The sequence below is a fragment of the Equus quagga genome, chromosome 9 (assembly GCF_021613505.1).
Source record: "Equus quagga isolate Etosha38 chromosome 9, UCLA_HA_Equagga_1.0, whole genome shotgun sequence".
Taxonomy (NCBI): domain Eukaryota; kingdom Metazoa; phylum Chordata; class Mammalia; order Perissodactyla; family Equidae; genus Equus; species Equus quagga.
Window position 1 is genome coordinate 14,367,391 of NC_060275.1, and position 72,089 is coordinate 14,439,479.

Below are 72,089 nucleotides of genomic sequence, written 5' to 3' on the forward strand. Positions count from 1 at the left end.
AATCCAAAATCCCATATTGCATTTGGTGGTTACATCTACTTAGTCTCCTGCAATTTGTGAATTTCTCAGTCTTTTTTCTTTCATGATTGACATTTTGGAAGAGCACTGGTTAGGTATTTTGTAAAGTAGAAAAAACCTCAATTGGTGTTTTTCTGGTGTTTTCTCATGATTAGAATGAGGTTATGGATTTTTGAGAACACTGCAGATGAAACCCTTCTCATTGCATGCTAGGGTGTATATAGTATCAACATGCTTATTATTGGTGATAAAAGAGGGGGTTTTGACTGTTTGGTTCATATTCAGCATCTAAAACAGCCTGGCACATGGTGGTACTCAATAAATATCTCAGTGAATTCTCTTTTCACTATTATGTGTCTGTGTCTTCCACTAAATTGTAAACTCCTAAATGGCAAAGACCGTATCTTATTCATGTTTGTAGTTTCCTAATGCCTGTAGACTTATGTTTAGTAGGTGTTCAGTAAGCCTTTAGGGATTGAATTGAAAGGTAAATCGGAGTCTGGTTGTATCTTCAGGCAAAATCAAGTTTGACAGTCACAAGGAACCAGACACATTTTAAGCAGCTCAGTTAAACAGCTTAATATTTATTGTGTCTATTATGTGCTGACATTCTAATGGTTGGAGTCCCTACAGTATTTTATCAATAACTGGAAGGGAACAGGGGGTGGGAAGGGGCATTGGTAGATGAGGCAGAAACAGAGCTTTGAGCTTTCAGCCTGATGACAGAGATTTAGTGATATCATTCTGAGAAGGAGAGACCAGAGAAGGAAGTTTGGGGTAGAAGATAATTAATTTGGCTTTAAATGTGTTGAATTTGTCTTGTGGGAAATCCTGTGGTTTTTGGAGATCTGTAGGAGATCTGTAGGAGGTAGTTGTAAATGCTGGGCAGAGTGATGAGGATCAAGGCTGCCCCAGGGAGAGAAGGCCAGGGCGTCCTGCCCTACATGCCGATCTATATCATCCTCCAAGAAGCATAGGACATCCTGACTTGATTCTGATGCGGGGTCGGTGAGCCGAGGAGTCGAAAGAAAGATTTCTTAGACTCTCAAGATCTGGCAGTAGTGCTCTTTTATTTAGAGAATAGTGTGGAATAGCATGGGGACAGGACCCATGGGCAGTCAGAGCTTCTGCTGCTGCCGCTTCTGCTGCCCCCGCTGGCATGGGGACAGGACCCATGGGCAGGCAGAGCTGGTGCGTGGGGACAGGACCCACAGGCAGTCAGAGCTCCTGCTGCTGCCCCGAGTTGAGGGTTAGGGCTAAATTTAAGGCATAGGTATATGATTCATCTCTTTACAAGACAAAGGAAAGAACATGCAAAAAAGTTAAAATGGTATCAGTGCAGGTGGGGTCTGGTCATTGGGTGATCCCATGACTTTTAGACAAGAATCAAATCGGATTAAGTAAAGGTTAGAAAGGTTAGATGCCACCACCCTAAACCAGTTACATGAAATTGCCAGACAGCAACCAACTTAAGTTCTTGCCTCTGGCATTGATTAAGAGCTTCTAGAGATAAGACCATCCCCCCTTCTTCCTGGCACAGAGAGGGAGGCATCTTCACAGATAGAGGTTTCCCTTAGAAATGTAAATGTTTCCCAACAAAGGGGCAAACAAATTCCACTCCTTGGAGCCTGAATCTCATCTGTAGTTTTAAAACTAACCAGCCTAAAAATCCTCATCATAAGCCATTTTAAAATTAAGCAGCCTAAAAATCCTCATCAATTCGACCTGACTTGTATCCAAAGTTATAGGATCACCTGATAACCAGACCCCACCTGCCCTGATACCTTTTTAACAACATTTTTACATGGTCTTTCCTTTGTCTTCTAAAGAAATAACTCACATACCTATGCCTTATAAATTTAGCCCTACCCTCAACCCATTGCAGCTCTTTACTGCCCATGGGTCCCATCCCCCTGCTACTCCATGCTATTCTCTGAAGAAAGGAGACTACCAGACCTTGAGAGTCCAATTTGACTCCTCAGCTCACCAGCCTGCATCAAGAGGACAGGGTGGGCCCAGAGATTTAGATTTGAAGCCATTTCTATTCTACTGATAGCTGAAGCCCAGGAAGCAGATAAGATGAGCCAAGACTGAGTAGTGAGAGAGAACAGGACATGGGATTCTTGCGGAAATTCTGCCCTTAGAAGTAAGAAGGGGAGACAGAGGAGGAGATAGAGAAAACAACTTTAGGACACTATACAGAAGAGATTTCAAGAACTCAGTAGTTGACAATACCAAATAAGGAGGAGTACTTTCTTGAGGAGATGCCAGATGATTGGAAAGAATCAGGGAGTGGAATGAGTAAACACCTATTTTGCTTCCTTTGAGAAGCTTCACTACAAAAGGAAAAAGAAAAAGAGGATTGTGGCTGCACACAATAGAAAGGTTGAGGAAAGGTCTTATTTTAGTTCTGCCACTAATCCCTCATTTATGTGATCTATAAAGCACTTAACCTCTCAAGCTACTCATCTTCCTTGTAACTATAACTGGAACAAATGATACCTGATGTACAGGATTCTTATGTTCAGGAGTCTGCTTCCCCACCCAACCATAAGGTCTCGAAGGCAGCAGCCATACACATATTAATATTCTCAGGGCCTCACAGAGCCATGACAATGACCAGGGGAAAAGGCTTGTTGGATGAAGTGTGAAGCGCGAGCAGTAACAAGCGCTGCCGCGTACTGAGATCTTACTGTTCGCCAATCACTGTGCTATGCGCCTAATCGCGCACTGTGAGCATTCTTCACGACCCAGAGGGAGACTGTAATTACCCCCAGTTTACAAAGGAGGAAATGGGGTGAATAAAGCACAGTAACGGGTCCAAACGGTGGGTCTAGAAGACGGGATGTCTTTTTTTACTCAAAAACCATTAGAGCGACAAAGCATGCTCCATGACCTGGAGCGAAATGAGCCAAGGCCAATAACTCATCTCAAAGCGTTAAGACAGCCGGAAAAAGAAAAAAAGAGGAACAATCCTCAGCTGACCGCAGCCACCCAGACCCAAGGCCGGAGCCGCAATGCGCCTGCGCCCAGTACAACTTCCGCCAGCTCCAGCGCCATCTCTCCCGGCATCGCGAGGCCCCAGACTGAGGCGAGACCGGGAAGGCTGGGGACTGGCTATCGCGCGTACTGATGACGACAGCGGAAGTGCTGGTGCCAGAGGAGGGACTAGAGCCCGGAGGGGCTGGGTATTGCGGAAGTTTTGCGGAAAAGGGTCGGGTGGCTCTGAGAGTGTAGTGTTGTTTGGGAACAAGTTCCGAAAGGGAGGCCGTCGCTCGGGGTCCCAGAGCCAGTGGCCTGCGCACATTTGGGGCAACACCGGGCGCGACTCGACGTGGCCCCTGTTGGCCTCCTCTGCCCTCCTTCCTCCCCCGGGAACCGCCTCGTATCTCCGCCATGGCATCCACCTCGACCAACCTCCAGGTATCACTGCTCTTCTCCCGCCCCCTGGAGAGTCTGAGCCGAGGGGAGGCGCGGGGCGGGGGACGGGGGGCGGGGAGGAGGGAGGAAGCGGCCGCGCCCCTGGTGCGGGGCGGAGGAGGTGGCGCCCGCGCCCAGCGGCGGGTGGGAGGGTCGGGCGTTTTCCGTCCGCTTCCGGGGTCTCCCGGGCAGGTTGCCTTCGTGAGACTTCACTTTGGTTGAGGAGTTTTTTTCTTCTCAAACCAGCTGAGTTGAACTGAACTGGGCAGAACTCTGAACGAGTGGCACAGATGCTCCAGTAGTGTAAGGGAGAGAGGAAAGAACGTAATGTTTGCAAAGCACTGTCTGGACCACTTGAAAATAGGGTGGTCCTAGTTCTCTCCTAGTTTCTGAAGCTGGTATAGCAAAGCCCGTCTTTTCGAGCTGTCAGGTGAATATAAACGTGGGAACAGTTTTGGAATCTGAGGAATCCGTCAATTCATTGAGCATATGCGTTTATGTGCACTGTCTTATGGCTCCCAAAATGTAGTGTAAGATCAGAAAGTCTTCTTAAACTCGTTTGTGGCTCCACCTCCCCATCCCCACTGCAGTGAACGGAGTGATTTTTTTTTTGGTACATAAATTATGGAACCTTAAGATTTTAGACTTAATCCTTAGACCTCTGTGGGATGGAATTCATTCAGAAGAGAAATTTCCAAAACAGTGTCTCCCATCCCCAAAATGAAACTGGGGCTTCATTGGGGTTCAGAATGTGACAGCCTCGAGGATTCCCAGTCCACTAGGTCAGTTTGGGGTAAAAGAGTAGCGTGAAATACTAAGATACAACAATCTTTGCTTCACTTTTTTTTTTTTTAAAGATTTTATTTTTTCCTTTTTCTCCCCAAAGCCCCCCAGTACATAGTTGTATATTCTTTGTTGTGTGTCCTTCTAGTTGTGGCATGTGGGACGCTGCCTCAGCGTGGTTTAATGAGCAGTGCCATGTCCGCGCCCAGGATTCGAACCAACGAAACACTGGGCCGCCTGCAGCAGAGCGGGCGAACTTAACCACTCGGCCACGGGGCCAGCCCCTGCTTCACTTTTTTTGTAACCCCATTCAGAAAGGGTGTTTTTAGTAAACATACTCGGAAAAAGTATTGGTTATTTGATTAAAAGTATTGTTCCTTTGGATATGAAACGTGACTTCTTTTGAAATGCCCATCTTGTCACCATCCTTCTTGGTTTGTCAACTGACTAGTTTTACTCCACCAGCTTTTCGGTTGTCAAGACTTTGCGCGTGATTTGGGCATTCTACTACTTAAGTTTCATCCATTTACTGATATCTTTTCCTTTGCAAGGTTTGCAGTTTCATTCTATAATCAGTTTGCATCATATTTGAATTGGATCGTTGGATGTTCTTCAGTGAATCAGCTAGAGATTGGCCCATATTAAAGGCATAGTTGCATGTGTTAAACAGGGAGAGATATTGAGTTATAATTCTATTAATGGTTAGTTCACAGGTGCGCTTTCTCATTCAACCTTTTCGACTTTCTAACAGGAAATTTGCATGAAGAATATTCAAATAACAAGTTTGTCACCGAACAAGGCAAAAATCCCTGTAGCTAGATGCTTATAATCTAATGGAGGAATGCAGATAACTAAAAATCAAAATTATAATATATGCAATAAATGCTGTAATAGAGTTAGAGGTTAGCGCATATTTAGCTCTTCAAGGACAAGTGAGAAATGTTCCACAGCAGAGGTGATGTGAGTGTAGATAAAGTGAAAGCTCCTGACACGAATTGTCTGCCTGGTGTTTGATGTGATCTCATTTAATCCTCACAACAGCTTTTCAAGGTAAATATTCCATCTTCACCATATAAGAGGCCGAAGCTCATTAGGGTTATGATTTGCCCAGAGACATGCAGCTGTTTAGCGTTGGAGATAGTTTTGAGTCCAAGTCTGTCTGCTTACAAGTTTGTGCTTTTTTTCACTGCACAATTATACCTCCTTGGACACGAAAGTGGGACACGTTCCAGGCAGAAAAAAACAACATACGCCTCGGTCTAGAAGTGTAATAAACCTTGGAGAGGGTTGGGAGAAATTGCCAATAATGCAGTATGCATAGAGCTCAAAGTTTACTAGGTCCTAAATATTTTTTGAGTGTCCACTATTCCCGCATTTTGCTAAGTCTTGGGGAAACATGAAAGAAATATATGACCCTTGACTTGTAAGGGTTTATATTCTGATATGAAAACAGACATATAAAGTGGCTAATAGGACACTGTGTGACCTTTGGAAGAATGTGCAAGAGGCAGTGGAAATCTAGAGAAAGCATAGGAATAGGCTTCCTGGAGGGTTGGGGAGGGCTTTGCAGCCGGGGGCACCATGACTGCTGAATCTTGGAGAAGCTGGAGTTTTACAGGGAAAGAGTGGCATGGGGTATTCCATGTGGAGAGTGCACTGTATATGAAGGTGTGACAACTGAGTTGTCTCCATTGTCTTGGTAGTTTGTTATGACTGGAACTGGGTGTGAAAGGTGGGGGATGAGCACAGTTAGGCCATATCATGAGGAGTGGTGTGTGCCACACATAGATGATTGGTCCTCATCGTGCTGTAGATGGGGAGTCATAGAAGGTAATATGCTCAGGTTTTTGTTTGAGAATGAAACTCTCATGTGTGTACAGTGGATGTCTTGACTGTTAGTGAGCTTGGAAGCAGGGAGACTAGTTAGGCAGGGTTCTGTATGATGGGAGATGGTGAGGGCCGACATACTTTGGTACCCATTAGAATAAAGAAGAAGGGATTGATCAGACACAGTTGAAGAGGAAGTCTAGTCAGGCTTGTATCTGCATTTAGAAAGTGAGAGAGGAGGAGGAGTCTGGGTTTTCCCCTAGATTCCTAGATTGGATAGCTGAGTGGGTAGGAATGGGTTCTGGAATTATAAGAGATGGGGCGTATTTGGGGCCAGGATGCTCTGGAACTTCTTGAATTTGAAATGCCTGTGGGGACAGTCAAGTGGAAATGTCCAATGAGCAGTTGGATACATATGTGTTAGAACTAGAGAGAGAAGGCTGGGCTGGAAATAAAGATTTGGGATTACTAGCAGACAGATGGTAGCAGAGGTTGTGGGCATCTTGGAGAGTTTATAGAATGAGGAAAAACAAGGACCAAGACAGAAATGCTATGGCATGTCGGCATTTAAGGAGAGAGAAAAGGGAGCCTGAAAAGAATCATTACACAGACGAGAGTAAAGCCAGGATGGAATGGTGCCGTGAAGGCCAGAGGAGGAGGCCGCGTCCAGGTGTCTGTGATTGGGTTAAAGGCTGCAGAGGGGGCGTTAGGTAAGTGTGAGATTTGGCAGTCAGGGAGCAGGAAGCATTGCTGTGGGAGGAGTCAAGAACCTGAGATGAACTTGGGGTTCTCTTTGGGACTTTGCTGTGGGGGTGAGGAGGTAAGGTAGTAGCTAGAGGGGAACCTAGGAACTGGGGAGAGCTGGTGTGTTTTAGTTCATGTTTTGTGGCTATGAGTCTAAGATAGGACTTCCATTACTTTTGTGCTGAGGAAGGCCCCCAGAAAAGGGAAAGGTTGGACTGGGGAGAACAGTAGAGTGGGATATCATGGATGGGGTAAATATCAGAGGAGGAAGGTGGGGATCGGCTCTAGAGCATAGGGGAAAGAATTAGCCTAGACAAATATGGGCTGGGACATCTTTCTTCCTGGGATAGGTGACTTTAGAATTTACCCAGTTTCCCAGAGTTTTCTAGTGTGGACATGTTGTGGTCTCCTAATCTGAAAAGGACAGCACAGCTATTCCCACCCTTTGTACTGCCACATTAATGACTGGATCCTTACTGATCCTGTGTAGTATATTCCTTCAGCCTTGTGCCAGCCACTGTGCTATACTCTGGAATATAAAACAGCGAATACAACAGACATCACTCCTGTCCTCGTGGAGCTTACATTGCAGTCGGAGACTACAAGCCAAAAGAAAACAAAACAAAACCCACGCACAGAGAAACAAGCCTCTGGAAAGATTTTTAAACAGAAGAGGGATGAATTTTAAAATTGAGTACATTTGGGAGTCATCAGCCTAAAGATAATTAGCTTAAATCTTGAAAACAGATCTCGAAGGGAGGGAGTAAACAGAAAGAAGTGAACCCTAGGCCAAATGCTGAGGAACCTTAGTATTTCAGCGTCCTGTACCAGAGGCAGAATGGGGAAGGGGACTGAGCTGTCAGAGAGGTGGGAGGAAAACCAATCAGGAAAGTCCTGCTTGGGAGCTCAGCAGAGGGCAAGGTTCAGCATGGGAGTAATCATTTGTATTGTCGGGACATCTAGAAGAAGACAGAGCGAGCTGGCCTTTGGATCTGGCATCATGGAGAACCTGGATATAAGCAGTTTTATTGATATGATAAGGGACGGAAGCCCAGGTGGGCTGGGCTGAGGGTAAGTGAGGAAAAAGGAACTGGCAAGAGAGTAGGGGCTGCTCTGGTGAGATGTGGGCTCCTAAGGGTAGCAGAGAAATGGAACTAAGCTGAAGAGTGTTTTAGTGTCAAGGAAGGATTTCTGAAGGAGGGCTGTTTGTGTGCCGATGGAAATATCCAGTGGAGAGAAATTGTTGTTAGAGATAACAGAGGTGGAATAAACCAAAAGGAAGAAGATTTTGAGAAAGCAATGGGGGATTTTTTTCATTTGTTCAACAATTTTCTTGAGCACCCATTGTATGGCAGACGTTGTTCAGGCTCTGGGGTTAAAGCAGTGCTCCAGGTGAAGTCCCTGTCCTTGTGTGGAGCTTACTTGTGTATTAAAGGAGCTAGCCAGTAAGTGGGTAGATAGGTAAACATAATGACAAACATGATGGTGGGATAAGAGTGCAGGGGTGAGGGGAGAGCTGAAAGCAGGAGTAGAGAGCAGTTTTTAGAAAAGAACATTAGGGAGGGCCACTCTGAGGTCTTGCCCTTTGAACTATGACTGAAAAGGAGACCATCATGCATCCATCTGGGGAAGAACAGTCTAGACAGAGGGATGAACAGTGCACAGGCTGCCTGAGTGAAGGAGGACTAGAAGGTTTCAGGTGAGACCCAGATGCCACGGCCCAGGTCACCTAAGGCCTTGCAGACCATGACCCAGCATTTGGGTTTTATTGTTTGCAATGGGAAGCCATCAGTGTGCCGTTCACCGATTGCTGTATGGGCTTTAGGGTCTGTCACATGAGTGAGGTCCTGTATATCCCCAGCCACAGTCTTGATACGGAATAGTCCTATGCACAGGGATCCCTCCTGTTGCCCTTCTATAACCACAGTCAGCTCTTTCTCTTCCCTCTGCCATCCCTAACCCCTGACAATACTAATCTGTTCTCCATCTCTGGTTTTGTCACTTTGAGAAGGTTATATAAATGGAATCATACACTGTGTAACCTTTTGGGATTGGTTCTTTTCACTTAGCATAATTCCCTCAAGATTCATCCAAGTTGTGTGTTTCAGTAGTTCTTTCCTTTTTGTTACTAATTCTCCACGGTGTGGATGTACCAGTTTGTTTAACCATGCAGTCACTGAAGGATATCTGGAACATTCATGTACAAGTATTTGTGTGAACATGAGTCTTTATTGCTTTGAGAGAAGTGCCCAACAGTGCATTTGCTGGTTCAGATGGTAGTTGCATGTTTAGGTTTGTAAAAAACAAACAAACCAGTTTCCCAGAGTAGCTGTGCCGTTTTACATCCTACCAGCAATGTGTGATCCCAGTCTCTGTATCCTCACCAGCTTTTGGTATTGGCACCGTTTTATCTTAGCCAGTCTGATGGACCTGTAGTGGCATCTCATTGTGGTTTTACTTTGCATTTCCCTCCTGGCTGATGATGTTGAACATCTTTTCATGTGCATATTTGCCATCTGTATATCCTCTTTGGTAAAATGTCTATTCATGTCTTTAGCCCATTTCCTGCTTGGATTCCTTTTTAGTTTGAGTTTTGAGAGATTTTAATATATTCCAGATACTTTTCCGTTGCTGGATGTGTGGTTTGCAAATATTTCTTCCAGGTTGTAGCTTGAGTTTTCATCCTTCTAATAGGATTTTTTACAAACCAAAAGTTTTTAAGTTTGACGAGGTCCAATTTACATTTTTTCCTTTTATATGTTGTGATTTTGATGTCAAGTCTAAGAACTCTTTCTTTGCCTAGCCCTAGATGCTGGAGATTTTTTAAGTCCATGATCCATTTTGAGTTAATTTTTATACAAACTCTGAGGTTTAGGTTAAGGTTCTCTTTTTTTACCTCCTGCCCTGGCTTATGGATGTCCATTAGCTCCTACAATTTTTTTTAATTGAGGTAAAATTGATGTATACCGTTATGTAAGTTTCAAATGTACATTATAATTCGACATCTGTATACACTGCAAAGTGATCCACACCAGAAGTCTAGTTACCATCCATCACCATACAGTTGACACCCCTTCACCCATTTTGCCCTCCCCGCAATCTCCTTCCCCATTGGTAATCATCAATCTGTTCTCTGTATCTGTGAGTTTATTTTTGTTTTTATTTTGATGTTCATTTGTTTTGTTTTCTTTAGATTCCACATATGAGTGAAATGAGTATTTGTCTTTCTCCATGTGACTTATTGCACTTAGCATAATACCCTCAAGGTCCATTCATATTGTCACAGATTGCAAGATTCCATTCTTTTTTATGGCTGAGTAGTATTCCACTATATACCTATACCACATCTTTATCCATTTGTCCATCAGTGGACACTTATGTTGTTTCCATATCTTAACTATTGTAAATAATGCTGCAATGGATATGGGGGACATTTCTTAAAAAGCCTATCCTACCACGGTTGACTTGCTTTTGCATCTTTGTCAAAAATCACTTGGACGTATTTGTATAGATCTATTTCTGGGAGTTTGTTTTTTTAGGACTACAGACGTAGTCCATGTTCCTTATGGATGTTTTCAGAAGATGTGAAAAAGTAGAAAATGAAAAAATTGTCTTATCAAAAATAAACTCTGTTCAGTTTCCTCCCCATCTTCTTCCTGTGCTTTTTCTTTTTTTTACTGTTGTTTCGAATAGTTGAACTTGTGGTACGTAGAAAAATTGTATCCTGCTTTTAAAAAACTTCCGTTATAAACATTTTCCATGTCATTACAAATGTTTCCTAATAGTATTTTAATGAGCCTGTACTATTCCATTTGGTGACATCTTTTTGGTGTTTAAAATTAAAGGTACCACGGTTGGTTTTTGTAAACACCTTTCTGGTTACTGTCTTTGCTCATAAACCTTTTAGTTCATTACTGGGTTAAAAGATTTGGGTATTTTTCCAATTCTTGATATTTCATTGCCCCATTCCTTCTGAAGGGGGGATTTACATGTTACTATTTACATGTTACTGTTGTTGCATGCTTTAGATATAGCAGCATTGGATTTTTCAGAATTTCTCTAAATGCATCTTAACTTGAATTTTCAGGTATTCACTTATTCCTTACTAGCCCTAAGCTTGACTTTTGTTGAGTGAAAATGATGTGAGAATCTTAGTGATTAGTACTAGATAATGTCATATTCAGATAGCATTTACCCGTAACAGATGTAACTTGTAATTTATAAATAGTTATAATTTATGATAAAATGCTATTGTGACTTAGAAAAAAAGATGGGTTTATTTTAAAGTTGATTTTATTAAAAAAAACTTTCCATATGATTATTTATTTCAAATGTATGCTTGTGCTTTGATTTTGATGGTATGACTTTGCCTCCTTTCAAACAGAAGGCAATAGATCTTGCTAGCAAAGCAGCCCAGGAAGACAAAGCTGGGAACTATGAGGAAGCCCTTCAGCTCTACCAACATGCTGTGCAGTATTTTCTCCACGTAGTTAAATGTAAGGCTATAGTTTGTTTTTATTTAAAAACACTAAAAGAAAAAATTATTCTATTCCATTCATAAAAATTGAAATACAATGCCAGAAAATTGTAAACCGTCAATTTGCAAAAAAAAAAAAAAAACTCCACTGGCTTTCTAGTACTCAGCTAGACAAGTTTTAGGTACTCAGCTAACAAATGTGCACAGATATCATAGTTATTACTTTGTACGCCTAAACATATTAAAATGTCATGTAGTCAATGGAAATAAGTTTTTATTTTATTCATAATGTACCCAGATTATGTAATCTGAACTTCTTTGTTTTCTAAGCACCTGTGTGAAAATAGTCTATTTTAAAAATAGGTCAGGAAACATTTTGTGTGTGTATTTTCCAAATATGTATTGAGTGTTTACCATGCGCCAGACTGTGTTCTAGGCCCTGTGATACAGCAGTGAGGGGAAAATGGGTAAAAATTCCTGCCTTTGTATATCTTAAACCTAATGCTGAACATAGGTGAAATAAAACGTTAAAAAAGATGTCTTTCTGGTAAACTTAAAGTTATTTTTAAATAAAAATTTTAGCAGTTGGATAGTGTAGCATTTTCTTTTGAGCTTCTCCATTTAATTTTGAGATTTTTCTGTCAAATTAAAGTAAAACTGAGAATGAATCATAACATATCAGATGTGTGGGGTAATCCCACGCACTGCGTATATTGCTGAAGTCTGCTTTGAAACAACCCTCCCAGGGGCCCTCATGCAGTAAAATTACTATACTGATGGTATGCATATGGGATTCCTATCGCTTTTTATACTCTGAAATGAAGCTCATGTAGACCTCAATGAAAATAGTTAATATTGCTTTGTTTATTTCTGTCTTGTAATTGATTTTGTATGACAAGCATTTTTCAAGTGTGCAAAACGTAAGGGAAGAGTATGAAAGCCACAGAATATTAAATAATTTCTTCTCATTATTTAGCATTAACTTCAAATATCCTAGTGTCTTGCTGAGATCTGTTTCTGACTCACACCCACCAGTGGCCTCCTACCCTGCTAGAGGAAGAATAGAGAAGAATTGAGAATCATTGGTTCCAGTGAGCTAGAGATGATCTTCCTCCCGCCCCCAAAACACATTTTCCTTGTTTAAAAAATACATGTGAGAGTTTAAACCTGTCTGTGTAATACTAATGAAAAAATCTCTCTCATCTCCCTTCAATAGATGAAGCACAGGGTGATAAAGCCAAGCAGAGTATCAGGGCAAAGTGTACAGAATATCTTGATAGAGCAGAAAAACTAAAGGAGTACCTGAAAAAGAAAGAGAAAAAACCACAGAAGCCAGTGAAAGAGGGACAGCCGAGTCCAGCTGATGAGAAGGGGTATGTATTTCAGAGTGTTAGATTTTATTGTATCTAATTAAAAGATAAAATTTAATTTAATTTGTGAAATAAATTTCTTTTGTTTAAACTGGGTGTTGGCAAGCCATGACTCATAGGCCAAATTTGACCTGCTGCTTCTTTTTGTAAATCAAGTTTTATCGGAGCACAGCCACCTCACCCATTCGTTTACGTCTCATCGGTGGATCGTCTCTGGCTGCTTTTGTGCTACAACAAGAAAGTTGGATAATCGCAACAGAAATTGTATAGCACACAAAACCTAAAATATTTACTGTCTGGTCCTTTACAGAGAAAGTTTGCCAACCCCTGGTTTATCAAGCTTAGGGGATGATATAACTCAACTGACCCTCCATGGCCACTTGGTAGTAGTAGGAAAAAACATTTGTAGGAATGGTACTCAATTCTTTACCCTCTAGCCATTATGTAATATTGAAGTTTAAAAATTGTGGGAGTGATCCATGAACTAAATCTTTGACTAGTACTGTTGACTCTTAGTACTAACCACATTGGACAAAATGAAAAATAATTCCAATAATGTAAATAATTTTGGGGGATATCTTATGTAAAGTTTTTCAGTGTGGCTTTGCATTAGATTTGCTTTTATTTTGTCATTGTAAAGCAACACAGCATAATTTATAAACGTCAAACCCCACTTTTGGAATGTCTTCCTAGATGGGGAATATGTCACTTACAGATGCAAAATTTGTTTATTCATCACCTAATATGTGCATGCCAGTGGGAGCATATTGTACCCAGATCCTATGACCATTCTACTGATTGGTGCCAGAAATGGTTCCAGGTGATGACACACTCTAAGAAAATGAGACTGCGGGATAGAGTTACTGACCTGGTTGGATTTGAGGACAGGAGGTTCTGATTAGCTTTAGATGATGTGATACTCAGATTTCAGGGGACCCAGTGGAACAAGGTGACTTAGCTGACCCCCTGTGGGTCACCAGAAGTAGAGTGCCTTGAAGACAGTGCTTTGGGGGCTTTGTGGCTACTACCATAGGCCATTTTGAAGACTATGAGGAATGTAAGAACTAGAGTTGACTGGCTACTTCAAACTACATGGGAGAGTTTGAAGAAAATTATAAGCTCAAGGTTTTATATTCTTTGTTCAAGACATGGTCAGGGCCCAGGAGTTCCTGTGACACCAAGGCTATTTTATCTTCTGCAGCTACAGCACTGACATAACAAAAATCAGACCCTAGCTGATCTTGTGGATTATTGAATTTCAACATAGGTTCCACTTCACCAGGTTTCCTATGTGAAAATTGGGACATTTATTGGAAGACTGGGACTCTAAAGTTGAAATGAAACTATTGGGAAGAATTCAGTTGACCTCTAGTGCCTGAATCCCCAGCTCTCCCCGAGACTCCCTTCCCAGCAGAAACGTCCTCTCCTCCCTGTGCGTTGAGGCTCTTCCAGTCTTGCTTGAAGACCCTGTAGTGTTCCCTCCTGAGATGGCTACCTAGCAGCGGGGGTGCCAGTTCTCTTGTATTGAATAGCAGGACCCACCTGGGCTACTTTAAGCAAAAAGGGATTTATTGTAAGGTATTACCTTACAGACTTTGGTAGCTGGAGAATCAAGCTTGGATTCCGTATTGCTAGGAGAAACGCCCAACTCCACCAGGATTGTTCTGGTAGGGATCCCACTGCTGCCGACTTCCCTCCCAGTAGGACCTCTGTCACAGCTCCCTTGGCAAAGCCACTGCTTTCGTCAGCAGGTGTGATCTTGCGTGCAGCCCCCACCTCAGTCGTTGCTTCCACCTTCTTGGAGGAACTTTGGTTTCAGCTGGAGCCCTAGCTTCAAGGGAGACTCAGAAGGGCAGTTTTTATAAGTACAACCTTTGCTGTGCAAGAAAGCATGGTAGAAGGAGGTCAGAGTGGATGTCAATGAATGAGTTTGCAGTCTCTACCTCACCCATAGCCCCACCATCCCATGAAAATCAAGGCAATCCCATTTGGGGATAAAATCTGTCCAGCTTTTTATCTCCCTCTATGTCTTACATGTAAAAAATGATGTAATGCTGTATTTTTTCTTGGTCATTTTTTCATTCAACCTTGTATCATGAACATCTTCTAATAAAATATTTCTACAACATTGTTTTGAGAGATTTCAGTGTATTCTATTGTATGCCAGTCCCTATAATTGAACATACGTTATTTCTGATTTTTTTCCCTGTTGTGAACAGTATGGGCATGATTATCCTTATAGTCAAGTCCTTGAACTCATTTTAAATTATTTCCTCAGAATAAATTCCTAGATATGAAATGTCTGGGTTGATCTTCTTGTTCCTTGGGCTCAGTTCATTTTCATCAGAAGCTTCATCCATCCTTTGGAACCCCCAGACTAAGGGTTAGAGACCTTTGTACCTTAAATAATTAATACTCTGGGTTTTTCCTCCTAGTTATGGCTTCTTGTTCTAATATATAGTTTGCCTGGTCCTGTTGTTTTTATTGTTGGTGTTTACAACTGTCCTGTAATTCATCTTAACTCTTTTGTGGAGTGAGGTGTGGAGCATGCATTTATGAATTCCTACATACATGGGTATGTCATAGGAATTTGGAGCTAGTTCCTGACTTCATTCTGGTCTTTTTGTCCCTTTCCTGTTCATGATTCCGTTTTGATGGATAATATGCCTGGTTACTAGTTTATTTAATATATTCTTAAAAATAATAAAATATGCATAACTTTTATGTGAATGTCTTGTTTTGACACTTAAATTACAGATATTTTAGGTTAATCTTTCCTTCATTTTTGCCTTATTTTGATAGCAATGAGTGATCATTTGAATATATTAAATTTTTTTTATTAGGAATGACAGTGATGGGGAAGGAGAATCTGATGATCCTGAAAAAAAGAAACTACAGAATCAACTTCAAGGTTGCTTTAGATTTCATTTTTAAATTTACTATCTTATTAAAAAAACTCATAGCGAATTGTCTATTTGAATTGTTTTTCCCCCCCGTATTTAAATGAGGTTCAAGAACTGGCTTTGGTTCCCAGTGGTCTCATGCTGGCTATGTTGAGACCATTTTCATAGGATTTGCTCTCTAGGTTATCTAAAGGGTTGGCTTTTTTCATGCAGTAAAAATATCATTTTGGTTTATATCTGCCTTAAAAAATCTGTCAGTCAACTTAATCTTTTTCATTTTGTCTTATTTGCCCCCTTTTAGAGAAGGTAGCATTTATACTATTAACACACTATGAAATCTGATGGTATGAAAATTTTCTAACTGTCAGGAACAGAATGAATTAAGACTCACACTTGGCTTTTATTGCTGCTGTGGTAGCTTATTCATTGATGGTTTATTTCGTGTTTCCTACCTGCTCTTCCTCATCGTTTTTATCCTATTTCAGTGTTCCCAATTACATTTATCTCTTTCTCCTTTCTGTTTTTAACTTTCACATCTATAAAAGCCCTTTCATTCTCTGCTATAGTGTAGTGGCATGATGGAGGGGGCATAGATTTTGGCTCTGTTCAGATCCAGATTTCATTCTAGGATCGGCTACTTAAAAGCTGTCTCATCTTGAGCAGGTTCCTTAACCTCTCAGAGTCTGAGACCCCAGCTCTAAAATGGAAATTAATACTATCTTCCTTTCGGGGCTATAAAAAATGAATCACAATGTAAAAATGCCTAATATTATATCTGACAAATTCTAGGGACTCAATAAATGGTAGCTCTGAGTATCTAAAAAGCCATCTATTTAATTGCTGGTTTCTTTAGTTACTGGGTTTGATTGTTCTTTAGGATGTTAGCTAATGATTTTTCAAGTGAATTTTATGCTCAGTCATTGGTAGTGTGTATTTTGTTAATCTGAACCTTGCCGAATAGAATACATAACTGGGAAGGGTTTCTGTTATGTAGGCTCAGCCTTGGGTAGTGAAGGGTGGATATACCTAGCTTGGCGAGACCTTTAACCTTCCTATACTAGTCTCTTCGTTTTGGTAATATTTCTCTCTTACCAACCCCACTGGCATGTACAGGAGAATCCTATAAGGATAGTGTCTTGAAAACACTACAGTTAATGAGAATATTTTTACGTTTCTTCAATGGTGGATGTAGTCCAAGGGCAGAAACTGAGTTTCCACGGCTGCACCACCACTGCCTGGGGTAGTGTGCGCATACACTTTGTACTCAGTAAGTGTTCATGGGCAACCCAGTGGTCCGTGCCAGCTCGCCTTATTTCAGTGGTAAGGCAAAAAGCTGTTTTCTGTCTGTTCTTTTGCTTTTGTTCCCCTTCTCTCTGGCCCTGTCTGCCAAAGAAAAATCGGATTGTATTTTTTGATTTTGAAAAGATTTTTAGTAAGAATATTTTTCTTTAAAAATCAGTAATGATAAGGACCAGAAATATATAAAAATAGAAATGCTTGAGACATTTAAATGAGGAAATTTATTTGGAATTTCAGGATGAAGTACACTATGAAAGGAGTCCTAGCCTTTCATATTCTGAAAGTCCCTTTTTTCCATCCTTTAATTTAATGGTTTGCTGATGGATTTCATTGTATATTATCCTTTTTTGAATCTTTACTCTTTTTTCCTGAAACAGTATTTTAAATTTTTTACTTCCGTTTTAAGTTATGACATTAAATGTAATATTTGATTGTTAAAATTAAAAAGTTTATGATTTTTCTGTTAGCTAAATTTGATATTCAGTGGCTTTTTTTTGAGGTTAGATAACATATTCGTGTAATAGCGTAGTCAAAGACTTGACAAATTTATGTAATTGGAAACAATCAAATTGTTTGGCTTTTATTCTCCAATAATCTCTCCCCCCCTTTGTAATTTTACAAACCATTAAGCAATATCTAGTAATTAGTACTACTTTTCTTAAATAATCTTTCATTACAAAACATTCCAAAGTCACCTTTAAACTCTTAAGGAGAAAAGTATTAGTTCACTGTGAAGATAAATTATGACATATTTAGAAAATTTATAGCAAAAATGTTTACTCATCAGATGACACTTGTATATGAAGTAAATTTACTTTTGTTTAACTGAAACAAAATCCTATCAGATGATGCAAGTGTTTTCTTGTGTAGGGTTGTTAATCTGAATGGAATGTAGACAAGAAAGCGAATTGGCTTTTTTCTTAATTTATACTTAGTCTGACCTTTCAGATGAAAAAAGGTGTTTATGGTTTCATTTAATTTTCACCTATAGCTAAAGATTTTCATAATTTAAAGAAGGGAAGTAAGTTGCAGAGCATAATTACTCTTAGAATAAATAGATGATCTTTCCTCACGAGAAGAAATACCCATAAAACTAATTTCATGGGTAATCAGTAGATTGTGTAAGTGGTGATATCTCGTTATACTTAAAACAATTACACATCACCTTAGAACAGGCTGCTTAGTAGTTTGTAGTTGAGGACTTTTCTGTATACTGGAAAATTGGAAAAGCTTTTGATAAAAGATAACTAGAAAGTTTTGCCAATAAGCTATAGTAAAAGAAGTATTTTGTAGACTCTTAACTGCAATAATTGCAGTGGCTTTTGAATGTATTTGTTCAAAAATGAAATCATTTAAGTAGCTTTGTTAATGTACAAAAGTTGCAAATAGGTCTGTTTAGAAGCCAAACAGGAAATTTGGCAAATCTCAGAAAAGTGTTGCAAATCTACAAAAGGATGTTTTCTCTCTCTTCTCCATCATCCCCTTGTCTTCTCTTCCTTCCTCCACCCTCCCTTATCCCTTCTCTTCATCTATCCATCTGTCTGTCTGTCTGTCTGTCTTCAGTTAAAGTTGTTAAGTATATGTTCTTCCTGTGGTTGAGGAGAGCATTAGATCACTGTGTCTTTTGGCTAAAAGAAGTAGTAGTACGTCGGTTTCATTGAACAAGTCCTTTGGATACTCCAGAATCAGTGTATTCAAACATTACGACTCATTTATGTAATGTTTGGTGCTTTTCCAAGCACTCTGATGTTCATTATGTCACTCGATCCTCACCCTAACCTGTCTGAGTAGTTTGGGCAGATGGTGTTATTTTCATTTCACAGTGAGGACGTGGAAATACAAAAGTTAAGTGATTTACCCTAGGTTGTGTAGCCTCCCACCCCAGCTTCCTGACTCCTCCTGACTACTCTCTAACAATTCCTTCCTCTTCACACTGTTTCAAAAAGGTTTTTAATGTATAACTTTTCCAGACAATTTTATCATGCATTTCTTTAACGTCACTGTTTCATGTTGTCTTCTAAATTTGATGGAATAGTCCTCCTTAATTTAGAGATGACATAATTTTTTGTAGGTGCCATTGTTATAGAGCGACCAAATGTGAAATGGAACGATGTTGCTGGTCTTGAAGGAGCCAAAGAAGCTCTTAAAGAGGCTGTGATATTGCCTATTAAATTTCCTCATCTTTTTACAGGTGAGACGACTTTTAAATAATTTTTTGGTGATTTTTTTTAAAAATGCATTGATGACTGAGTCAAAGCAATATGAATTCGGGTCACCATATCCTGAGTTATAACCTTAAATTCTGTTAAAAGTTGGTGATATGCCTTTACACGAAAATATTTATTCCATATACATCGTACATATTTGTAGTATGTATATTGAAGTATAACCTCAACGTCAGCCAGTGGGGCATAGAGTAAATCATCGACATGCACTGGGCTGCTGTCACTCATTAAAATATGGTTTACCTCTACATTATATTTGACATGGAAGAATGTCCACATATGTTGTAAAGATCAAAAAGCAAGGTATAAAATATGTGTGGTATGATTCCATGTTAAATAAATGTGTGTGCTGAGGAGTAAGTGTAGACAGATTGACATTACAATGTTAATGTATGCCTAGGAGATCAGATTATGAGTGATTTTTGCTTTTGACTTTCATCTCAATTTTTTGCAAAGGACGTGTACTAGTTTTATAAGAGGATTTCCATTTCTTAAAAAGAGGAGTAAGAATTATTTAACAGATGAGTCTCAGATAAAGTACATATCCCCGAGGAGTGGAAGGACAGCTCATTATGACTGTAAGGAGAATATTGCTAACCCACCATCTGGGTGTAGTTGAAGTTACGGCTCCAGCAGTAAGTCATTTGTCTGGGCCGAACCATTGTTTCACATTGTCCTTTGTGTTACTGAGAGCCAGTGTTTGTGATATGGCTATAGCCCCAATCTGACAGTGAGACAAAGGTTTTTCCTTTTAAAAACAAGCTAGTTTATGTAGAGAGCAAATCTGTGATGTTGGCCTCAAACTGAACAGGTCCAGACAGTGATATCATATACAGCAGTGATGAAGAGCAAAGAACCCATGGGCCACCCATTGTCCACTTAGCTTGAGGTATGACTTACAGCCTAACTTCAGGAACATGAAACTAATAGTATTAAAGTTGACGTCATAATCCTGTAAAAGTCCAAATATAGTTGAACTCATTTTGTGTTATATTACTTATACCAGTGTTTCCCAAACATGAGTCATGTATGTATCATCTTCATGAATGTTTCCATGTATGTGTACCATTATTTTTTAAGTATTTACCTTTAAATCACTCACTTTTAGAGTTAACTTTTTATTGAAGTGTAGCATAAATACAGAGAGACATGCAGGAACCAGTAAGTGTTCAGCTTCATAAATTATCACAAAGTATATAAACCTATGTAATCAACCAGATCAAAACATACTGTGAGTAACACAGAAATCTCTGTCTGCCTCTTTCCTACCCAGAGGTAATCACTCTCTTGACTTTTAACACCATAGATTGTTTTACCCATATTTGAACTTTTAAATCATCTCACCTATTTTTACTTAGTAATTTTATTTTAAAAGACTGCTTTGTATCTACTATAAATGGAAAAATTAGTATTTCTTTAATACATATTTAAAAAATTGTTTAAATAAAAAGTATTTGTGTATCACCTAAAAGCACTTCAGCCACCAGTGGCATATATACCACATTTAAAGGAACACTGACGTAAAATTGCAGACGTTTAAAGTAGGAAAATAGAATTCAAGTAAAAGTTGAGGCTTTCATAACAGTAAATATAACAACATTTAGTTTTGTTATTGGTCGTTTGCATATCATTCTTTGCAGACACCATGTGCCAATCCACAGTTTGCACCTAGCAATTTTTAAAGTGTATATTTGATATTTTATTTCTAGGTAAAACCCAGCCTAGTTCATTTTAGGCAGCATTATAATTTCCCATTAGCTAAATCAAGACACAAAGAGTTGATTTCTTCACTTGTTATATGTTGGCGAAATTAGGATTTCAGGTAGAATCCCCTTCTCATTACCTAGCCATTTGAATGAGAACATGCTACCCATAATAATAACCTGTGAACCTGTGCTTCCTTGTGGAATCAAGAATTGAATTGAACTCCATGAGAGGTCAGCCAAACTGTTAGTTTCACTCCTCCAAAATTCGTAAATATTTAAAAGAAAATATTTCCAGCTGTCTTTCCCCTGTGGATGTAGTTTCTCCTCCAAGATTCTGATACTGAGCAGTGCACACAGTAGATGATCAGGAAGTGCCTTTTAATTGAACTCTCTTTCGTCCACTAGAGTGTAAGCCCGCAGAGCACAGATCTCTTTGTATTCATGGTTCTCTGTCTACACATTGTGGTTTCGATACATATTGGTTGAATGAATGAGTGAGCAAGCAAATGAACTTCCTGTTAGAAGGATTATATCTGTGTAAACAGTTATGACAAAGTGGTCTCTAGAAAAAGCAAATAAAATACATTTAAGATATACTTAACTATAGACTTATTTTTAAAAATGTTTTATTCTACTGATAGCTTTAGAGTGAAAACCTCTTCACAGTATTCTCCAGTATGAATGATATCTCTGGGAACTGAAATTAAGAGTCTTGAACTTCTGTGTTATTTTTCTAATGCAAATTTAGGCAAGAGGACGCCTTGGAGGGGAATCCTGTTATTTGGGCCACCTGGAACAGGAAAGTCCTATTTAGCCAAAGCTGTAGCAACGGAAGCAAACAACTCAACCTTTTTTTCAATATCTTCCTCTGACCTTGTTTCTAAGTGGCTAGGCGAAAGCGAAAAGTAAGTCGTAAGTTGGTTTTGTTAGTTTTTCTTTTTGCCTGGTAGTCACTGTATCAGTCTATAAAGTAATGGGTTACTTAGCGTCATTAATAGACATTCAGAGAAGTGACAAAGTGTAGGTATTCATTTCTCTGTCAAGTCAGTCCCTAATTTGGGATTTATTTTGTAGGGAATATAGCATATATTTACAGTTTAGGGAATCATAAAGTGAATGATCCAGTTGTAGCATTCTTATTTTCTGCATCAAAACATGATTAGGCTTTTTAATCTAAGTTCCTATAATATTGGCATATTGTTTTAGTCTTTGTCATGTGTCATTTACTATTTTTTTAGAAACTGAAAGCTTTTATTTATTTTTAGGCTAGTTAAGAATTTATTCCAACTTGCCAGAGAGAATAAACCTTCCATTATCTTCATTGATGAAATTGATTCTCTGTGTGGTTCAAGAAGTGAAAATGAAAGTGAAGCTGCACGTAGAATTAAGACAGAGTTCCTAGTTCAAATGCAAGGTAGTATTACTGATTTTTAAAATAATTTCTGTTTATTGTATAACCATTATTATAACAATAATGGAAAAAAATTCAAGCAGAATTTCTCCATTCCAGCAGACCAAGTATTTCATTATGCCATGTTTCATTCTGAGTGCCTTCCATATGCATATGTAACTTTTCACTAGCTGTAACCTTCTTGTAGGACTCACTGGTATAAATAGTAAAGAGATTAATATATTTTACTTATACCAGGAGCAGTATCAGTAAAAGGAATATGTAGGCTTCAAATGAAATCTTTCAAGAGATATTTTGAAAAGAATATTAACAGTATTTGTCCACCGTCTAGGAGATTTGACTCTTAGGAATACTTACATTATGTTTAATAGTATGATATTTGATTAAATCCAGTTTTTTTCAGAGAGAAACTCAGGATGAGGCACTTTAATGTTAAAGCATCACATTTCTTAATAGAACCTACAGACGAGGTTTAAAGAACACTAAAATGACAAATTATTTAAAATACTACCCATTTTGATGCAGGCGTTGGTGTGGACAATGATGGAATTTTGGTTCTGGGAGCTACAAATATACCCTGGGTTCTGGATTCTGCCATTAGAAGAAGGTATGATGATATAGTAAATATCTTATTTCTAACTACAGATGTAATAAGAGTAATAATTCCCTTTTTGTCCAGTGAGGAGGCATTCTAATAACTTTTTTAATGTGTCCTGACCGTATTGCCCCCTTGCCTTGGGGGGGCATTTGTTTCTTTGTTTGCCTGCTGTGTTGAAGATAGGAGATTTCCACATACTGGAGTCTTGGAAAATGTATTACTTAATGCTTACCTTTAGTTGTATGTACGCTTAGTGGGCAATGATGCTTCAGAAATTTACAAATATAGTTTGATATTCCAATGAACAATCTTCATATAAAATTTGAGCAAAATGGCAATTGTATAAGTTAAAGTATGATAACCCAGATATATTTTCAGTTAAAAAATTTGTGTCTGTAATTTTTAAATTGAATATGAAACTTGAGCTACAGGAAGGATGTAGAGACTTAACACTGCACTTTGGTTTCTGTCACTGGTGTCCCGTTCCCTTGATGGTTTGCCCGGATGCTGGACTACCATCCAGTACCAAGAAAGGAAGTGTGCTGGTTATATTTGGAAAAACGGCCTAATTCTGAACCCATCGTTAGAGATAACGGAAACTTTTTAAGTGCTTTAAAATTTTTAACACAGAGATTTACCTGGAGGAAAAAAGGTCTTGATAGACCACTTAATTGTCCCTCATTGCTTCCTTCCTAACTCCAAATACTGAAATTCTCAAAAGGCAAGCAAAATTATTATTAATAAAACCGCATTTATTTACGATATAGTAGATCTGTTCTGAATGTACTCATTATAATAAAGTGGACATTTTGGTAATAAATGTTCATTCTATAATATTTTGAGTAATTTTATTATTTTGAATTTAAAGAATTATGTTGTCATCTCCTATTTCATATTGTTAATCATGTAAATCCCTTGATCAGGAGTTCAGAGTATAATTCCGTGGGAAACAGTAATCCTGTAAGACAGGTCGTGTCATGAATTCAGCACATAAACACTATGTTCAAAATAACCAAAAAAGTCACGTGAAAAAGATTAAACCACTCCAAACTGGTCCCTGGCTATTTTGGTTTTATCTGTTTATTGTTAATATGTTCTGGATATTTTCCCTTTATTTAACCTAAATATATTTGCTTAACTCTGACACATAGGGCCTGTGTAACTTATTCAGAGTAACTTTGTAAAGCAAGAATATTTAAGTATCTTGTTTCTTCTTGAAAATATTCTAATTTTCAGTTGAAATTAAATATATATAGTAATATTCTTGATGTAATTTTTCTTTCATTTTAAGATTTGAAAAACGAATTTATATTCCTTTGCCTGAGGCCCATGCTCGAGCAGCAATGTTTAAACTGCACTTGGGGACCACTCAGAACAGTCTAACAGAAGCAGACTTCCGAGAATTGGGGATGAAAACTGAGGGTTATTCAGGGGCAGACATAAGTATCATTGTGCGCGATGCACTTATGCAGCCTGTTCGAAAAGTGCAGTCAGCTACTCATTTTAAAAAGGTAAGGAACTTTTATCTATCCTTTCATATGTGTTTAAAATCAAGTTTCAAGACTATCATTGATTTGTCTTCAAAGAATCTCAGGAAGGTCTCAGTTTTGTATAATGAATAAGTGGGTTTACAGATTAGACATATTTCCATTTAATTGAAAATAAGTTCTCCCACAAGGTTTGTTTATTAATAGCCATTATAAATAGTCCTAAAGTATTTTAAAATTTTCTATATGATGATTTTTGAAGTACCTACTATTTTGATATAAGTATAAAAACTTGAATATATAGTTGCCTGTGATGTAACTACAATATCCTTGAGCAGAACCTGGTGTGTTTATACTTCATTAACAGAGTAAAAATAATGATAGCTAATATTGTTTAAATATTCACATGCTTGGCACTGTGTTCTATCCTTTATCTTACTGTTTCATTTGGTCCTCGCACAAACTGTAAGAGGTGCATAGAGCTGCCCATTGATGGTTAATCTGAGACTTGGATGTTAACATGGTTAAACTGGGGCTTCGATGGGAACAAGTTTTACCAAGGTGTGTAGAGGGGCAGAGGTGTGATGTTTCTCCAGATGAGGTGTACTTCAGAATCTGAAGTCTCAACCGTTTGCTCTCCTGCCCCTCCCATGCGTTTTTTGTCTGCATGAATGCAGTGAGCATATGTGGTTGAGATAGAACTTTATAAAAAGACTATGATCTTGAGATATCCAATTTAAGTAACAGTGGAGTAGGTAATTGGGACCAACCCGCTTGCTGACGGCAGCAGTCTCCGGTATTGCTCATGAACATAGGTGTGAAAATCCTGAAAACTATTAGCAAACTTAATCCAGCAATATATGGCAAGACTAATATGTCACGACTAAGTTGCATATGTATGTCCATTATGTACCACAAAATAAGCTTTTTAAAAAAATGAGCTTGAGTTAAAACCTGGATTTAAAGCCCGACTCCACAGTTTGCTTGTTATATCTCCTTGAGCAAATTATATAATCTAACACTCATTTTTGTCACCTCTAAAGTAGAGATGATAACACTACTTTGCAGTGCTGTTTTGAGAATGAAATGAAGTAGTATTCATCAAACACCTATCAGGGTACCTGAATAGACCAGTAAATATTACTCAGTTCCCCTTGTTCAGCCACCTCATTACTGAGAGAAATATAGTAGACTCAGATCAAGTTTATGCCACAGCCGTTGCGTTTTCTCTTAAATTCTCTTTACCCTTTAGAAACTGTAGATTCTTAGGAACCCAGTCCTTTCCTACCCAGAACTCTTCATTCATTCTCTGTGTTACTACCAGGGACAGCTTACGTGATCCTGAAGCCAGGTCGTTGTGAGGAATAAAGGTGGAGCAGCCAGATTAGTTTCACATCGGACCTTTTATATCACCGACTACACTAGATCTCTCTAGGGCTCCATCCTTTACTCCATTTTTCAATTGGCAAGAACAAGTTTGCCCGTTTATTTTATTTATCGAATGTCTTGAGTACTAATCTGTGCCCAGAGATAAGTCAGAAAGCATAACAGTCAAAACACACAAAAATCCCTGCAGCTTAAGTTTTTGTAAGGAAAGACAGACAACAAAATAGGCACAGTAAGTAAAGTGAGAATGTTTATTTCTCCACGCCTGCCCCAATCCTGAGACAATGTTTAAGATTGATCATTGTAAAACAAATATTAAAACATACCCAATTTGATACAAATATGTTGCCATCTAAATATTTACATGTGACTCTGGATGTCATTAAAACTTTATTTTAAATCAGTTACAAATCGTAAAATGCACTGAATTACATTTAACATTTAATTTTGTACTTATATTTGAAGAAGGGGTTTTTGTTAAAGCGACATTCAGTAACGAGCCTTCCAGACATCACAGAAGTTTCTGAGCTGTGGAAAAGAGAAACAAGAGGATTTTTGAGTATGTCTATTTTTGGTCTCTGGGATTATTACCACTTAATAAGCATTACAGAAAAAAAGAGAAATCTCATCCACAGGTCACTGTTTCTTTTTTTATTTTAACTCATTTTCTCCCTGTGATCATATAAGTAATTTATTGTAGGAAATTTCAAAATATAGAAAAACATCAAGAAAAAAATTAAAAATCTAGCAAAATCTCTTCCATCACCCAGAGATAACCACTTTTTGTTGTATATTCTTGTGTTTATTTTCAGAAGTGAACACTTTTAATGAAACAGAAAATAGTACATTTTCAAATTTCCTGATAATGGCCTAGATCTTAATGTTTATTTAATTTATTCAAATAAATATTTCAGATGACTATTTATTCCAGGTTCGAGGACCTTCACGAGCTGATCCTAACAACATAGTAGATGATCTGCTAATGCCCTGCTCTCCAGGCGACCCTGGTGCCATTGAAATGACATGGATGGATGTCCCTGGGGATAAACTTTTGGAGCCAGTTGTTTGCATGGTTTGACATTTTGTTTGCTTTTAAGAAAACTTTTAAAACGTTATACTAGGGTCCAGCCCAGTGGTGCGGCAGTTAAGTTCACACGTTCTGCTTTGGCAGCCCAGGTTTCGCCAGTTTGGATCCCGGGTGCAGACCTACACGCTGCTTGTCAAGCCATGCCATGGCAGACATCCCACATATAAAGTAGAGGAAGATGGGCACAGATGTTAGCTCAGGGCCAGTCTTCCTCAGCAAAAAGAGGAGGATTGGCGGCAGATGTTCGCTCAGGGCTAATCTTCCTCAAAAAGAACAAAAATCCACAATGTTATACTTTGTGATATGTCAGACAAAAATTTTCAGTTATGTAAGATGAGCTAGAAAATGTTTTATGACAGGCGTGTTTATTTGGTACTAACTACTTAAAAAGTTGTAAAGATTAATTGAACTTAAAATATAAAAAATAATCTTTAAAATGTTTCCTGGGCTTTGAGGAAAATTTAATTGTAAGTGAATATCAAGCTATTTTTCAAAAAAACAGGTTTCTCACGTTGTAAATGTTACAGCTGGGATATTATCACCAAAATGCTCATATATATTGCATAAATTATTGTCAAGAGTTAACTAAAAACTAGGATTGGTGAAAATTCTTTTCCCTGAATCTCAGGTTTTGTAAAATAATCCAGAAACCCTAATATGTGTATCATAGTATTCATAATGGTGTTTTTTTGTTTTACTTCTCAAGGCTTCATAGAAAGTTTAAATAATGTAGTGCTTAGAAAGAAAAGTTCTGAAACAAAATTTTTATTATAATATTTTATTATTATATTTTTAGGGAACTTACTGTGATTGAAAAGGTACATTATTATATTTATATTTTCTTATTGATGAACAGTCATTTTGTAAAAGTCTGCTTCAGTTACAGATTTTCAAAGAGCTTTATGTTAGAATTAACAATAACTTGCAGAGGAGAAACTTTTATATGATACGTAGACGTAGATATATAAACATAAATGTACGTGTGTATGTATACAAGTATATGAGTGTACACACATATATGTACACATACACACATAGACATGTTTACATGTTAATTAACCATAATATTTATATGGAAGGTTATTCGGATACTCTTGTTTGTTTCCATTTTTTATTTATTTTTTAACGTTTTGGTTTTTGACCAGTTTCCATACCATTTTATAGGAGACACAGCCTGGAAGTTAATTTTTTTAGGAATCCTTGCTATTAGCATATTTTCTTACCATTTTGATCTTAATTTTTAATTGATAGTTAAAAATTGTGATTAGTTGATTTTGATTGAATGGTATTCTGTTTCACATAAGTATAAGTGAATGACTATATTCCTTTTGAATTGCACTTGAAAAACTGTTCTCTTGTTTAAGAAAAAATAGGTAAGGCCAGAAGAGAGATCAGGGACCTGTTTTGGAGAGCCTTGATCCTTAGACTAAGAGGGCTAGACTTCTGATGGGTAATGAGGAGCTATTGAAGGTTGTGATCAGGACAAGGCAAGCAACTGAAAGTTTCTTTGCAAAGGAGTAACATGGTCAAAGATGACCTTTACAAGAATAAGAGAGTTTATTGTCAGTAGCTTATGGCACACTGTAGATATTCAGATTTAACATTAGGTCACAGTTAGTAATAATAATGATGATAACGCAATGATTCTTATTTGATTAAATCTATTACTCATACTCCCCCCTTCTTTTCCTTGACAGTCGGATATGTTACGGTCACTGTCTAGCACGAAGCCCACAGTCAATGAACATGACTTGTTGAAATTAAAGAAGTTTACAGAAGATTTTGGCCAAGAAGGCTAAACCAAAGACAGCGAGGAAGACATTTGCCACGTGTGTTGTTTCTTTCATGAATGTTTTTGCCTTTCTTGGCTGGCATTCAGATTATTTCCAGTAAAACTCTTTTACCACAGGGAAACATAGATCCCACTCAGTGTTCCTTCAAGTTTTATATGTACTTTTGCTCCATTACCAATTAAATGCTCCTATTAACAAAAATTATAAAATAATGGGTTATAAAGAAATGAGTGGTAAGTGAATGGGGAAAAATAGAAATTACTCAGTAAAAAAGGATTAAAATTGAGAGACGAATGTTTAAAGTTGTTATGAATAGTAGTCTTTGCAAAGAGCATTTATCTTTTTTGTTTTACTAAAATGAAATAGGGCTTATTTCATATTTTGGAAAAATTCTTAGGCATCATTCTCATCAATGTAAAATTTATTTACTTTATTAAAAAAATTAAAATAACAGAATCTTCACTCTCAGGGATGGGCAATAGAACAGCAAAGAGCACTGTGATTGAGCTTGAAAGGTTCTGAATTATGTTCTAGTCAAGGCTCTTAATTGTGTAGATTTAAGTGATTTCTTTAAAAGCAGCAAGCTTTTGTATTTAACTAAATAATACCTTTCACTGTGCAATCTCAAGAGAAAGACTTCCTAAATTATGCATTGTCTTTATCTTGAAGAAGAAAATTGTCTCTTTCGATGTCTTTTTGTAGCAAGATCGACCAAAACAGGTGGTAAATAAACACGTACTTTTTAAATAACTCTGTCATGAAATACTGTAATGGGAACCTTCGTTAAAAGGACTGGCCTCCGTTTGGATTAGGGGAAGTTTCTTGTGTGTGATGGGGGGGTGTACATATATATATATATAATTTTTTTTTAATATAGAATAGCAAGGGTCTTGTCTTTTACCTTTTAAGTTCAGGGAACCGTTTGTCCTGACCACATATATGTTATCAGTGTAATACTTCATGAAGCTTTAGAAAGGAGCTGATGTCTCATTAAATAATAAAATACAAACATGCTGTGTTATTTTAATATCTTCAAGTAGATCATCTGAGGGTGTGTGTTGCACACTTCAGCATCAACACTAAGTTGTGCCTTGCACACTTGCATTGGCTACGCGTGCAAAGGATTATTAAGGTAGCTAGAATGAGGTAGGTCCCTTAATTACTATAAAGTTCTACCTTGCACATGCTATAGAGTAACTTGCATTTTAAAATATATTTGCACATTTTACATATTATGCTATATGGTTGCCTTTGGGTTTTCTGTACAGATTGTTTTTGTTGATATTAAATGGAAATCTAGGCCTGAAATATGCTGTTCTTGTGTGAAGTAAATTGATATAACCTACTAGTGGCTGTATTCTGTGTACGCTTCTTTATTTTGGATCTTCTGTATAGGAGAAAATATTATCTAAATTGATTAGATACAAAGAAATCATTAAAATTATTAATTAAGAATGTTTACATGAAAATTCTATTATTCAGCAACTTTTATGCGAGGGTTGGAAGTTAACTTGGCAGACCAACACTGAATTCTTTGTGGATGTCTTATAATTTACATACTTTATAAGCCTCAGAATTGTATGGTATTGCTATTAATTATGTCATTAGGAGAATTGATGTAATTATATTATTTTAATTATATAATAGTTGAAATCCAGAATTTTTTGTGAACCCAGAATTTGTTTTGAGGAAGAATTTTACTTAAATTGATAGATACATGACCACATAGTGTATGAGTATAGTGTTGATGATAAGTGGATACTCTATCAGACTGAATTCTTACATGTGCTTTGAAAACTATGGCCTCAGTATCCACATCACTTCTAGTCATAACTTCATTCTCTACGTTTCTGGAGTCTGATAATTTTAGACTTACTCTAGAATGGTAGAGCATAGGCCATTTCCATGTGTTCTTTAGGGACAGATAAATACTTAGAGGAAACTAAATGTTCAGGCCCTGTTTGTGCCTTGACAATTATGAAATTTTGGTTAGATGTTTTCTGAGCATCTAGATCAATGAGCTATACCCTGAATGTTTACAAACAGTTTTTGTCTTGGCCTGAAAACTCTCTAGGGACCTTAATTATAAAGTATTTCAATAGAAAATTGACTTTTGAGTTCACTGTCATCTACATGCAGAAAAACATAATGAGTGTATTTGATTATTAATGTGGAGTACCATTTAGGCACTTGCCACTTGCATAGTTAAGAAATTGAGGCATACCTCCCTAACGCCACTGCCATAAATGTTGCTTGACGCTGTTGCAGATGAAGCGACATGGAGTGCCCATCGTGGACACTGATGTTATCTCAACTTTCTGAGCCCTGTGCTTTCCTCCCTCCGTACCTTCATTTACAGCATTCTGTTACTCTGATACAGTGTCCTTTCTTCTTCTCTCTGCTACTCCAAGACCCCTCATTTCCATTAAGACGTAACTCATGATCTGTATAATCTCTTGAGGAAGAATTCCTAAACTTTCCCCATCCTACCTTGGATTTCTTTAGCACTAAATTGCCACTACTATCTTAAGATTTTTCTCCAAGCTTCAACCACGTTCTGTTAATCTTGTTTAGATCATTTAGATTGTAAGCTCTTCAAAGAGTTACATTTTCCCTTGCAATTAGCATAGTGCTAGACACTATTTATTAAGTAGTAATGAGGGCTTGAAAAAATAAGGGAGTTGTATCCTTATTTTTATCTGCTTTCTGGATTATCTGTGAGACTTTTTATAAAATAGATAATTTGAAGTGACTTTGTTCTTCCTGGTCTAATGAAGGTGTGATAAATTTCAGTCTTGGTTATTGGGGACTAAAATCAGAGGTGTGCCAAAGCCGGCTCACACTGGCTCACAAGAACCAGTTGTGCACATCTCTTCTCACCTGTTAGTTCAGTGCCCTCATATTGGTAGCTTGAAATCTGCCACAGTGGGACCACACTACAGAACTCAGCAGGTTTCAGTGAACACGGTGTCGTGCAAAGCGAGGACCGTCTGTAGTTTAAAATTGAAAAGTTAGTAGTATTGCCACATTTACAGAAATAGAAAGGGGCATAAAAAGCATTTGGTAAAATCCAGCACCCATTTGTGACTTTATTTTTTTAAAAAAACTTCTCAGGCCCAGCCCAGTGGCATAGTAGTTAAGTTTGTGCACTCCACTTTGGCAGCCTGGGGTTCACAGGTTTGGCTCCTGGGCGCGAACCTACACCACTAGTCAAGCCACACTGTGGCAGCATCCCACATAGAATAAAGGAAGGTTAGCACAGATGTTAGCTCAGGGCCAATCCTCACACACACAAAAAAAACTTATTAAACTAGGAATAGAATGGAGCTTCTTAATAAAGAGCAACTACCAAAAGCAAAAGAACTAAAGAAAACACCATACTTAACTGTGAATCATTGAAAACTTTACTCCCCAGAGATCAGGAAAAAGACAAAGATAAGTAAAAAGTTTAGGGGTTAAAAAGGAAGAAACAAAATTGTCATTCTCAGATGACAGAGCTGTGTATGTAGAAAATCCAAATTAATATAAACTTTGAATTTAGCAAGGTTACAGGATACAAGGTTACTAAATAAAAATTTTTGTATTTTTATGTTCTGGCAACAATTACAAGTTGAAATTATGAAAACAATACCAATTACATTAGTATCACAAAGCATCAAATACCTCAAAATAAATCTGAAAGATGTGCAAGACCTCTACGTAGAAAACTGAAACATTACCAATAGAAACTAAAGTAGACCTGAACAGGTAGAGAGATGGACCCTGTTCATGAGTTTGAAGACTCACTCTTATCAAAAGTATCGATTCTAGCCAAATTGAGTGTAGATTTAATGCATTTGCAAATCCGCATCTGGGTGAGATAGATAAGCTACAGAAACAAAAATAGATGCTTAGTAATTTATTGATGATTGTAAAGAAATAGCATTTTGTAGTTTGAATCCATTTTTATAACTCTATTTCTCCTAGCTGTATCCATTCATCCATCGTCATTCCTCCAGATACCTGTACATATACATAGAAAGACATCTGGAATTATTTTCACATTATGTTCGTTATGTTATTTGTGGGTAGTGAGATCTGGATTGATTCTTCTACTTTATCTCTTTCACCTCCTTCAGATATGTTTTCAAATATCACCTTTGTATTAAGACGTGGTCATCCTGTTTAAAATTGCATTTCCTCCTGATGCTCCTTGTGTTCAATCCCTGCTTCGTTTTTCTCTGTGGCACTTATCATCATCTAACATACTGTTAGTAACATAATTTACCATTTGCTTTTCTTATTCCAATTACTCCTACGAACGTGTGTTCCATGAGAGCTGGGATTTTCTTGTCTCTTTTCTTCTCTGCTATATCTGCAGGATCTGGAACAGTGCCTGGTACTTGATGGGTGCTCAGTAAATATTTACTGAGTGAATAAATCTTCCTGTTTTTTCTGAGTTTGAATACTTTACTATGAGCTTGTATAATTTTGCCCCTCCCCCCCAATTTTTACTTGTTTAAAAAAAGAAAATTAGGAATGGAAACAAGCACACCAAGAAATTAACAGTTGATAAATATGGGTGATAGAAATATGGATACTTGTTGATTTTTTTCTGTTTTTGTCTTTAGATATTTTAATCTCCCAAAATTAAATTTTAAAAAGTTTTTAAAGAAGAATTACAGTCAGAATGACAGCTGATCAAAGGAATTTGTCTCCTCTTCTGGAACCCTATGAAATAACAGAAAAGGTTTTAAGAAGAGAGAGAGAGAAAACCAGGACAGCAAAGATATTCATCAGACAAATGTACAGTCATAGCTTCGCTTAACAACAGGGATATTCTGAAAATTGTATCGTTAGGCAATTTCATCCTTGTGCCCAAACCTCATAGAGTGTACTTACACAAACCTGGATGGTATAGCCCACTACACGCCTAGGCTATATGGTACTAATCTTATGGGACCACCATAGTATATTCGGTCTGTCGTTGACCAAAACATTATGCGGTGCTTGACTCTACTTTGGAGGAGTGGTGTTCATCCAAACTGCCTTCCTGGTTTAGGGAACGCACCTGGCCTCCCACTATAGGAACCAAAGTGGAGAGATCCTATTTTTCTTCATCGCTTGGCAGCCATCACATGACCCCCGACTGGCCTTGGTTAATCAGATGCTGCCACCCGGTACTTCAATCTTGAACACCTCAAAGATGTCAGGATATTAAAAATAGGATCATAGCAGCATCAGCAGCATGTACCTGGATGGGAATCTGTTAGCTCATGGTGAGACAGCTAATTACATTATTGTGATTGCATGGAATGAAGCGCCCAGTGAGGACAGACATTGTGGAACTACTTTGCAGCTGCTGTGGAACAAAATGAAGGCGTGAGAACTCTAAAGACTTCTAACTGGGGTCAAGGCAGGGATGGAAACCCAGGGATCTTTGATTATGACAAGGAAACATTTCTTGGATCCACAGTACTAAAGTAATAAAAAGTGAAACTCGGTGTTTGATCCTGTAGCTTGCCAGGTTATGTCAGTTCAATTCACAGATTCACGAAGTTTTTTAATGTGAAGATAAAGAAATATAGTAGTCAAAGAGAAGGATCCATAGTATTGACGTGTAATTTGTGAAAATTTGAAGGATTCTGAGCATCAGGAAATATCCAGAGGACTATATGTGGGAATGGCCTATGTTGCTGGTTAGCCAAGAAAAGGAGAGTCTAATTTCAGATATGATTGAATCTATCAATATGGGTTCAGTCAACAGAGACTCTGAATTTAGTATTTTGGTTAGAGCTACTACGAGTGGTTTTAGTTGTTTGCTTGCCTGATAGAAGAAACCGAACTCAACAATCAGCCCTCTCTGAACTCTAATAACATACAATATGAGAGAAAGAACCCAACGTCTTTAGGAAATAGTAATGCTGGAGTGGATTTATCATGTGAGGACACAGTGTTCCTGGAGAAGATCCAGAACCCAGTCCCTTAACCAAGGCTTTGACAGGTGAAAGGAAAGCATTCCAAAGTGTTTTACTGGTTCTTTGATTTCACTGGAACTGGAAAGATCCTTTGGTTGCAGAAACCAAGTAGTGGCAGTTAGCCAGCACAAGTCAAGTGGACTTGGTCACCACGTTAGCCAGTAGGGCGAATGTGCTAATCAGAATAGTCTTTCCCATAGAGGTCTTAAGCAATAATTCAGTGGTGACAGGGTCCCCATGACCAAAATAAATGACAGGTCAGCTCACTGAGGTGTACTTCATTAGTATAACCAGAAACTCCAAGTCGGGTAAACACAGGCCTGATCGTGATGAGATAGAGCACCTCACTCAATTTTCAGACCAAAATCGGGTCATAGAATCTGTACCACTTGAAAGAGGTGGCGACTCAGCATGGTTGAGGAAGGCTCCTGCAGTAACATCACAAGTGCATCCTGTGGTCTTCCTTTCAGCCTTCCCAAAGGGTTTGAAGCTACTTACGACTGCTATGAAATAGAGAAAGGAAATACTTGGGCTTCCAGGGGTTATTGAATGCTGACTCAGCTAATATTCTTTACTGGAGAATCAGAAAGTAATTGCAGGAGGCCAGCCCAGTAGTGTAGTGGTTAAGTTTGCACACTCTGCTTCAGCAGCCCAGGGTTCACTGGTTTGGATCCTGGGCATGGACCTACACACCACTCATCAAGCCATGCTGTGGCAGCATCCCACATAGAAGACCTAGAAGGACTTACAACTAGGAAGTACAACTCTGTCCTGGGGCTTTGTTGAGAAAAAAAAAAAAAGAGGAAAATTGGCAACAGATGTTAGCTCAGGGCCTATCTTCCTCACCAAAAAAAAAGTGTACCTTTAAAAAAAACTCATGGCAGTCCACTGTTCAGGAGATTTGTTGGGGGGTGAGTGATAAATGGAGTGGAAATTTGACCAAAGTCTGCACCATAGCAGGCCCAGTGGAACTCTGAATGAGTATCCTCACTGACAGTCAGTCACCATAGCAGTTTCCTGGCCTGAGGAATAATAATTAATGGAAGAAGAAGGGCTAAGGAGAAGCCCCTGGAAATTCCCTCTTAAAAATATGGTAAAGCAATGTTTACAACATGAGGAGAAACCAGAAATTCTTGTCACTATCAAAGACATGACAGATGAGGGTGTGGTATTATCTTCCATGGGCCCATTTAACACTTTGGGATGGACATTGCAAAAAATAAGTAAATTTTAGGGAATATCAGGGCATACATACTTTATATGTTCTACGATGTGCCTAATATTTCATAATAGAAAGATATATCCGAGGGGCCAGCCCAGTGGCACAGCAAAGTGCACACGTCGCGATTCGGTGGCCTGGGGTTCACCAGTTTGGATTCCAGGTGTGGAGATGGCACTGCTTGGCACGCCATTGCTGTGGTAGTCATCCCACATATAAAGTAGAGGAAGATGGGCACGGATGTGAGTTCAGGGCCAGTCTTCCTCAGCAAAAAGAGGAGGATTGGCGGTAGATGTTAGCTCAGGGCTAATCTTCCTCAAAAAAATATATACATAGATAGATAGAGATAGATCTCCAAGATAATTGAGAATCAAAAGGGATGTAGAAGAAAGGATACAGACGTCATATAAGCTTAATCTTACAGAATGGGTAGTAATGCTGGGTTTCAAAAGTTGATGGAGCAAGAAAAAGAGGTTTAAAAATATTAGAGTTTCAAAAGTAACCAATAAAAGGGTTCTAAATGGTGATATTTACTATCAGAAATTGGGAGGGACAAATGAGGGGTTAATGTAAGTGAGCCAAAGTCTCATCTATCAAAATAGGAAACAGAAGGATGCATAAGGTCAATAAATCAAGATACAGTACAATGAGCAGACGTGGAGGTAACTGTGAAAAATTACTTCAGTTCTGTATTTCTGCATTCTGAGTTGTTCCAAAACTTGATGGCTTAAAACACTGATTGTTTTCTCTCCTGGTTTCTTTGGGTCAGGAACTCAGGAGGGCTTGTCTGGGCAGTGCTGTCTAGGAGCTCTTGGACAGTTGCAGTCAGACAGTGGCTGGGGCTGGAATAGCAGAGAGCTGAAGTATCTGAGGGCAGCCGGACATCTCTGTCCCTGAACTCTCAGGGCCTCTCCGAGTGGCCTTTCTGCGTGGACTCGTTTGGGCTTCCATACAGTGTGGCGGCCTAGGGCGGTCAGACTGAAGGCGCCAAGAGCAAGTGTTCCAGGGAGCAAGGCAGAAGCTGTATCACCTTCAAATGACAGCCTTGGAAGACAAATGGTGTCACTTCTGCCGTACTCTGTTGGTTCAGTCACAAAAGCCCTCCTTTTTCAAGGAGAGAGGACATAGATCCCACCTGTCGCTGGGAGACATATCAAGGTAGCATTGTAAGAAGAGCATTTGAGTTGGAAGATGTCCTGGCTGTTTTTCAACAATAAAAGCTGCAACAAGAACCAAACCTAAAAAATTGAAAGTGATTATCCGTGGTGGAGTCAGGAACTGCTCATTTATATTATTGGCCACTATATTGTTTATTTTCATAACCACATGCAGTTATTCTTTTGGTTAAAAAACAAAATGAAAACTCAGGGGCCAGCCCAGTGGCATAGCGGTTAAGTTCGCACACTTCCTCTTCGATGGCACAGGGTTCACCTGTTCAGATTCCAGGCACAGACCTGCACACCGCTCATCTAGTCATGCTGTGGCGGTATCTCACATACAAAATAGAGGAAGACTGGCACAGATGTTAGCTCGGAGACAATCTTCCTCACCAAAAAATAATAAAATAAAATAGGAACATAAATCAAATGAAAATGAAAACACCACAATCACCAAAAGATAAAACAATTATTAAAATTATTTTAATTAAATAAGAACTAAAAACATTATTAGGTATTATCTAAACTATGTAAGATACATGCATGAAGATACTACACTTGATCTTAGCCAAAAGGCTGAGAAGCGATACATGCATGAAGAAAAATCTGAAAGCAGAAGTATGGCAGGAATCTCGTTTCATTGAGAACTTTGTGTGTACGTGGCTCTGAGCCTCTCAAGTCCCTGCCCTCAGGAAATTCACAGTCCAGTTAAAAGGAAAGGCAAATGAATCAACAACTACAGAACAACACTTTGAATTCAATGACAGGTATGCATAGGGTCCCAGTAACTATGGAGGAGAAAGATCTAAAGAAGACCAGAAAAAAAAGCAGAGAGGGAGGGAGCCTCATTTGCCATCCATGGGATAAATAGTACATCAACTTTTTATTCTGAAGCTAATAATTAATGGGAAAGATTAAGCATTTACCCTTCATTTGTAGGAGAAACAGTAGTTTATACCTAATGAGGGAAAGTTGGTACTCTCTCTTGCTCTCTCAACAGAAGAATGCCAGCTGATAAATGTAGAGAGAACAACAGAATTTAAACTGTCCTGTGGCAACCCCAATGAAATAATTGATCAGGCAAGGATCATCAATGGATGCTAAAACTATTAAGTGAAACATGGAATATTTACATGGAATCTGTTTCCTGTATGGAAAACCACTTAAAATCATAGTGGCTTAAAACACCATTTATTATTTCTCATGACTTAGCAATATAGGCAGAGCTCCCTGGAGAGGAATTGCCTCTGCTCCCCGTAGTGTTGACTAGGGCGGCTTGATCAGGGTTGAAGAATCCTAGATGGCTTCACTCACATGTCTGGTGCCTCCAGCTGGGCTGGCTGGGCTTCTCTCCTTCATGTAACCCAGTCTCGTCATTCAGTAGTACAGCCTGAGTTTCTTTACTTGGTGGCTTAATCCCAAGAGGGCTGAGAGGGATATCAAGGTAACATTGTAAGACGAGCATTTGAGTTGGAAACTTCAAGACCTCTTAAGGCCCATAAGTAAGGAAATACCACTTCCACCACATTGTACTGGTCAAACCAAGTTACAAGGCCAGTCCAGATTCAAGGGATGAATTCTCTTGATAGGAGGAACAGCATATACAAACAGGAATGGGAGAAATTCTCGGTGACAATCTACCAACATTTCAAAGTGTCGCTCCCAGATTACTTGCTCATTGTGGAGGGGAACATGATCTTTACAAAGCAGAGAGAGAATTGTCACCACTTTACCCAAAAAATCAAATTAAGCATCACTTATAGTGGGCAACCAGACATCATGTGCCGCCTGGTGGCTTGCAATACAAAACACACTTAGGTGTTCCTCCCACAAATGTGTAATCTGAATCTAATCAAACCATAGACTTAACTGCTGGTTAACAGAAGATTCAGGGGAGAGAGGAATAAAAAACAATAACATCAATCAGTCAAAACAGAATATATGGCGTCTATTAGACAACCGGCCTGGTCTCTCCAAAAAGTCAATGTCATTAAACAAAAATAAATAAAAGTTTGAGGGACTTTTCAATCTAGAAAAAACTGAAGACACATAACCCACTAACCCAGTGAAATATGTGAACCTTGATTGGATCCTGGTTTGAGGGGAAAAAACAGCTGTAAAAAACATTTTGGAGATAATTGAAGAAATATAAATATGAACTAGATGTCGGATACTATTATGGAATTGTTATTAATTATCTCGAGTGTCATGATGGTATTGTGGTTATACTGGTGTGTGTTGTGCCCTTATTTTTAGAGGATACATCCTGAATTATGTACATACAAGGATGAGAGGTGAAGTCCCAGGATGTCCGGAACTTTCTTTGAAATTAGACATACACACACTCACTCCCCACATAGGGCAAATGTGACTAGGTAAATCAGACTGAAGGATTAAGGATCATTTTCGGAGGAGGTGAAACTTGGAGCCAATTTTAAAAACTTGTAGTGGTAGAAATCCGTGACTGACTGATCTTAGTCTTTCCCAAGCACTTAACACAGACCCACAAGTAGTCTATGAACAAGGTCACGGAACTATCCCTGTTCTCTACAACCGAACGCCATTCTGGCTGTAATGGCAAGGCATTTGAATGTAGGTTTCCTTGATGTGGGAATAGTCGTGTCTTCAAAAGTTGCCAGAACTCAAAGACTTATATCCTATTTTCCTGAAGACTTCTATAAAATTGTCAGTAGATTCTTCAAAGCATTATTTATGGCCTAAGACATCATACATAGCAATTAAGAACAAGAAAGCCTTTTAATATTGCAATGTATGATGTCCTAGGCCATAAATAATGCCTTTAAGAATCCATTGACAATTTTATAGAAGCCTTTGCAAATTCCATATTAAAGGAAAAATGATTACATGAGAAAGTATCAATGTGCAAAAGAGCTCTGGATTATTAAATAAAAACATTAAAACTGAAAATGGAAGAAATTGGTAGCAGCCACATGAGAGTGGGAAGGGTGATGTCAAAAATGGTTAACAACAGTTAGGGTGTGGGGACAGCACCGGCCACTCTGAATGGCTGTCTAGTATCAACAGCTGTTAATCTCCAGGTGGTATGTCTAACATATTGATAAAAGTACACACACACACACACGCACACAGAATTCCTCTAAGAGACAATGTTAGTTCTCACAGATTCCTTCTGCTATAGGTTTGACTACAAAGTAGAGAAAGCCCTTTGACAATTTTTGTATTACTTTAGGGGATGTTGAAATTATGGGCACTTACTAATGGTGAGTCTAAATTTCAGTTCAAAAACACCAGTAGGCAAACAATATCATATTTCTACATTATCATTAAATCAAAATCATATTTCTACATCATCATTAAAACAAATTCAAATCTGCTGTGCTGTCAGCAAAATCACTGTTAGTCTTTACTCGACCTCTTCCTCTAAGGATTGTGCTGAAGTCCAGGAGCCTTCTACAGTGCCCAGAACAGAAGATAAACCTCTACCTAACTCATCAAGTGGCGCGGACGTTGTTACTGTTCAAGTCATGGACGTCCCTCGGCTCGCCCCTTCCTGTGCCAGGAACGCAGGACGAGAATCTTTGTGGGAGCTGGAAACCTCAGTGTCATCCCACCTGAGGTTTGGCCACTGAGGGGAGTGGGTGGCTCCAACCCCCAGACCTTGTGCGGTGAGAAATCTGTCCCCATTCTTGCCTCTCTTTCCCCCCTTGCTCTCGAAGTTACTTAGCTTAATCTCTTCAGTGACACGAGTGATTAGGACTTGTTGGTGGGGGAGCCAGAAGAAAGGAAAATATTTTACAGGGGGTTACGCTTTTGCTTGGTACACAATGCAAGGGAGGCCTGCTGTCTTCACACACAGGGGAAGAGAAAAAGCAGAGAGAAAAATTAGTATCTTAATAACCTTGCCACGTATTATGAGGTCATCCCAAGAAGAGGTCGTGAGGAAAGTCTGAAGCCAAAAGCATCTCGCTCTCTCTCTGAATTACTACTAATTTAAAATCTTTCATTTTCTTATTTCATGACATGAGCATCTGTTATTTTTTTTTATCGTGGTAACATATACATAACATAAAATTTACTCTTTCTTTCTATTTTTTAAGTGTACAATTCAGTGGCATTAAGTACATTCACAACGTTGTGGAACCATCACCGCCATCCATTTCCAGAACTTTCATCAACCCAAACAGAAAGTTTCTGCTTATTTAATAGTTCCCCATTCTCCCCTCTCCAGCCCCTGGTAATCACTATCCTACTTTCTTTCTCTCTGAATTTGCCTATTCTAAGTACCTCAATAAATGCAATCATACAATATTTGCCCATTCGTATCTGGCTTATTTCACTTGGGAAAACGTCTTCAAGGCTTATCCATGTTGTGACAGGTATCAGAACTTCATTTTTTTCAAGCTGAATAATACTCTATTGTATGCGTATAGCACATTTTGTTTATCCATTCATCTGTTAATGGACATTTGGGCTGTTTCCATCTTTTGGCTACTGTGAATAATGCTACTATGAATATTGGTTTCACAAGGATCTGTTTGAATCTCTGCTTTCCATTCTTTTGGGTAGACACCTAGGCATGGAACTGCTGGGAAGTCTATGTTTAATTTTCTGAGAAACCGCCAAATTGTTTTCCCCAGTGATGGCACCGTTTCACCTTCCTACCGACAATGCATGAGGGTTCTAATCTCTCCTGCCTGCAGCAGCAATTATTGCTCGATATCCTAATGGTGATTTTCAATTTCCCTCATTCCTGCCACATGTATTAATTGAAATTCTTCTATATGTAAGAATTGCCCTTTCTCGCTCATTTTCAAGCCTCTTTCTTTCTTTTTTTTTTAGTTTAAAGGTTTACTTTATAAGCTAAACTAAAGAAGTAAAATATGTATTTTTTAACCCTAATTTATGAAGTAATACAAATTTAACTATACTTTTTTTTGTAAAAAAAAAAAATGCTATTCCAGAACGTGGCATATAGTACCTAATGATGATGATGGAGTGATTAAGAAGAAGAAAAATATTTGTACTCATTTTATTTGAAATATGACTTGGTTTTGTAGTCACAACTGATGTGAAGTGCTGAAACAGTAACGTGTCATTATCGAGGAGGTGTACTGACCAACGCAACAACGAAACCATCATGACTTAAGTGGAATTTGCATCAAACTATAAAGAAATAAGTTCGAAACCAAAAGAATTATTTGGAAGAAGATTATAAAGCCAAGAAAGGCACATGTGAACAGTAGGGCTTTGCAGATTCTTTATAAAGTAGCACGCCCGTTTGTTGAGACTAGAAACCCATACGCATTGCTGAGACATCAGTGAAGGACGGCAGCAGTGAGATTTGCTTGGAAATGTTAGGTGAATCTGCATCGAAGAAGGCAGCTGAAGGACCACTGCTCAATGAACCACAACTTAACATATTCCAGAACCAGAATACCAATTCACAGAACAAGGAAAGCCAGCTAAGTATGTTTATCACAACTTGATGGATGTACAGATATTGGTAACGGCAATTCTTTTAGCATATACACACTTGTAACATGATGACGTGAAGGAAAAGTTCCTTATTTCCAGTTTCATTGCTGACAAACACAACTAGCTCTGAGCTTTCCAAAACTGTGAAGGATTCCTTTGTCAACAAAGGTGGCTTGTTGTTAAGTTTTCTGCAGGAATGTGTTCTAATAGTGCAGCTGCAATGTCTGGAAAGCATCTGCAGCTACTTTGTGCCAGAATGTAAATCAATGCATTGCTTCCTTTGTGCTGTGAAAAATATTAGCTGAACTAAACTGTACGCTTAGTGAAGTGGCAAAATTTGTGCATTCTGTAATGTTTATAAATTAAACTTGAAATTATTTAATGAGATGATGTCTTAGTCAGCTAGGGCAGCCACAATACAACATCACAGATGGGGTGGCTTAAACCACAGAAATTTATTTCAAGCAGTTCTCGAGGCTGAGCAGTCCAAGGTCAGGGTGCCAGCAGATTCAGTTTCTTGTGAGAGCTCTCTGCCTGGCTTACCACAGACTGCCTTCCAGCTGTGTCCTCTTGTGGAGTGGGGGGCATGGGAAGAGAGAGACATCTGAAGCCTTCCCTTCATTAATGTCCCTAAGAAGGACATTAATCCCATCAGATCAGGCCCCACCTTTAAGACCTCATTTAACCTTAATTACTTCCTTACTCCAAATACAGTCACATTGGGGGTGAGAGCTTCGACATATAAATTTTGGAGAGAACACAATTCAGTCCATAGGAGATGACATGAAAGGCACTCACAAACTGCTGGGAAATGATGATTATTGAAGGGAAAAACAGTGTAACAAACCAATCTGGACCGAATTTTTTAAAAGCTGTGAACTGGACAGCTAAGTTTGCTTGTATGTCTCAATTTTATGGTATTTTTAATTATCTTAATTAACTTGCATGCAAGGAATAAGTATGACGTGTTTTTCAGTGGCCGATAAAAATTGAAGGGCCAAAAGAAAAGTTAGAGGCTTGAAAGAACTGAGTGTCTACAGATTTTGATGACATCTTCCATAGTTTACAACAACCATCAATGATGGTTTTGATATTGTGATTTGTAAAAAATTATCATTGAAACGATCAAGAATTTGGTAGAACATTTTGAATTTTATTTTTCATCAAAAGAAGATCCACTCATGGGGCTGGCCCGGTGGCGCAGTGGTTGGGTGGGCACATTCCACTGTGGCGGCCCGGGATTCCCCGGTTCGGATCCTGGGTGCGGACATGGCACCGCTTGGCACGCCATGCTGGGGTAGGCGTCCCATATATAAAGTGGAGGAAGATGGGCACAGATGTTAGCTCAGGGCCAGTCTTCCTTGGAAAAAGGAGGAGGATTGGTAGCAGTTAACTCAGGGATAATCTTCCTCAAAAAAGAAAAAAAAGAAGAAGAAGAAGATCCACTCATAAGAAATTCATGGATCTGGAATCCATTTATTTCATCAAAAGATAATTTATATTTAACCATAACTTTATGGGATAAATTATCGGAACTCATAACTCATGAATGAATTGCAGATGAATTTTGAAATACACCATTTGGATAAAGTTAGAAATGAACATCCTGAACTTGATGAAATTACTTTAAAATTTTTTCTTCTTTTCTGGCCAATATTTCTGAGATTTTTGTGGGAGCGTATCAAAACAAACATTCAAATAGCTTTGTTATACATTATTCCTTGTGAGTTGCGTTGTTTATGACCCAACCTACACTAGATAACAAGAAAGAAGCAGGCTCATTGCTCACAAGGAAAACTCCACATAGACATGTTCATTCAAAGTGTGAATAGGCATGTAACATGAGGAATTGCTATTTCACTCATAAGTTTTTTTATTAAGAAAGCAAAATGACAGTTACCAGTGTAATAGTGTTTCAGTTATCTGTTGCTTCATAACAAATAACTCCGGAGCTCAGTGGCTTGAAACAATGACAACCATTTATTTCACTCATGAATCTACAGTTAGGGCTCAATATGGATGGCTCGTCTCTGCTCCATGTGGTGTCACTGGGCCTTGGAGAATGAAACATCAAAATGGCTTACTCACATGGCCAGCAAGTTGGTGTTAACTTTTGACTGGGAGCTCAACTGGGACTGTGGGCTGGAGGCCTCAGTTCTTCTCGTGGACTTCTCACAGACTGCTTGAGCTCACTTAGAGGATGATGGATCCATTCCAAAGGTGAGCATCCCAGGAAGACCAGAGAGAAGCTACCTGTCTGTTTGGAATTTATTCTAAGTCTGACAGTGTCATTTCTGCCTGCAGTCCGTCGGTCAAGGCAGTCACAAAGGCCCAACCAGGTTCAAGGGAAGGGGATACAGACCTCACCACTCAATGGAATGACTGTCAAGGTCACATTATAAAAGAGCATATGGGATTGGAGATATCATGGCAGCCATCTTTGCAAACTATTGTTTGCTACAAAAATAATTCTCTATTTTAATCACTTTTACACATACTTTCAATGAAGAGTAGATACAGTTTTGTCATTCTTTTTCTCTATGTTATGTTTGTTCAGATCATATTTATTAAAATGTATTTTTAAGTCAGTTGACTCTAATGGCAAATCATGAAGTCTTGTATTTCGCATGTCTTTGTTTTGGTTTGGTTTCATTTCCTTTTTCTGATTGGTTTGCTATAGAAAGGAAATGGAAAAGGAAACTGGACATTCAACACAGTTTGAGAAGCACTGATCCCCACTAAGAGTGAAAAGGGCAGCACTGCCTGGTGGACTCCCATCAGCCCTGCATAACACAGGGAACTCCTGAGACTCAGAACCATGGAGAGCTGCGGAAGCAAGAGCAACGTAATCACAGCATCTGCAATGAGTGGTAGCGTTATCTTCCCTCTTCCTTTTTACGCCTCTCATTAGGAAAGTCTGTATTACTGCTCTGTTTGCCTCTATAATTACACCTTATTAAGTCCCGTATCCCTCTACTTCCTCTGATAGTATCTTAGTCCTATACCATAAACAATGGTAAAATTTTCGTTCTTCCTCTTCCTTCCCAACTCACCTGATTTGCGTCAATAATATATTTCTTTTAAAAAAAATTATTTATTGAAGTCACATTGGTTTATAACATTGTGTAAATTTCAGGTGTACGTTATTATATTTCAGCTTCTGTACAGACTGCATTGCGTTCAACACCAAAAGTCTAGTTTCCATCATCACCATACTTATGTGCTCTTTACTTCTTTCTCCCTTCCCATAACCACCTTCCTCTCTGGTAACCGCCAATCTGTTCTCCTTATCTAGATGTTTGTTTGTCTTCCACATATGAGTATTTGTCTTTCTCTGTCTGATTTATTTTGCTTAGCATAATACCCTCTAGGTCCGGCCATGTTGTCACAAATGGCAAGATTTCTTCTTTTTCACAACTGAGTAATATTCTATTGTATATATATATATACCACATCTTCTTTATCCATTTATCTGTTGATGGGCACTTGGGTTGCTTCAACGTCTTGGCTATTGTGAATAATGCGGCAATGAACATAGCGGTGCATATATCTTTTCAAATTAGTATTTTCATGTTCTTTGGATAAATACCCAGAAGTGGAATAGCTGGATAATAATATATTTCTTATTGTTTACCTTCATGGTGTTAAATGTTTATACTTCTATTGATTTGGCAACTTTAAATGGTATCTTTAGACTTCAGTTACAAATGAGACAATTAGTAAAGTCACTCTACCTTTCATATGCTTTTCTCCTTCCCCTCCCAAAATATGTTTATTTTATTATTCTTACATTATTAAGGTATATAACATTTATATATCATTCTTCACCCTCGCTTTTACATTTGTTTTAGTCTTTGCTCTACTATAAATATATCATTTCTCAAATTTTCAAAAGATAGTCCTTTCACTATACTTTTCTCAGTCATCTTTTGGCTGGCTGAAGTTCCTTCTATAGTTGCTATATACTGAATGTTTGTGTCCCCCGAATTCATGTGTTATATCCTACTGCCCAGTGTGATGGTATTTGGGTTTGGGGCCTTTGAGAGGTGATTCTGGTCTCATGAATGAGATTGGGGCTCTTATAAAGAGACCCCAGAGAGCCCCCTTCCCCCTGCTACCCTGTGAGGACACAGTGAAAAGACACTGTCTATGAACAAGGAATCAGGTTCTCACCAAACACAGAATCTGCCAGCGCCTTGATTTTGGACTTCCAGCCTCCAGAACTATGAGAAACAAATTTCTGTTGTTTATAAGCCACCCAGTCTGTTCTGGTATTCTGTTATAGCAGCCCAAATGGACTAAGACAATAGCCTCTATACTTTTCTCAAGAAGCGCTCATGGGAAAAGTATTTCCCTAATTATTACACGTTCAATGGGTAAAATACAGATTAGCTGGATATAAAACCTTCGCTCAACATTCTTTTCTTGAGGATCTTATAGACGTGTCATTGTTCTCTCATGTTGAATGTCACCCTGGAGAAATCTGAAACTAGCCTGATTTCTTTTGTACATAAGTGACCTGATTTTTTTTGCCTGATTGACCAAAGTCTTCATTCTTTTAAAATCCAATTTTTTTCTAATGGTTTTATAGTTTTACATTTCAGTCCGTGATTCCTTCTGTTTTACTCAAGATTCTCCAGAAAATCTGAACCAATAGAAGATATGTATAAGATTTATTGTAAGGAATTGGCTCACATGATTATGGAGGCTGGCAAGTTTCAAGATCTGCAGGGTGAGTTGGCAAGCTGGAGACCCAGGAAGTGCTGATGTTTCGACTCAAGTCCAAAGACAAATAAAAATGCCAATGCTCCAGTTCAAAGACCATCAGGCAGGAATAATTCTCTCTTATTTGGGGGAGGGTCAGCCTTTTGGTTCTATTTAGGCCTTCAACTGATTGAATGCGACCCACCCACACTGAGGAAGGCAATCTGCTTTACTCAGTCTGCAAATTTAAATGCTTATCACATTAAATACACTCCAAGAAAAATGTTTCACCAAATAGCTGGACACCCCATGGTCCAGTTATTAACCGTCCACCATCAGTTAACTTTTGCAGAAGATGTAAAGTCCAGGTAGAGGTTCATTTTTTTGGCTATGGCTGTCCAATTGTCCCAGAACCATTTCTTAAAAAGGCGACCTTTCTTCCAGTAAATTGCTTTTGCACCTTTGTCAAAATTCAGCTGGCTGTATTTGCATGGGTCTGTTTTGGGGTTCCATTGATCTGTGCATTGAACAGTATATCAATTTGGGGAGAATTGACATTTTTTCCCAATTTTTTTTATTGTGATAAAATACACATAACATAAAATCTACCATCTTAACCATCTTGAAGTGTATATTCAGTGGTATTAAGCACATTCATATTATTGTGCAACCATCACTACCTTCATCTCCAGAATTCTTTTCATCTTGCAAAACTGAAACTCTGCACCCTACTGAAAAATAACTCTCCATAACCCCCTTCCCCCAGCCCCTGGAAACCACCATTCTACTTTTTGTGTTTTTTTTTTATCTCCCCTTTCTCCCTTCCCCCAGCCTCTGGTAACCACCATTCTTCTGTCTGTTACTATGAGTTTGGCTTTTTTTTTTTTAAGACTCCACATATAAGTGAGTTCATGCAATATTGTCTTTCCGTGTCACAATATTTCTGTGAAATTTTCTCATATTTCACTTAGCTTAATGTTCTCCAGGCTCATTCATGTTATCACAAGTGGGAGGATTTCCTTATTTTTTAAGGCTGACTAGTATTCCATTGTATATATACATATACCACGTTTTCCTTATACATTCATCCATTGATGAACATTTAGGTGGTTCTAAAACCCGTTGGTGAAGTCCTAACAGGAACTATCGTTAGGCTGGGAGGATATGGGGCTGCAATGGTTGATGGGATTAAGGTGAAAGTTTGGACGAAAATTGGAAAGTTTGAACAGACTGTGTGAAGCAGTTACATCTCCTTCATGTGAATTGTGAGGATGGATTTTGTGTCTGACTGGGGAAAGTTTCCTCTATTTAGTATCATAAAACAGGAGGCAAGTAAATCTGCCCTTCAGGCAATAGTGATTGGCCATGCTAAATGCGAATCAGTAATGTTGCCCGAACCCACACAGGCTGTTAATTTTAAACAGTATAGGATACCTGGTGGACAAAACATGTACTAGGACCCATGTCTGGTTCATTTATTTGGATTTGAGGGGTGCATAGTCCACATCTGGAAATATTGCTAGATCTTATCCATAACACCACTTGAAAGAAATGCTGGAATCCTTACTCAGACTGGAGCTTATGACAAAGGGTGGTGAGCACCACCTATCAATGACTACTGAGATTTTGGATAAGAGGATTTTCATTTAAGGAGCAATTACTAGCTTGCTACTGGACATTAATTGAAACTGCACCTGTGACTGAAGGACATAAAATTAATCTTGAAGACTGAAATACACATAATGTCTTGGGTGATGTCAGAGAAACACTAATGCAGAAGGCAGTGCCCAGAAGAGGTCCATAATAAAGTGGAACTGGTTTTGCAGGAACATGCCACAAGGGCAATGCAAAGAGGTAACAGGTGTTCACAAGCAGACAGACTCTTTTCCCCTAGGCCAACTTTGGAACCACCTGAAGAATTGCTGGGCCTGTAGCTACTTGGGCAGTGGCCTATGAGCAGCTTTCTTTTGATCAAAAAAGAGCTGCTTGGTTTATGGACAGCAGTTTCAAGGTGAATGGACAGCATCGTGTTTGGAAGGCTACCACTCTGATTGAAGAAGGTAAAAACAAATCAGCTCAGTGGGCCGCATTATGTGCTATGAGCCCCTTTGTTTGGGTTTTGAACCAACTCATGGGCAGTGGCTAATGTCCTGGCCATGTGGTTAGGTAGAAGAACAACGGAAAGCTGGCCTGTCAAAGGGATGTCTGCAGGGGACGCTGCCCTGTGGAAATCAATATGGAATTCAAATAGGTATGTTAAATGAGGGCATGTTGCTGGACATCAGAAGAACCTCCTTCTAGGATGGGAAGGTGATTGGAAGCAGAAAGTGGATCCCCTGATGTGCTCACCTGAGGTGGCTCCCTGGGTCTAGGAAATGAGTGGATACGGGGGCCGCAGCAATGCAGAGATGGGATGGTCTAAACATTGTCTTCTTGGACCCTCTGGGGCTCAAAGAGCCAATAAGAACTTTTCTGTCTGCTAACAAGAACCACAGAGGCTGCAGATGGCTATGGGGCAGATTCCCCTGGGAGAAGAGCTGGCAGTTCAACCGATGCTAATAGCCGTGGAGGCTACAAATGGGCCTTGACAGGAATAGACGCACTTTGGACTGGGCTTTGCATGCCCAGAGGCAGATGCAAATGCTCAAAATACTATAAAGGGACTGGACCAGAACCAGCCCTGATGGCCTAGTGGTTAAAGTTTGGCGCTCTCAATGCTTCGGCAGCCCAGGTTCATTTCCTGGTGGTGGAACCACACCACCCGTCTGTCAGATGCCATGCTGTGACAGCAGCTCACGTAGAAGAACTAGAGGGATTTACAACTACGATAAACATGCATGGGCTTTGGGGAGAAAAAAAATAGAGGAGGATTGGAAATAGATGTTAGCTCAGGGCAAATCCTCCCCTTAAAAACAAGAGGACTGGACCAGAAGCTATTGCAGCACTGTGGACCTCTGAGTGACATTTCTTCAGATCAAAGAACAAACTTCAGGTTCCAAAGTGTCCAACAATGGGCAAAGAGATATCACTTCCAACGGACGTATGATGTTGCCTATCACCCTCAGAGTAAAGGTCTAGTGGAGAATTGGAACGGGCAGTTGAACATTTATTGACTAAAACAGGAAGAGGGAGATAAAGGCATGAAAGACTGACTTACACACCTTCATAAGTGTGTGCTCACATTCACTGTGAGGGGGACCAAGGGGGGTCCCCATTAGATAGATTTCTCCACTTTTCTGGGGGATCTGGAGGAGAAGGGATGGGGGAGAATGCTGGTATGACTCTGCAGTTCTGGCCAGGAGAGAAAATGGTGGTACGACTATACTTTTTTCTCCACATCGCCTCAACTTTCTTATTTTTTTACCTGATGCAGTAGTCCCAAGGACCAGGGCTTCAACCGTGGGTGCTGGAACCAGGATGACCCCTAAGGAAGAAACTGTAACTCTACTTTTAAACCTTTATACCAGAATTCCTAAGAGGCTGAAGGCATGGATTACGCTGTTGCTAATCTGGCAAAATTGGGATTAATAATGAATGCAGTTGTATTGCCTAGTGGTTGAGAAAGCCCACTAGTGTTGTACCTGTTACCCTACCCTATATGAACGGGAGTGGACTGAGGGGGAGGCATTTGCTAGACTAGTATCAGTCTTGGCAATCTGGAACAGCATAGTACTAGGCTTAACCTAATGGCCCTTCCAACAGGGAAAAGCCTGAGTAAAAAGAAATCACAAATAGAAAGAAGTAATAGTAGCTGAGGGTAAAACAATGAATAAATGGATTATGGTGGAAGCAACCTAAGTGCCCATCAACAGACAAATGGATAAAGAAGATGTGGTACATATATACAATGGAATACTACTCAGCTGCAAAACAGAACAAAATCATTCCATTTGCAATAACATGGATGGACCTTGAGAGAATTATGTTAAGTGAAATAAGCCAGCGAGAGAAAGATAATCTGTGTATGACTCCACTCATATGAGGAATTTAAAACTATGGACCAAGAACAGTTTAGTGGATACCAGGGAAAGGTGGGGTGGGGGGTGGGCACAAAGGGTGAAGTGGTGCCCCTACAACATGACTGACAAACATTAATGTACAATTGAAATTTCACAAGATTGTAACCTATCAATAACTCAATAAAAAAAAAAAAACCATAGATAAGCTTTCTAGGCTTGAACAGTGCCTGCTTTCTGGAAAAAAAAAAAAAAAAAAAAAGGATTATGCAACAAGGAAAATCCAGTATGACATTAATGCCTTGAGGGAGGCTCAGAGCGAAAGATGATATTGTCTCTTAAGAGGGCTCAATTATGCCAGATTCCTGAAAGGGTGAAGACCACTCCTGTTTTTGGAAACTGACTTAGAGTTGAATGGAAGCCTGCAAACCTGAATGGCATTGCTTTGGGAGACATTGTGGTCATATGATATGATGATGAGCTGGACCAGTTTTTGACAATTAAGTGAAACTCTAGTAATGTGCTACGATCTTTTGACTCTTATTTTTCAGGTTATGTCTACAACTCATACTGCGATATGGTGTAACACCGGCATTGTCTTATCAGTAAGATGGCAGTACTGATATTGATAGTTAAATCCATTGGGAAATTGAGTTAAGAGCCTCCTACTCCACTCTGAATCCTTCAAATGTTAGGCATATGTTTGTTTTGCTGTAGGAGAGCTTTGGTTAAAGGTCAGGTGGTAGCCTGCATAGTAAGGATTTGGCCTTGCCCAAAGAGAAGGTCTGGTCTTTATCTTGGGCTTCCTGGAGGTAATCCATGTCATACCTGTTAGAAGTGTCTTTGTTTAGATGAGGGTGGGCCAAACTGGATTTTAAGGTGGAGACTGGCTATGCAGAAAGACCAACCATGTGACATAGGTGGAAGCTTTGTGTCATGTGTCAATAGTCAACCTGGAGGCAAAGTACAGCCACCTGAGCAATCAGTAAATCATGCCTACATAATAAAACCCCAATAAAAACTCTGGACACCAGATAAGCTTCCCTGGTGAGCTTTCTTGGTTTGCAGTACTCCATGCATATTGTCACACACCTATGCTGGAAGGATCACATGTCCTGACTCCACCAAAGATTGATACTGATCCACTTATTCTCTAGTTTGTGTGCCCGATGTGCAATAAACCAATCGCTGAGACACTAGTGCTTGGAGATGGAGAAAGATTTATTCAAATTGGCCAAAACAAGAAGGTGGGAGGATAAGTTCTCTCAAATCCACTTTAATGAAAGAAAAAAGAAGGGGGTCTTTATAGAGCTAAGGGGGTTGGGAGGAGGAGTTTTGAAGAAACAAAGGGGAACTGCGTGTTTCTTTCACTCCAGATAAGAGCTTGGGCAACCAGACTTCTGGGCATCAATGGCAGCGGGAGGCTGGTTATCTGGTGGTCGTAACTTCCTTAAAGGCATTCTTTTCCTTCTGCAAAACAAGTTCATAACTCCTTGTGACCCTTGAGTCACCCCTCAGGTTAAACAAGAAAGCAGCAAATTAACAAGCTTAAGTTCTTTTCATCTGTGTGTGTGTTGGGAACAAGGTCAAAGGGTAATCATGTTCTCATTGAATATTTACAGTAACCTCAGGTAGCTGCCTTCAAGATGATAGCAGAAGTTTTGCATTTGGAGCCCTCAAGACTGCCCTATGCAATTCTTCCTTTGGTTGATGTTGATCTGTATCCTTTTTCTGTTGTAAACCATAACCATGAGTATAATACCTCTCAGTGAGTTCTATAAGCCCCTCGAGAGAATGATCAAACCTGATGGTGGTTTGGGAACACCCCAAACTTGCAACTGGTGTCAGAAGTCTTGGGGATGTGCCCTCAAACCTTAAAATTTGTCTAAATTTGGGCAATAAGTTAGGAAAGAAGAAAAACTCAGATCAATCCCTTTGCTCCTGAGCTCCTAAGTATTTCTAAAAACAACAAAAGGAAAACCAAGCAAGCAAACGAAACTATGTACCTTATGCAAATCAAAATCACAATAAAATGTCACTTCTCACTCACAAGGAAGGCTTTTATTAAAAAGACAGATGATAAGTGTTGGTGAGGATGTGGAGAAACTGGACTCCTCATATTGTTGGTGAAGATGTGAAATGGTGCAGCTGCTTTGGGAAACAGTCTGGCAATCCTAGCTAAACATACAGTTACCCATAAGATGCAGCAGTTCAACTCCTAGATATGTACCCAAGAGAAATGAAAACATATGTTCACACGAAAACTTGTATGTGAATGTTCACAGCAGCATTATTCATAATAGCCCAAAAGTGGAAACAACCTAAATATCCATCAGTTGATGAAAGGATAAATGAAATGTGATATATCCACACAATGAAATATAATTTGGTGATAAAAGGAGTGAAGTACTGACACATTATACAACATGGACGAACCCTGAAAACATTATGCTAAGTGAAAGAAGCCAGACACAAAAGGCTACATATTTCAAAATTTCTTTTATATGAAATATCCAGAATAGGCAAATCTATAGACACAGAAAGACTGTTGATTGCCTAGGACTGGGAGGAAATGGGGAGTGACTGCTAAGGGGTACAGAATTTGTTGAGTGTAACCAAATGCTCTAAAATCGATTGTGATGATGGTTGCACAACTCTGTGACTATACTAAAAACTATTTATAATGAACTTTAAATGGGTGAATTATAAGGGATATGAATTAGACGTCAACAAAGCTTTTTTTTTTTTTTTAATCCCTGCCTTGGCAAAGAACATGAACTCTGAGTTCAATGAAATTCAATTATCTGGGTGATTTTTTAAACTCTGTGTTAAATGCTTTCTCGGTCCTCTGAAAAGCGAAAGTGGGCTGTGACCATTTTCTAAGTACGCCACGAAAATCCGAAATGGAGCTCCGGATTTCAGAGCTGGATCTCAGGGCTTCCATATTGCAACAAGCTCGGGCGATCCCAGAGCCTGTGTTCAGAATGCTCTGGAATCCTTCCTGCAGCTCCAGACCAGCGGCCCTCGGCGAGATGGCGGAACTCGCAGGCTCGGAGCGGTTCTGACCCCCGAGGCGCGGTTGGGGGAAGTCTGGACACCTGCTCTCCGCGGTCCTAAGAAGCACCCTCGACCCAAACCCGGAGCGTCCCCCAGCTCTGCCAGAGGCGCTCGCGGGTGGGGCCGCCCAAGCTCGCCCGCTGCGCAGTCGGAGAGGCCCCATCTCCCCAGGGAGGGAGCGGGGCCCTGTCCCCACGCTGGGGGCACCGGGGAGCCCGGATCCACCGGCTCGGGCTGCCTGGGCCTAGCCGCCCGCCCCTGACAGCGCCGCCCCGCCGTGGTCGGGCCCTCCGCCGGCTCCTCCTCTTCCCCTCCGGCCGCCGCCCCGCCCCGCGCCGCGAACCCAAACAGCCGGCTTCTGCGGGCGGGCCGCGCGTGACCGCCGGCGCCGCCAGCCCCGCGCCGAGCCCGCGCGCCCCGGCCCGGCCGAGCGATGCTGCTGCTGGCGGCCGCCTTCCTCGTGGCGTTCGTGCTGCTGCTCTACATGGTGTCGCCGCTCATCAGCCCCAAGCCCCTCGCCCTGCCCGGGGCGCATGTGGTGGTGAGTGGCCTCCTGTTGCTGCGCCGCCCCCTCCCGGCCCGCTCGGTCGCCCCGAGCCCGTCCTCTGGCGTGCCTGCCCGCGAAGCAGGCGGGCCGCCGACGTCCCTTTTTCCAAATGGAGGGCCACCTGCCGCCGTCCAGCCCGGCACTGTCTCTGCCGAGGGCCTCGGGGACCCGCCCTCTGCTGCACCTGGCTCCTCCCGGGGCCCGAGAGCGAGGCAGCGGGGACAGCGCCAGCGAGCCGGGTCCCGGCGGTCCAGGGGTCCGGAGCGCTCCTTAATCCCCGGGGCATCCCTGGGATGAGGATATTTTTGTTCTCAGTTTTCCCGATGAGTCAACTAAGGAACAGAAAGGCTGAGAAACTTTGCCGGGGAGACCGCGGTCGGTGGCCGTGCAGGGCGAGGCGCCCGGTCCTGGCCGGGTCGAGAGGAGGCGGCAGTAGGGAAGGGGGTCCCAGCCGCCAGGACCCGCCGAGGCAGCTCGGAACTGGAAGATGGCCTGTGTGAGTGACCGAAAGAGCAGTTGCCAAAGGAATCCAGGAAGTGACTCACCTGGGGGAAAAATTGCTCCGAACCCAGCAGGCTGGCAGTCCTGGCCAGCGGTGTTGGGACGCCTCTGTCACCTCTACACCGCTTGTCTTTCCAAGCTCAGCCCGGAGTCGGCTGATTGCAGTTTCAGTGCAACCGTCTGCCTTCATTTCAGAGTCAGAGGGATGAGCTGGGCGACCTGGCCAGTGCTTCAGGAAAGAAGGGGATGTGCATGGGTTTGGTTTGTTTCTTAGTGGAAGCGCGAGCCTTCGGAGATCCCTTTTCTGCAGGTGTGGCATCTTAAACTGAGGGAGAATGCCTCCTTTCCTGCACCCAGCATTTCACCTCTTGCAGTGGCTTTCTCATCCGTTTTTTTATTTGGATCTCACAACCCCGAGGCACATTGAGGCTGGAGGTTGTGAAAAAGGAGAGTTAGTTACTAAGCTGGCAGCACAAATCCTCCTCGTGCCGGAGGTGACATATGGGTGTCTCCGGTGAGGTCCAGCTGCCCTACTGAGCTGTGATAGGACAGGACGGTCATTTCTTTTAGTGTGGTTTAAATCTGGACAAGAGTTTGTGAATGAGTTAACGCATTTTCTTTAAGTTCTCCTTTGTAAATTTATCAGTATATTTCTAATTCCTGCTATTTCTGGTGTGGAAGCTAGAAGAGGAGGTGAGTATAAATTCATTAGAGAGGAAAGTGTCATATCCGCAAGAGAACTCTTGCCTCAAAAGCATGGCTTTGAAAGTCAGATTCTTTTATGTTTGCAGAGCATAACTTGGAAAAAGGTAAAACCAAAGGCAGTAATGAAAAATTTGAGTCAGTATTTATGAAAGAATTTCATTTAACCTTGACTGTAATGCTTGCCACCCTAGGTAAGATGATGAACGAGTCTGCTTGGACAGACCAAGAAGAATTTATTTTCACCATCCTGTTTTAATACACCACTAAAAATAATGTGAGGATGACATGAATAATTCACGTGATGTCACCATCTGTAAAAAAAATGTCGTAAGAAGAGTGAAAGTGTAATTCTTTTTCTTGAGATTCCATAGGACTAGGCCAGACGGTGTTAGGAGAGGGAGTTACTGTTTAGAATGTCTGCTTCTGCGGAGGCCTGAACAGACTTAGGTCATAGCTATTTATTGTTTTGCTTTTAGAACAGTTCGTATATACTAGTGTTATCTTCCTAATTACAGTGGTAAAACTGTGCCGAAGTCTTACACGGTATGTACTTACTTAAATCGGCTTATTTTTAAAAAACTGTTTAATCGACTTGGTGAGAACTGGAAAATCAAGTCCTTGCTTCTTGGAGATGGCTGAAAGAAACCCTCCTTGCAGCAAACCACCCTCTCTCTTGCCCTCAGTTAGAGGTGTATGGTGTGATTAAGAGAGAGTAATATTTAAAGAATATTTGCAATGAATAGTAAGAGGCAGTGATAAAGAAAGGCCATTAAACTGTTATCTTTAGTGGCCCACATCTGGGCTCAATTTACCAGTTGTCAGACAACTCAATACATATTAGCTGTTTTTCTTAGCCATTATGAAAATCTCTTATATTTTCTTGTGACATTCAAGAATAACATAGCCTGGAATTGACTTATGTATATTCTTAGATACTTGAAGGTTTGTTTCCCATGAACCATGATTCAAAAGTTTGTCTTACTTTTTGTTCTTATGGAAAAATCTTATGAGTGACCAGGTTGAACAGTTTTTTGCCGTGCGTGTGCAGTAAATTTACACAGCCGGCTTACCTATTACAGTCTAGAAAAAGAACAGCAATAATAACAATAGCTAATATCTACGGAGCACCTTACAGCAAGTAAGTTCTCTCAGTAACCTCAGAACTTCACTTGCCATTAATTCATTGAATAACAAAGAGGGAAATTTTTTTGGCGTGGTATCTTTCAGAGAAAGGGCATCGTACAACATATTACAAATTAATGTAGGCAGATATTTATTTGTGCAAGGCACTGTGCTAGGAATGAGGGGCAGACACTGGACTTGGTACTGGTCCTCAAGGAACTGGCAGTCTGGCGAGGGAGCTAAGACATGTACATAGGTAACTGCACATCTCGGCAGCGGGAAAAACATGATAAAACAGCCCGCACATTTTAGGGGTCCTGCTAATTGCTATGGAACTGGAATGTCTGGCGAAAAGGAATAAACCAGAACCACCCATGGAATATCTCAATGGCAAAGAGCTCCTCAGAGGCAGCCATTAGCCAGGGCAACAGGTATATTTTTACAGTAGCCTGTAGATAATTGGTTAATTCTCCGCCAAAGAAATCTCTTCAATGGTGGAAAGGTGAGACGAAAGAGAAGTAGGGGAGACCCCCAGGAGTCCCATGGAGGTGGTACATTCTGTGGGAGGGGCGTCATGGTGATTTGAAATCGTGGGGTGGGGTCAGAGATGTTCATGATTTAAATCTAACATTAAAATATTCAAAATAATTGAAATACCTGATTATAGGGAAATGGTTAAGTTCTCATACAGCTGTTTAATGCAATATTGTGAAGTTTAGTTTTTTAACCTAAGACGTTATGATACAATTTTTTTTTAAGTAGGCTACCAAAGCATGCGAGGACAGCACCCTCTCTGACACTTCCCTTCCCCATTCACCTGACAACCCCAGTCCCCACTCCCCTGGCCCATATTATGTAATTCGCATAGGGAAAATGACTTGAAATATCATGTTGCATTTGTCTTATTAAGTTAAATATATACTGAGTCCTTCCTGTATGCCAGGAACTGTGCTAAGTGCTGGGAATATAGTGGGGAGCAAAAACAGAGTTGGTATTTTTATGAAGTTTATGAGGCAGTGATAGGAGAGATGATAGGTGGTGAATCAGATAAATGCACACAAATAAATGCATGGCTGTTGGATTATGTGAGTGCCATAAAATAAAGCAAAAAAGGATGCAGTGCTGAAAAGTGGATTGAGGTGGGGGCAGGGGCAGTCAGTGAAGGCTTTCCTGAGGAAGTGACGTTTGAGCTGAGATTTGATGGATGAGTAGGTGCCAGCTAGATGAAAAGAGGGGAGGAGAGCATTCTTGGCATGGGAAATAGAATATGCAAAGGCCCTGTGGTTGGAGAGAGCTTAGAACTGAAAAAAAGCCAGTATGGCTGAGCTGTAGATAGTGAGGGATAGAATAGTGCAAAAAGAAAAGCTTTACTTCTCTATATTTCCATGTGAGCATATATTACTTTATAATAAGCAGTCATTTAAAAGATCATAAGATATATGTGGGTGACCATTCCTTTCATCTCTAGTAGAGCTAGTCGCGCATAGGAAATATGTGATGAGGAAATAAGATTTATTTGGATCTGGACTCACAGGCAGGCTAATGTATTTTTATGAACTAGATTTATAGGGCCCTTTCCCTCTGGTGAACTCAGAAAAGTATTATAGGTGTGCAAGTTGTTGTTCAGTACTGAAAACAGTCTAAGCAGCAGGCCATGCTGACAGCGTAATCTTTCATGCTTGCACTTATTTCATTCCTTCAGGCTGGGATGAAGAAGCTATAATAGCTAAAGATTTAGTTCTAGTAGATTGGTTTTTAGAGCTCCTCCTAGTTATTTTAAATAAACTTCCCACAGAAGGGAAATTTCAGGTGCTAAGAAGAGGTTTTACTTTTGCTTTCAGGTTACAGGAGGTTCCAGTGGCATTGGAAAGTGTGTTGCTATTGAATGCTATAAACAAGGAGCGTTTATAACTCTGGTTGCACGAAATGAGGTAAGTCTTCTAGGTATGTCATTACCAACTTACTTATTCAACTTTATTTATTTTCTGCTGAGGAAGATAAGCCCCGAACTAAAATCTGTGCCAGTCTTCCTCCACCTTATATGTGGGTCATTGCCACAGCCTGGCTGATGAGGGGTGTAGGTCTGTGCCCAGGAACCGAACCCGTGAACTTGGGCCGCCAAAGCAGAGCGCATTGAACTTAACCACTACGCCACGGGGCCAGCCCCCTAATTCCACTTGAAATTACCCGAAGAGGCTGTACAAACTTCTTACCTTGCTGGGAGTCACTAACATCTCTGGTTTGAGGTGTGATTCCTGAACCACTGGTTATTTCTGGTATTCAGGACAAAGACTTCTTGGTTGAAATCAGGTCAGCTCCATAAATATTTATTTAGTGCCTGCAACTATTAGGCAACATCACAGACACTGCAGATCTTGAGGTGGGAGAGGCCAAGACATAGGTAGGTAGCACACCTGACCACAGGAAGCCAAGGAGGGCACTCCACCCACTGGGGGTGCCCGCAGAGGTGATCTGGGAGCTGAGACCTGAGTCCTGAAGGCTATGTAGGTGTTTCTCTCTAATTTGCTTGTGACAGGATCTGGATTTCTGGTGAAACCCAGACCCCACGGGGAACTCTCCCTGTTCCCCAGCAGTTTAGCAAAATATTTGTTTTGCTGAGTCTACACAAAGTCTGTTTTTCTTTTTTTCAGGGTCTGTTATTCTTGCCAGAGTTGTTTCCGTGGCCCAAAGCAGTGGCACTGTCTTCCCAGGAACAGTCGTGGAGTCCTCTTGCTCTGTGGGGTGGGGGGAAGTGACCAGGGCTGTTTTGTCCACTGCTGTTGTTCTGCGCTTGGCATAACGCTTGTCCCGTAGCGGGTGCTCAAAACATATTTATTGAATGAAGAAGTGAAGGGAGGGGTGATGGAGAGAATGGAAACGCCAGCGTGGCATCGTTGCTTGGGGATTTTGAATTCCCCTCCACAAAAGGAGGGCAATGGTAGGATGACTGCCCAGGTGGCGAGTGGACAGCTGAACAGGGCCCAGTGACATGGCAGCCATGGAGGGCTCTGGGGCAGATGTTCAACTAATGACACAGAATTAGCCTTCAATAGCCATAATTTCTTTAAAAAAAATCAAGAAAGGGAGAATTAGCTACCTTTTATTTATACCCTGACTTCTCTAACAGTGAATTTACTCTGGCGTTGAAGCCACCTTACAGGAATGAAAACACAGCTTTCATAAAATGGCATTTTGTGAGATTTGAACAATGCCGATATTTGACACGAGACAGGTGAACAAGGAGGCAGGGGAGGCCTGTGTGTCAGGTGCTCAGAAACTCGTCCTGTGGTCCTCGCGTTGCTGGCAGTGAATGAGTGGGCAAGCCTTCTGGCATCGAGAAATTCTTTATTTTCTAATGTAATTTTTTATTCCAATTTTGGCAAAGTCAAGTTGTTTATACCTTTACTAACAGAATAATATAATTGTATTGTAGGCACATTCACGTTTAGGAAACCTACGTGTCTTTCTGAAGGATTCCCCTCCCTTTTTGTTCTTCTCTAGCTGTCATGATGTATACAAATTACAACTTTTATAGCAAATTAAGATGCTGTAAACTTATATCTGTCTTCTTGAAAATGAGTAAAACAAGCAAAATTGGGACCTTGGAAGAATAGCTCAATTACACAGTTAGGTTTGCCTGTCTGAAGATGATGATTACTATTATTTTTTTAGGAAGATTGGCCCTGAGCTAACATCTGTTGCCAACCTTCCTCTTTTTTTTTCCTCCCCAAAGCCCCCTGGTACATAGTTGTATATCCCAGTTGTGGGTTATTCTAGTTCCTCTGTGTGGGACGCTGCCTCTGTCAGCCAAAGCAGGACACACAAACTTAAACACTTGGCCCTGGGGCCCGCCCCTTAAGATGACTTTTGAAAGCAGCCAGGCGTAAGTCCACCTAAAAAGTGATTTCTACTGTATCTGCGTCTATGGTAGAGGAGGACGGTAGTGGACAGTCTCTTAGGAAAGCACTCTTGACACAGAGTCACACGAACCCTCGAGTTTGGGGAACATTGCATATCAGTATGGTTGTTCTTGTTTTATATCACAACTAAATAATGTTAGATCAAAACATTTATTAGAATTATCAACAGACTCTGGTCCGTAGCTGTGCCATATAGGTGCAGCCTAGTGTGTTTTCTAGAATTTGATAAATACTGTACAAATAATTGCTCTTTCTCTTCTTTTAAACAAACCAAGCAGACAGATGGACAGTCCCCAGAACTAATTGTTCCTTATTGCTTTCAGGACAAACTGCTGCAGGCAAAGAAAGAAATTGAAAAACACTCCGTTAATGATAAACAGGTAAAATTACCGCCTTCAGGATGCAGTTTCTGTCTAATCAACACAGTTGTATAAAGGAAAAAAGAGTTACTTCAACTGTGAATAGTTCATTGAAAGCGTGTAGGATTTTCCTGATTAAAATACATATTCGACTATTTTTTCCCCAGTTTTATTGAGGTGTAATTGACGTACAACACTGTGTAAGTTCAAGGTGTACAGCATAATGATTTGACTTACATATATTGTGAAATGATTACCACAGTAAGTTTAGTTAATGTCCATCATCTCATATAGATAAAAAGAATTTTTTTCCTTATGATGAGAAGTCTTAGGATTTACTCTCTTAACAACTTTCATATATACCATACAGCAGTGTTAACTGTAGTCGTCATGGTGTACATTACGTAGACTGTTTTTAAAAAGTCTAAAAATTTTTTAAAACTTTTGAATTGTCTAGAAATTCAGGTTGTTAGAAAAAAAAGTGTATGGACTCTCATACTCATTCACACACAAATGATCATAACACAATGTTGTACTAGAAAATGATTTCATTTCAATTATTTATTTAAATGAACTTTATATAAACACAATGGGCAAGGGGCATTTAAAAATTTATTTTGGTTATGGAATTTTGGGGTTAAAAATTATATGTGTATGTATATATATATATATATATAATATATTTCAGTATAAAACATAGTAACAAATTAATAACCACACACTCATCACCTAGCTTAAGAAATGAATTTCCCAGGGCCCCTGACCCCCCTCCGTGGGCCCACATCAGCATCATCCTCTTGTCTCCTTCCTAGGGGCAACCCACAACCTGACTTTTCTGTTAATCTTCCTTGGCTTTTCTTTATAATTTGACCATAAGTGCATATGATCCTAAATAGAATGTTGTTTACTTATGCTTCTTTTTGAACTTTATGGCATCATTTTTTTTTGGCAGCTTTGTTGAGATTTAATTCACCAATTTAAAATGTACAGTGGTTTTTCGTATATCCACAGAGTTGCACAATTATCAGCAGAATTAATTTTGGAACATTTTCATCATCCCATCAAGGCAGTCCATACCCATTAGCAGTCACTCTGATTCCCTCCCAACCCCTTCCTAGCCTGAGGCCATCACTAATCCACTTTAGATTTATACCACATCATTCCTACATAGGCTTGTGCAACTTGATTTCTTTACTTGATACTATTTTTAAAATTCCTCTGTGTTGCTGCAGGAAGTAATAGTTCATTTATTTTTTACTACTATATAGTATTCTCTTGTATGTGTAGACTACCCTTTGTTCATTAGTTCTTCTGGTGGATATTTAGATGGTTTCCTGTTTTTTTTGTTAGTTTATTTTGTTTCCTGCTGTTACTAAAGTTTTTTCCTGTGTCTCTTTGTGCACATGGGCAACATGGAATATACCTCAAAATGGAATTGCTGAGTTGACTGTACGTGTATCTTCAACTTCACCACAGTGGTGACACTCCCCCAGTAGTGGTTGGTGGCTCCTGTTGCCCCACATCCTTGCCAACACTTGGTATTGGCAGCCTTTCTAATTTTTGCTTTTTTCCTGTGTTTTAAGTAGTATTTCATTATAGCTTTAGTTGCCTGTTTTTTTCTCCAGGATATGTTAGAGATCTTTCCATATCAATAAAAATAAATCTGCCTCATTTGTTGCAGCATAGCATTGAGTACACCAACGTTTATTTAATCAGTTCCCTGTTGTTGGGCTGTTTCCTTTTTTTTTTTTTTACTATTGCATGCTAGGCTGCAGGTAGAAATCCTCGTCCACATCTCCTTGTGCACATATGTGAGTTTTTCTGTAGTACCGTGGCCTCTCCCTGTACCCCTTTCCCTAAAGCCCACAAACATTGGAAAGCTTCCGGCTCATCAAATGTCCCCATTTTTCTTTTGCACATTCATGTAACTTCTGGCAGAGAAGGAAGTCTCATCTAAAACCGTGAGCTGGAATGCTCATGGCTGAGGGCCCGTCTTGCCTGCTGCCAGCACCGTCTCTCGGCTCTGGACCTCTTCATCGTTACTCCTGCCCCGTCTTCATCCATCAGAAAGACTTTCGGTCGTGTGGAGAGTTGAAGGGAAAGGAAGATGCTCAGGGCAGGGGCTGGCAGGAAGGCGCTCCATCCTGTGCTGAGCCTAGAATGGGCTTGTTGCTCAACCGCTTAGCATGAGCATTCCCCTGTGGGCACTTTTTTTCTTGGTACTAATTTGTTAACTTTTTTTTTAAGTTTCACTTATCTGTGGTGTAGATTTTATTCATGGTGAATGATCTAATATTGTACAAACAGGCATGTTAAAAAATGAATCCTGTGATTCCTACTCTCTTTTTAAAAAAATACTTCCTTCGTGATGATTTGGGGTAAAATCCACCCCTCTGCTCTGGAATGCTCCCAGTTATGCTTGTGAAGAGGGCTGTTTCCCTTCCTCAGGAATTTAGGTCATTTGGATGGGGTTCCTTCTTGCATGAAGTGCAACTTCCAGCCTGATGGAAGAAATGCTAAGGCAATAGGTCTCTTTTTATTCAACCCTTTGGCCTCCAGTGTTTCAGCTTCGCTTTTCACATGGTAGCTTCTTAGAGCTGGATGAGGTCTCAGTCATCGCTAGCTTTTGACACCCTTATTGTACACATGAGGTCGCTGCAGCTTCTCAGGTGCTGCTCAGCTAGTTAATGAAGGGACAGGCCTGGAACAAAGCTTCCCAGGGGCCAGGCCTGTTCGTTCCCCCACACCACGCTGCCCTGGACTCGCAGCTTCCTTTGGCTGCGTGTTGTTGATGTGGGTGTGTGCCCTCCTGTACACGCACGTTCTGTCTGCCCCTCAGCTCGGCAGCCAGGCACAACAGGGAAGAATTCATGGAAAGACTTGAGAAATCGAGAATACCTTTCCGCTTCTCTCAGTGACCCCCACTGGAACATGGAACATTCCTATGTCAGAGGCCTAAGCTCTGCTTTGAAAGCATTACCTTAAGAGGAAAATTAATACAATAACTCATTATTTGTCCCTATTGTGTTAACTTCTATTTCATAAGTTTCTATCAAAGTAAGCACCAAAATATGTGCTTTTTCCCCTTTTCTCCCTCCCTCCCTCCCTCACCCCCCCTCCCTTCTTCCCTCCCTCCCTCCCTTCTTCCCTCCTTCCCTTCTTCCCTTCCCTTCTTCCTCTCTCCCTGCCTCCCTCCCTCCCTCCCTCCCTATCTCCCTCCCTCCCTCCCTCCCTATCTCCCTATCTTCCTCCCTTCCTCCTTTCCTCCCTCCCTCCCTCCCTTCAGAATTGTTTTCCATGGAAAGCACAGGCTGAGCCCTTGCCTCCATCCCTCTGTGCTGCAAGCCCCTGTGCATGGCCGAGTTTGTACTTGGTGGACTCTGGGGCTCAGCTTGGTGACCCCTTGTCTAGAGAATCTGTGAGTGGTCAGTCAACCAGAGTCAGGGATCTTAAGCAAACCTCAGAGTGAACCAAATGTGACTTGATTCCCAGCTCAGTTCCCACAGGCCCTGATGGACCCTTGGCCTTGTAAGATAATGTCACCTAGTTCAGCCTCCAAGCAGGGGCCTGAGCTCAGGTGACTCTGGGAGTGGGTGTTGTTGGCTTATCTCTGTTCCATCTGCTGATGCAGAATCCCAATAGGGCAGTCATGGCTCTGATGCTGCTCCACAGGGAGTATTTTTTAAACAGTTATTAGATTTATTTTTATTCTTTTAACAACTCACAATATTAACAACTTGAGATATAATTTATGTACAATTTATGTTATGTAATTTATGTATTCTTTTTAACAACTCGAGATATAACTTATGTACAGTAAACCACCGCATTTGAAGAGTACAGTTCAATGGCTTTGACAGCCGTAGACACGTGTGAGCCCACCACCATGCGGATACTGACCATTTCCATCCCCCGGAGTTTCCCTCTGCCCCTTGCGGTCCATTCTTCCCTCCAGTCCTGGCTGTGGGTGATCTCTCACCTGCTTTCTGTCACTCTAGATTAGTGGCATTTCAAGAGGAGCCTTTTTATGCATCTTTTTTCTATTTCCAGCTTTATTGAGGTATAAGTAACAAAAATTATAGATATTTAAGGTGTTCAATGTAATGATTTAATATGTTTATACTGTGAAATGATCACCACCATCAAGTTGTAAATCAGATCACCTCCCATAGCTATCATTTTCTTGTATGTGTGGTGAGAGTGCTTAAAATCTACTCCCTTAGCAAATTTCACGCATACAATACAGTGTTAATAACAACAGTCACCATCCTGCGCGTTAAATCCTCAGAACTTGTTCATCTTATACCTGAAAGGCGGTACCCTTTGACCAGCATTTCTTAAAACATTCTTTTGAGTTTTCTCGAAAGAGTTTTCTGTGAAAACTGCCAAGAAAATTAGGCTCTACTAATTGCATTGTCAGCAGATTTCAAACACTGCCATCTGTACATCCAAAATTGGGCTCCTTATCTACTGGAAAGAATTGCCTTTTAAAAAAAAATCCTTTAAAAATAGTTTCAGACACCTGCGTAGCTTTGATCGTACTTTTCTCTCTCTAACAGGTGGTACTTTGTATATCTGTCGACGTGTCTCAAGACTACAGCCAAGTAGAGAATGTCATAAAACAAGTAAGAGGTTGGGCTAATTGGACTTAATTCACTGGCCTTGCAATTGGTTCTTTCCGTTTTGGGTGTGTAGCTTAGAATTGGTGAATCTCCCCTCTAGGTTTAATCGTTTCATAGATGGTATTTATTGGCTTTCATTTGCTATTAAGTGATTCTTCTTTTGTCTTTCTTAATGCCTGTGCTAATAAACTTTTTCAGGCACAGGAGAAACTGGGCCCCGTGGACATGCTTGTAAACTGTGCAGGAATGTCCCTTTCAGGAAAATTCGAAGATCTTGAAGTTAGTACTTTTGAAGTAAGTGAGAATTTTTTTCCTTATTGGGGTAGCCCATCTACTAAAAGTAGAACAAGGCCGTGGGTAGAGGTTTTACAAATGAAATAGATGAAATGCACTCGGCTTTAATGGAAGCTTTAGAAGACTAGAGGAAGGCTGGACAAGGTTTTGGTCCCAGTGGCCATCCAACCTTAAGAGTTTAGACAAGAACCACGGTTTCTCCAGCTGTAAAATGAGAATGAAACCTCCAGTCTGACACAGGTTCCTATGACAATCCACTGAGGTAATATCTTCAAGAGGGCTCTTTGTAAGCCAAGAGATGCTGGATTTTCATGTCAAGTGTCAACATTCTTAACAATGAAAACCCAAAAAAGTTGAAGACCAGAGTCTTTAGAGTTCTCAAGTCAAGATAAAAAGATAAGGCCTCATGTTTATGTTTATATTTTTAAACAAGTTTGCCATGGAACCTCTCTTAGTAATTTGTTTCAGCCCTAAAGAAATGGACATCAGATGTGAAATCTTTCTTAAGTGCAAAACATTTTGTAAGTTGGCATTGCATCAACCGTCTTTTTCTTAATGGTCTGTTGAGCCTTCATTGTCGTAATGGGTTTTGAATGTTCTCCTCTGCAAAGTTAGATTGCATTCCCCTTTCATAGAAAAGAACTCTGCTAGAGCAGTAGTTTAGATATCTTGCTTCTGGTAGACTGTGGGATTTAAAGTCATGTTGGGGGAGTCCAGATGTAGGTACAAGCAGGGTGGTGCCTTGCCTGGGACTCGAGTGTCTTAAGCCTCCTCGATCAACTAGGCGTAAAAGAGAGTTGTCTTGACCTGTGTACCTTTATCTGTAAGAAATGAGAGGGAGATTTTGAAGATTATTTCAACAGCTGTGTAAAGAATCAGTTGGTGGAAATAGTTGTACTAGCCATCTAGGCATGAAATGATGAGGTGGAAGACGTTGGAGGTGGCCAGCAAAAGAGGAGTGGGGGGTGTGTGTGTGTGAGAGAGAGAGAGTGTGTGTGAAAGCTGATATGGAGGGAGAATCAGCAGACTCACCTTGACTGAAAGTGAAGAGCAAAGAGAGGATGGAGGTATGAGTAGTTGCATGGTTGTTGTAAATAAATGCACAGCCGCCCTTGGGAAGCGGCCGTGTCTGTTAGCAGGCAGAGGGCGTAGGGCTTGTTTACAGTTGTGTCTGATGCAAGGACAAGGAGAACTGAGGGAATGTTTTGTGGACTTGTGAGCAGGAATAGAAGAAACTAAGCGTATAACACCAGGTAAATGTGTGTAGGTATCAATGACAAGGAGATGGGAAGCAGGTGAGACGAAGGAAGAAGTCAAAGTTACATAGAGAATGTGAAGCATGTTGAAATATAAAAAATGCACAGTTCTAATCTTTTTTAAAAACTTGCTTTACTCTCAACCTTCATTCTCCCATTCACGCTATTTCCTTCCTTCCTTCTCTCTCTTTTTCTTTCTTTCATTTGAAAAAAGACAGTCAGAACTTCTTTCTTTTCCATCACCGCCAGCATCCTTTCCACACCCGTGCCCACCACATAGACTATTTGTTGCTCTCCTCCCAGCTGCAGGGTACAGTAGAGAAAAAGGTGGACTTTGGCATCAGACTAAACCAGTTTTAAATCTTAGCTCTGAAGGTTTCAAGTCTAACCGTTTACCAGCTATGTGATCTCAGGCTAACTCTTTCTGCTTCTGGCCTCAGCTTTTCTTCCGACCGCAGCTTCAATCTCTGTAAACTGATATGCAGCTCCCGGAGCTTTGAGGGTTCAGCATCATGATGTATGCATAATGCTCAGCCCATGGTAGCTGCATAGTAAATACTAATGTCCTTCCTCATTTATTCATTCAACCCACAAATACTCGAGAAAGCTTCTAGTGAGACGAGTGTTGTTCTGGGTCCTGGGGGTGCCATGATGAGCAAGAAAATAAAGTCTTGGCCCAGGCAAGGTGGGACCTGCCATGCAGGAGCAGGCCGATTGGCAGTGTGATTTCAGACTGGATGAAGTGCTGTCGGGTAGAAACACAGGGAGCTGTGACAGAGGGGAAGTGGGGCAGGGGGACTCTGTGAGGTAGTGTGGAAGGAGGTGCAGCCTCAGGGGTCTGAGACCTGAAGGATGGGTGCAAGGAGACCAAGGAAGAGACCCCAGGTGGAAGAGCCAGTAGTGCAAGGGCCCCGAGGTGGGAAGAGCTTGGCAAACTCAAGGAACAGACTCGGAGGCCTGTGTGGTGGGAGCTTCCCGAGCGATGGCAGAGTGGGGCAGCGGCCAGATCTGCTGGGGCCTTGAAGGTCACCATGAGCAGTTTAGATTTTAGTCCAAAAGCTTTGAAGGGGTTTAAGCTAGGCTAGGGAGTAACATGCTCTGCAGTTCTATTTTTAAAGGCTCTTTCTGCCTGCTGGGTCAGGGAGACTGTTAGGAGCTGTCAGGATAGTCAAGGCAAGAGATGGTGATGTTGGGAAGTGAGGGGGAGGTGCAGTCATGGGTAACCGTGGGGCAGGGGGCAGAAATGGGAACAGGGGAGGGGATAGGAGATTTTGGAAGCGGCCTAATCACAGTCCCAGTGAGAACTGGCCTTCTAAAAACAGAACCGTTAACCCCAAACCTGCTGCCTCTATTCCAGTGACAAGGCCTCATTCCAGGAATTATTTGTTGTGGGCTCACACTATGTGTTTGTGACCCTCTATGGAAGGGCCCCTCTTCCCCTGGCTGCCCTGGATGGAGGGAGGAGGCCACCATACTCTGGGGAGGATCACCTTCCAAGGCCATTATTTGCCTCTCTGCTCTCTCTCTTCTCAGTGTCGGTCACTTGCATTGTTCTCGTCAAGTCCAGGAATGGGCTTATTGTTGATGAGCCCTGTTAGGACACATGTTACCACATTTGATGCATTTTCTGAAGACGGGTTGCTTTTTATTTAAAATGAATTCAATCTCAGTTACTTTTTGTGTTTGATTGGGTGTTTTTAGTTTTAATTTTATTGAGGTTCGCATGCACATACCTTGCCTGAACACAATACTTTGTGTGTGTTATCACAACTCATTGCTGGGGAGTTTAAGCACGTCCTCTGTGACATCACGGGGAGAGGACTCATGGAAACTTCTACCCCATTTCCTCTGGACGTTGACCTGGGTATCTTTTGCTCTTGCTGATTTTCTTTGTGTCCTTTCACTGTCATAAATCTTTGTCACGATACAACTATGTGCGGACTCATGGGAGGGCTCCTGGTGAACCACCGAAACTGCGGGTGGTCCCGGGGAACTCCAACATCCTTCTCTTAATTTTCCTTTTTAATGGGTTTCTTTCTGGCTTCTTGGAGCTGTATCTTGTTTTATCTGCTGGTGGATATTAGTGAGAGTTATTTTTAATTTTTGATTGGGATCACATTGACTCTAGACGGGTTTGGGGAGAACTGACATCGTAACAATATTGTCTTCTAACCCGTGAACATAGTATCTATCTCCGTTTATTTAGGTTTTCTTTCATTTCTCTGAGTAACGTTTTGTACTTTTCAGTCTGTGGGTCTTGCACATTGGTTTTCAGTGTTTCATATATATTTTTTTCATCAATTTTTTTTATATTTTATTTTTTTTGACTTTAACTGAGTTCATAATAGTTTACGTCAATGTGAGATTTCAGTTGTACATATTTCTTAACTGTCACCATGTAAGTGCTCCCCTTCACGCCCTGTGCCCAACCCCCCACCCTCTTCCTCTAGTAACCACTGAACTGTTTTCTTTTCTTTTTTTTTTGAGGAAGATTAGGCCTGAGCTGACATCTGCTGCCAATCCTCCTCTTTTTGCTGAGGAAGACTGGCCCTGAGCTAACATCTGTGCCCATCTTCCTCTATCTTATATGTGGGATCCCTACCACAGCATGGCTTGCCAAGCAGTGCCATGTCCACACCTGAAATCCAAACCGGCGAACCCCTGGCCACCAAAGCAGAATGTGCACACTTAACTGCTGTGCCACCGGCCGGCCCCTGAACTGTTTTCTTTGTCCATGTGTTTGTTTATATTCCACATATGAGTGAAATCATCTGGTGTTTGTCTTTCTCAGTCTGGCTTATTTCGCTTAGCATAATACCCTCCAGGTCCTTCTGTGTTGTTGCAAATGGGATGAATTTGTCCTTTTTTATGGCTGAGTAGTATTCCATTGTATATATATACCACATCTTCTTTATCCAGTCATCAGTCGGTGGGCACTTGCATTGTTTCCATGTCTTGGCTATTGTGAATAGTGCTGCTATGAACATAGGGGTACGTATGTTACTTTGGATTGTTGATTTCAAGTTGTTTGGGCAGATACCCAGTAGTGGGATAACTGGGTCATATGATAGTTCTATTTTTAGTTTTTTGAGGAATCTCCATACTGTTTTCCATAGTGGCTGCACCAGTTTGCATTCCCACCAGCAGTGTGTGAGGGTTCCCTTTTCTCCACATCCTCTCCAGCATTTGTTATTTCTTGTCTTAGTGATTATAGCCATTTTAACAGGTGTGAGGTGGTATCTCAGTGTAGTTTTGATTTGCATTTCCCTGATGATCAGTGATGATGAGCATCTTTTCATGTGTTTATTGGCCATCTGTATATCTTCTTTGGAGAAATGTTCATATCCTCTGCCCATATTTTGATTGAGTTGTTTGTTTTTTTGTTGTTCAGTTGTGTGAGTTCCTTATTTATTATGGAGATTAACCCTTTGTCAGCTATATGATTTGCAAGTATTTTCTCCAAATTGGTGGGTTGTCTCTTTGTTTTGATTCTAGTTTCTTTTGCCTTGCAGAGGCTCTTTAGTCTGATGAAGTCCCACGTGTTTATTTTTTCTTTTGTTTCCCTTGTTTAAGAAGACAGGGTAAATTTGAAAGGATTCTTTTTAGTTTGATGTCACAGAGTGTACTACCTGTATTACCTTCAAGGAGTTTTATGCTTTCAGTACTTATCTTCAAGTCTTTGATCCATTTTGAGTTTATTTTTGTCTGTGGCGTGAGATAATGATCTACCATCGTTCTTTTGTGTGTGGCTGTCCAGTTTTCCCAACACTATTTATTGAAGAGACTATTTTTTCTCCGTTGTATGTTCTTGGCACCTTTGTCTACACCTCTGTCTGTAGATGCGTGGTTTTATTTCTAGGCTTTCAGTTCTGTCCCATTGATCTGTGTGCCTGTTTCTGTACCAGTACCATGCCATTTTGATCACTATGGCTTTGTAGTACATTCTAAAGTCAGGGACTTTGATACCTCCAGCTTTGTTCTTTTTTCTCAGGATTGCCTTAGCAATTCAGGGTCTTTGGTTGCCCCAAGTGACTTTTGGGATTCTTTGTTCTATTTCCATGAAGAATGTCATTGGGATTCTGATTGGGATTACACTGAATCTGTAGATTGCTTTGGGTAGTGTGGACATTTTAACTGTGTTTATTCTTCCAATCCATGTGCGTGGAATCTCGTTCCATCTCTTTATGTCATTATCAATTTCTTTAGGAATGTCGTATAGTTTTCATTGTATAAATCCTTCACCTCCTTAGTTAAATTTGTTCCTAGGTACTTTATTCTTTTAGTTGGGATTATAAATGGAATTGTATTCTTGAGTTCTCTTTCTGTAATTTCATTATTGGAGTATAGAAAAGCAACTGATTTTTGTAAGTTGATTTTGTACCCTGCAACTTTACTGTAGTTGTTAATTATTTCTATTAGTTTTCTGATGGCTTCTTTGGGGTTTTCTCTATATAAGATCATGTCATCTGCAAACAGCAAGAATTTCACTTCTTTACTCCCTATTTGGATTCCTTTTATTCCTTTCTCTTGCCTAATTGCTCTGGCCAAAACCTCCAGTACCATGTTGAATAGGAGTAGTGATAGAGGGCATCCTTGTCTTGTTCCTGTTCTCAGGGGGATGGTGTTCAGTTTTTGTCCATTGAGTATGATGTTCGCTATGGGTTTGTCGTATATGGCCTTTATTATGTTGAGGTAGTTTCCTTCTATCCCCATGTTGTTAAG

General features: G+C 40.2%; 2 protein-coding genes and 1 pseudogene across 2 annotated transcripts in view; 2 read left to right on the top strand and 1 right to left on the bottom strand.

Annotated features, from left to right (window-relative positions):
- Positions 1 to 3,281: 3,281 nt before the first annotated feature.
- On the top strand, positions 3,282 to 31,603 carry VPS4B (vacuolar protein sorting 4 homolog B). The gene is made up of 11 exons (XM_046671953.1): positions 3,282 to 3,441; positions 11,177 to 11,288; positions 12,486 to 12,642; positions 15,483 to 15,550; positions 18,913 to 19,032; positions 21,521 to 21,677; positions 22,038 to 22,186; positions 22,709 to 22,790; positions 24,073 to 24,292; positions 26,586 to 26,726; positions 28,439 to 31,603. The coding sequence occupies exons 1-11, from the start codon at positions 3,415 to 3,417 to the stop codon at positions 28,538 to 28,540; spliced, it is 1,335 nt and encodes a 444-aa protein (XP_046527909.1). The 5' UTR covers positions 3,282 to 3,414; the 3' UTR covers positions 28,541 to 31,603.
- Positions 31,604 to 37,376: 5,773 nt separating this feature from the next.
- LOC124245222 (uncharacterized) lies at positions 37,377 to 37,455 on the bottom strand (annotated as a pseudogene).
- A 16,912-nt stretch (positions 37,456 to 54,367) lies between these two features.
- Positions 54,368 to 72,089, top strand: part of KDSR (3-ketodihydrosphingosine reductase) — a 44,162-nt gene continuing 26,440 nt past the window's right edge. Inside the window, exons 1-5 of the mRNA XM_046671482.1 lie at positions 54,368 to 54,582; positions 58,758 to 58,847; positions 61,160 to 61,216; positions 65,755 to 65,820; positions 66,016 to 66,111. Coding sequence (XP_046527438.1) covers positions 54,475 to 54,582; positions 58,758 to 58,847; positions 61,160 to 61,216; positions 65,755 to 65,820; positions 66,016 to 66,111 — 417 coding nt within the window. The 5' untranslated portion in view covers positions 54,368 to 54,474. The remainder of the gene's footprint in view (positions 54,583 to 58,757; positions 58,848 to 61,159; positions 61,217 to 65,754; positions 65,821 to 66,015; positions 66,112 to 72,089) is intronic.

Excerpts from the sequence above, each read along its gene's own strand:
- VPS4B (XM_046671953.1), top strand. The coding sequence starts at position 3,415 with ATGGCATCCACCTCGACCAACCTCCAG. Across the intron at positions 22,791-24,072 it reads GATTCTGCCATTAGAAGAAG|ATTTGAAAAACGAATTTATA; the intron begins GTATGATGATAT and ends TTTCATTTTAAG. Across the intron at positions 26,727-28,438 it reads TGGAGCCAGTTGTTTGCATG|TCGGATATGTTACGGTCACT; the intron begins GTTTGACATTTT and ends TTTCCTTGACAG.